The following is a 72,089-nucleotide window of genomic DNA, read 5'->3' on the forward strand; positions in this document are numbered from 1 at the left end:
CCTCTCAATGTCCCAAATAGACCCTCACATGGCCACAGCCCATTCCAGGTCAGAGGTCTCACTTTTTCTCTCTACTCCATCCAACTGCCCTCAGAGCCAGTCTCCTCCAGTGAGTATCTGGCATGCAGTCACCCAATGCCCATCAGCCAACCAACCTACTAACCCCCAGCTCCTGACCTCTGCCAACAGCCATCGCCCTGCTCTTCTTAAATCCTCTCATATCTAAACAATAGATTTTCGCAATAATAATCCCTGGATAACTTTGCTTTTGGCTTGCTTGAATAATGATTGTGAGTGTGACAGAATCGGGTCTCAGTGTGACGGTGTACTGGAGAGGTGCTGTTTGACACACTGGGCTTCATTACGAGTTTGGCGGTAGCCATGGCGCTATGGGGCTCCTTTTCCTGGGTTCCCTGAATGGGGAATTACCGGGCCATTCGAGTTCGGAGGGCCCGGTAATTCCTCCCCCAGGGAACCCGGGCCCGGACCTTCCCCATTCCGATTTGAGGCCCCATAGGGCTCAATGGGAATGGGAGAGGGAGCTAACAACGGGCCGATTATGACCGGACCGTTGTTAGCTCCCTGGTCCCCTCGCGGGACCTGATAACGATGCCTGCTTTTACCAGGCATCCTTACCGGGTCCTGCAAGGGAACCTTGCAATTTCACGGAATGGGTTTAACGGATCCGCATCCATTGGCGGAGCCCATTAACCCGTTCCGCAAAGGTTATAATGAGGCACACTGTGTTAGTTCACTGCACCTTATACTGGACGTGGAGGAGGAGGCAGCACTGCAAGGATATTTCCTCTCACTTTCCGCGGGGATAGGACAATGATCGGACGAACCTTTGAGAGATCAGTGCCATGGTGCAGCACAACGGTCCATACGGCATATTAGCCGTGGAGATATTTCTGAGAAAGTTGTGTGAATTCAAGCCACTCCTATTGTTAAATGTGTATTGGAATGGGGGTGAGTGATTTGGACATCTTCTTGAGGACTGTCATAGAGTCTGTGACAGAGTGGAAATGTCAGAAGGAAGACAGACGGGTAATTTTGGCAGGTGGTTTCAATTTCACAAGGGTTGTTCCGAATACAGAAGTGGATGATTGGAATGAGATATTGGAGGAATATGATCAAAGGAAAAAGGAGAAATCAGGTAAGAAATGGATGGTGGGGCTTTCTTCAGTAGGCCTAAATATGCTTAAAGGGAAAGTGCAGGGGACTGCCCAAGGCACCCCACTTGGCCTCGCAGTGTTAGTGAATCTACACTTGATTATGGGGGTCGTTACGACTTGGGCGGTATGGGATACCGGGCACCGGTAAGGAGACCGGTGCCGGTAATCCCTTACCGCCCTATTCCAAGGTCCCTTGGCGGGGACCGTAAGGAACGTGTGGTCTGGCCACACGTCCCTTACGGGTCCTGCTAAGGGAGCAGGGTGCTAATAACGGGCTTGCAAGTTGCGAACCCGTTTTTAGCACCCTCCCCATTCCCATTGAGTCCTATGGGGGCTCAAATGGGAATGGGGAATGGTTTGTTCGATGGGGACTTTTCGGTCCCGCCAGGGTTCGACTGCACCAGTAAGTCCCCATTGAACAAGACCGGTGCCGGTCCCGTTATTGGAGGGAGCCATAGCGCAAATAGCGCCATGGCTACCTCCAATCTCAGAATGAGGCCCTATGTCTTTACTGATTTCTCCTTGTTCCAACTCTGTGAGTCATTAAGCATCACGAAGAATGAGTGGAGTGATCATATTATGATAAGTGTGGATTGTGGGTTCTTTTTAGAAACAATTGAGCTAGGAGGTGTGAAGGAATTGTTGAGAGGCAGATGAATGAGTCATTCATAGGATCATCCCCTCCCTTTCTTCTATACCATTGGAATGAAAGGAGCGAATCCTACCAACCTTATCCTGGAGCGATCAAAGTAGCGATGAATCTGCAAGCTCTAGCAGACATGAACATGCTGTAACGAAAGATGATGAAAACAAAGTAAAAGCACTGTTAAACTGACACATGTAGATTCATTAGAGATGAAGCAGACATACACTCACACCGAAGATACACAGACAGTAGGCCAAACTGCATTCAGAGACAAAGAATGTAACCTGCATTCAATAGACACTAGAAGATATACAATCAATATATGAGCTGAAAAGCAAGATGCATAAGAATACATATAATGCTTGATTGATGCAGAAACACAACAGTAACAAGTGGCCATTTTGGATAAAATGGATGATGCAGCCAGGTTCGAGTGGATGGGAATGCATCAAAGAAGCCTCAAATCTACAGGAAAAATAGACCATGCTGAATTAGCTGAAAATACAGATCCAAACAGACCGCACAATAGCTGCACAACTCCTGCCAAGGGTACGATAGAAAAGAGAGGCTTGAACTATGTGAAGGCATCATGAAGCAAGATACAGACAACAGATTCATATTTATGTAAAAAAATAATTTATTGGTCTATATGTCAGGATGGAGTAATGACTAACTTGCCCTAAACTAAGGTGGGATTTCCCTACGGAAAGAGACTAAGGCCGATATTAAGTTAAACTTAAAAACCTGTCTGTGTCCAAAACCTATACTTGCCCTCACAACTAAAGCTATACAATGAGTAGGGATGTCAGCACTAAAAGAAACAGTGTTTAATGTAACATTCTGAGCCTCATCCAGCTCTTTTTTGGTTTCAGCTTCACATTTTCCCACATTCAAAGTAGTTCCAAACCATCTCAGGGTTCCCTTCCCCAAGTTCAACACAGTACCAAAATGTCTACTGGTTCCCTTCCCCAAGTTTAACACAGTTGCAAATTATCTCAGGGGTTCCCTTCCTCTGAGTTCAACACAGTTTCAAATTATCTCATGGGTTCCCTTCCCGAAGTGGGCATCGCCTCCAACAGAAGTCCTATGAGCCTCTTCAATGCTTCAGGTTTAACTTTGTAATCTCTAAACTCTTTTGATACTTTAAAGAACTGCTTTCTGCAACCTCAATCACCATGAAGCAAAGCCTTTATTTCTTGGCTTCCTGGATTCTTTCTCCAGTAGGCGCTACTCGGTCTAGGTGCAGTTGTCAGACCACACAGTCCACCCATTACAGGTCACGCAACTGATAACATTTGGCACTTTGTGATGGTCTTTGTTTTCATTGGCCAACAAAGGTTTTCCTCCCTGGACCTCTGTCAGTAATTCACATTCATGGTAGCTCTCACAATGATAGTCACTTCGCTCTGCCACAACTTGTATTCAAGTTACACTGTCACACCTTTTTACACTTGGCTTTTTCAATGTCCATTCAAGTTCACCAACTTGCCATTCACACTTGCTTTTCTGCTTGATTAAATAATGCTTATCATGAACTTTTACTTTGTTTATCAACTGTTTCTGAATGGGTTTTCACTGCATTCACAATTGTATATCATTCACTTTTCACGTATGCAGTATTTCCATCTTATTTACTTATCTTTCTCTTCAATTCAGTATTAAATACATCTTGGTACATTTCAGAAGGTACTTTGCAGTTTGTTTGTTATTCATCAAATCTTATGGCATTTTCAAAAAGTGCTTTGAAGTTTGCTCGCTATTTAATATTCTCCCCTTAGGGTTCCAAACCCTACTCTTATGAGTTTTTACTGAACTGTTACTTGCAAATGTCAAATTTCAGCCCCTGCAGTGCCCCGGTATGAGTGTTCCCTCTCCCACCAAGTCCTGAGAAGTTGTTCATGCAGGCCCCTGAAGCTCATCAAGAATGTGTACATGTTAGAAGCGCAGCGACCCTTTGCTTTCAGTGACAGTAGCTGTCTCCTAAGAATACCATCATCAGAAACCTTCAGTTTCCTCAATGGCAGTCTTAATTTACAATATTTGCCATATGTGCATCCTTGAAGGTCCTTCGTGGTAACTAAATGGTGGAAATGGTAACCATTTATTGCCCACGATAAGGTCCTTTAACCACTGTACCTCTTTTAAGAACCAGTCTGGCCAAAAAGATGATTTTCCATCAATGTGTACATTTGTAATCAACCAAACTGTTGACCTTGCCAGAACCGTGTCCCACTCCCCAGTTATTTCCTCCAACTTTCGCCAAGTTCTCTTAAAAAAATTCTGTCACCGCCGACACTGTTTGACCCTTTGTGGTCACAGATGTCAAGTGTACCTCCAGAGACAGGGGCGTGTTCAGTCCAGTCTCTGCCCTTGCCCATTCATCTGGCGAATGATCCATGAATGGTAGCAGGTGAATGGCAGAGAATGATTAATGGTATCATTCAAAATCTGGGATCCCAAGACTGTCTTTCTCGCAAGTGAGTTGTAACTTCCACAATTTTAGTTGTGGTGGTTTGCTTTCCCACAGGACGTTTTGAAGCAAACTGTTGATCTCCCTAAAACTTGTCTTATTTATCTGTAGTGCTAACATGCTCATCACATAATGTATGCGAGGAGCAGATGACATTTTGATGGCATTAACCTTCAACCAGATTGATAACTTCAATTCAGACCATCTTGTCAGTCCCATCTTCAATGTTATGGTCCGCATGTTAACATTCACAATTCAATGCACTTCATTTCTTAGCCAGGCACCCAGATATTTCATTTACTCTGGACACCAATGAAATCCAAACCCTGTGACACAATTTCTGGAGTGGGAAGGTGAAGCCAGCATTGATTCAGATTTTGTCCAATTGATTTTGCATCCTGAATAAGACTGAACATTTTCTATTTGGTACATTAGAGCCATCAGTGAAGAGTCTCGAGTCTGCAGCACCAATAGCATGTCGCCAGAATATAGCCACACCTTCTGCAACACAACACCATACTGCACTCCTTCTATCTCTTCATCACACTAGATCCTCTCCACCACTGGCTATGTTGCCAGCACTAAGAGGAGTGGCAACAACAGGCAACCCTGTTTTGTTCCGGGTCCCAGTTCGATTGTTTTGGATGACAATCCATTGATTTTCACAGTAGCCGTTGGCTTTGAATGAAGCAACGATATCCATGGTGTGATAGCTGTACCAAATCCACCGTTCTTCAGTATTGCAAACGGGAAACTCAACTCAATTCTGTCAAATGCCTTCTCTGCGTTTAACAAAAACACAGCCACGCCAGAATCCAACTAATTGCATTCCTGCAATGTTAATATGAATTTACAAATATTGGCGGAAGGGCTCCTTCCTCTCACAAAGTTGGGCTTCTTGCGATTGATTAGGTGCTCTTGGGTGTTTTCAATTCTCAACGAAATTGCTTTGGCCAGGATCTTATTATCAGTATTGATTAGACTGATAGGACTGTAACTCCCTTCAGAAGTCGGTGGTTTCCCATTCTTTGGCAAAACTGAAATTGAAACATGTCTTGATGTTGCTGGAAATAAACCTCTTTGCTTTGACTCAATGAACACCTCAAGTAGAAGCTTGAAGACTACCCTTAGCATAATCCGGACAAGGGCACTTCCCGCTGTTTAATTTGGAAGTCACCCCCATCAATTCTTCCACTGAAAGGGCTAGATCCAATGAGGTTTTTAGTCTGTCAGGTAATTTTTTCAAGCCATAATTGTCCAGGTAATTGGTTAGTCTTTCGTCAGCTCAGATATCTTCAGAAGTATATAATATAGAATTGAAGTCATGGAATTCTTTATTAATCTTAGTGGGGTCAAATGTTAGCCCTCCTAAAGCTTGATTGATTGCACTTACGGTTCGATCTGCTTCCTGGGCCAGCTTGTTCAGCTGATATTTGCTTCAACTGTTGGATTCTTTCTGGATAGACCGATCAACAAGCCACTCATATAGCATTTAAATGCTTCCCAGGTCGATATCACACACACATCCGGAGACCAATTCACAAATATAAAAAAATCAGCTTCCTTCACAATCCTTTCAACCAGCTCATTGTAATTCAGCAGGACAGTATTCTTTTTCCGGTAATTTGATTTTGGCATTATGAAAGAAAATGTCTTCTCTATCCAGACTGGGGCATGATCACAGATTAATATGGCTCCACATCTGCATGCAAAAAATGTTGTGTAAATTGGCCAGCAATCAATAACATATCAGTATGTTAAAAAATAATTGCCATCCAGAGTGATGTGTATAATTTTTAACAGTGGGATTGGCTAATCTCCACACATCCACACATTTTAACTCATCAACTAATGCATGTAAAGAAATGTGATTACCACCCATACTACTTGCAGTGCCCCCACTCCAATCCACATACAGGTCCATTGTTTCGTTAAAGTCTCCATCCAGAATCAAATCAACCTTCCCAGCTCCCTGAAGAATCTGGGCGAGGGACCTGAAAAGGAACCCCACCCCCTCCCTTTGGGCAAAATATATTACAGATCCCAATTATGGAGTTTTGTATTTTAATAGTGATGCATATGATCCGGCCCTTGGCATCCTTTTTATTCACAAGTACAGTCAAAGGTATTACTAAATTGACCGGGCCGATTTGCCCGCAACCAAATTGGTTTAATTTTTTGCAGCCATTTTGACTGAAAATATATGTGAGGAGTGGGTTTGGGGTAATAAATAATATAAGGGGATTGACAGGGTTGTGGGGGTTACCACCCACATATATTTGTGTTCAAAACGGCCTCAAAAGATTCAGCCAAATCGACCAGGGGCAAATAGATACAAACAATTTGTATACATCCCAGTCAAAGGCAGACCATTTCTCAACAGAATACATACCCCTCTTGAATTAGAACAGTAACAAGATGAGAATACAGAGCCCACCCATCCCCTCCTCATCCCATCTGCATTCAAGTCCAACAGAAATGTCTCCTACAGGAGGGCTACGTCTACCTTCATTCTGTCCAAATAATCCAGTACCCTTTTCCTTTTGTTCCGATCATTGATTCTATTCACATTCCAATAAATCACTGTGCTTGTCCTTAGTTGTCATCATGAGAATAGGGCAATACAAGGAGTACAATTGTTGCTAGACATGTACTGACTTTCTTTGAATTTGTTTTATTAGTAAAACACTTAAATACAATACCTTCGGAGAAAGATTAATTTCAAACAGCTTTTATTTTTTTTTATAGTATGTTTATTTAATAAGTATTTAATATTATGCATTTTTTCTTTTTTTCTTTTATAAACATCATTCTCACACTGATACAAAAATACACACATGACAATCACTTATTGACATCAGATAAAAGGCTTAAATACCAAACAAATAAGCCTGAAATTTGATTCAGTGCAATTTCATTGTCTAAAAACACCACACCATACTGTGATCTCATGCAAACCCATTCATTTCAAATCCTTCCAACCACATTCAAAAGAACCCATTCATACATGTGCAAAATAAGCAATCATCATTAATTTGGTTGAGAACAACCCATGGGTCCAACCTTTGGACCATTGATGTTAGACGTTGTTCATCGCCTTCTAAAATGCATCAATTGTGTTGCTTTAACATTGGCTAATATTGTGATCATTCAAATATATTCAACTGCCACATCTATGCATATTTACAAGAAAAACACTCATTCTTTTTCCTGGGAAGATTTTAAACTGTTGTCACGTCAATCCAAGTTTGGGGCCGGGCTTTCAGAAAATTCTCCTGCCACAACCCTCATCAGGACAGAAAAGACCCACTTTTGATTTTGGATGACATTGGTGTTGGTAGACCTGATTTTTTCCACTAAGTTCTTAGTTGTTGTATCTCTATATTCCTTGTTCCAACTAGAGTTTTTTGGTATGGCTGTGTTCTATGTTGAAGCTCTATCCTAAATGGATGATATAGCTCCTTTGTATCTCGAGGGTCCACCTGGGAGGTTGGTTGATCAGTTTCCAATCAGGCCCAACGAAAAAGGGCCAATTCCACAGTCCGTTCCGAGAAGGCCTGCTACTACTTCAATACTTTCGGTTTGTGCCCCTTAGTATGCTCCCCCCATAACAATCTGCTTGTGCGGGATGTCAGTGTTTCCTCGATTCCTCGGATTGCAGTTCCCAGAGAGTACTACTACGCTGTACACCTGACTCTACGCTGGGCAAAGTACCAATGACACACACAGCTGTCCTCATAAGAAATCACATTGAGATTGGAGAAGTGCAGAACCACCAACAACATACTGATGTCCTCCTGAGAAATCAAAGGTTTCTCATGTGTTCAATGTAGAGATAGGCCCCAATTGACCAAAATTTGTAAAATCAATACTCAATAATGGAGTACTCAAAATGCATGACAAAACCCAGCATTATACAAAACATAGACTCTCGGCCAGGACAGCATACAAGCAGCTCTCAACATTACAATGAGCGTGAGCAGATTTTGTACTAAAATTATTTAAGCAATGATGTCATAATATGACATCAGTTACAAAATTTGTAAGCACTGGTTAATATGTTAAGGTAGATATGTAATACATATTTGTTTGCTTCCTTATTGGTTTATACATATCTGATGGCTCCTCCCAAGCCCAACTCATCATAGATAATCTTTTCATTATCTCATTAATTTGGCCACTAATTGGCTGGCATTATTCATCATAGGCAGTGTGGCAAGAGAGATTTCTATTGGTTGGCACTTTACACACCAACGGTGGACACTTTGACAAGACATCAGAATAATAGAGACACATAGGGGAGGGGGAGAGAGAAGTCCATGATCTGCCCAAATTCCAATTAAAAGTACTCCCCTATCATTTCCAGCCCATGTGGCCTATCTGTTTCTTTGTGTTTGGCCTTGTTTCCATCTTGTGTCTGTGTGCGTGCTATAGAGTTTTAGCAGGTGTCTTACCTATACTTTGCTCATAATGAAATCCAGCGTTCTTCAGGTCTTGATCACATGTTAGGGGACCGTGCTGGAGAAGGAATGTTTTCCTATTTGCTAGGCTTTTAGCTAATTCTAACATGAATGTTGCACTCTTTGTGGCCACTGGAGACACACTTTTTCTGTCCACAATAGAGTCTCTGGCATACTGATCTCATGCATCTTGACATCAATGTCTGTGCTCTTATTGTAACTTAATTAACTTGGGAGTCTACTGCTTCTAGTCCTGGGAACTGTTATCTCGTCCCAGAATCTACACATCCATGACTCCCTTCTGTGCATCCCACCTTCATGCTTGCTATGAACTGCTGTCTGGGCAGAGTCATAGCTTCTAAAATAAATGTGTTTTTATGAATTCAGCATCTTGTCTGAGGTCTTGCTAACTCCTAGGACTGCTGCAGCCTCTGTGCTAGGAACAATTGATGTACCTCTACATTTCTCATCTTCATATTGACAGTCTATATTCATCTCTGTTCATTTTCATTAAACTCGTGCATCTGCCATACATTGGTTTCCCTGCCTGTGTATGCTGCATCTTACCTGCCTATAGTTTCTTCTGCCCTATAGCTGTAGTGAGTTCAACCCTTGGTATTCAAAAATCCTTCTCCCTTCTATGCTATTTACAACACACTACATGTGTTTGCTGCTTTCTAACTGTAATCCCTACTAGTGTCGCACAACCTAACTAATTCTTTATGGCAGATGTGTGTAAATGGACTGTTTAAAGTATAGTTTGCCTTGTCTCTCATCCATAGATTGATAGAGTGGTTGGGCTGTCTCCGCTGGTATTGTTTCTCACCTGTACAGTAATGGTGAGGAGCAGGGACAGAAATTGGCATATTTATTTGAGATGGGGCAGTAGGTTATACCTGCATTTTCATCTGCCCCACTACAACATCTGTATGTTGTTGGTGGTACTGCACCGCTCCAACACATAATGGCCTGTATGGTAACAATATCCAGAAAGGGAAACCTACATGTAGCCCAGGAGCCAGGAACGTATCCCAACTCTCTCTGGCTGCTGACATTCTGAAAGAAAGTTCACTCGGTGGTTCTAGCTTTGAAAGTGACACAGACACCCCTCATTTGGAGAACATTTGTTACATAAGATACTATTGCATTACAACAGCGTAATGGAACAATACATAACATTTTATGTGTCACCAGTTTATGCCACAGCATTGCCAGTTGGCATGCTTAACACAAAGTCACCAGCAAAATGTGCTGAAGCCAAAGCATAATCATTTAAGGAGGAGGAAGAAGAGGGCTATGAAGGCTGCTGCAAGCCCGAAGACCATTTGACATTTGTTAACCCTTTAGGTGTAAGGGCGCTGTAAGTAAATGATTGTTGTTCAGAAGATCACAAGAAGGAAGGAAGGAAGGAAGGAAGGAAGGAAGGAAGGAAGGAAGGAAGGAAGGAAGGAAGGAAGGAAGGAAGGAAGGAAGGAAGGAAGGGAGGGAGGGAGGGAGGGAGGGAGGGAGGGAGGGAGGGAGGGAAGGAAGAGGGCGGCCGTGATGGAGGCAAGGAGAAAGGGAGGCAGGGAGGGAGGAGGCAGGGAGGGAGGGTGCAGGGAGACAGGGATGGTTGAAGGCAGAGAGGGAGGGAGCAAGCGACAGAGGGAGCGAGCGATGAGGGGGGAAGGAAGGAAGGAAGGAAGGAAGGAAGGAAGGAAGGAAGGAAGGAAGGAAGGAAGGAAGGAAGGAAGGAAGGAAGGAAGGAAGGAAGGAAGGAAGGGAGGGAGGGAGGGAGGGAAGGAGGGAGGGAGGGAGGGAAGGAGGAAGGAAGGAAGGAAGGAAGGAAGGAAGGAAGGAAGGAAGGAAGGAAGGAAGGAAGGAAGGAAGGAAGGAAGGAAGGAAGGAAGGAAGGAAGGAAGGAAGGAAGGAAGGAAGGAAGGAAGGAAGGAAGGAAGGAAGGAAGGAAGGAAGGAAGGAAGGAAGGAAGGAAGGAAGGAAGGAAGGAAGGAAGGAAGGAAGGATGGATCTCATAAGCCTGATAACCTAAAAAACTAAGAAAACGTAAGAAAGGGAATGGTCTTGTATGAATTGTAATCTTGTTAACATCCTGAGAGGCTGTGCGAAAGTGTACATTGGGAACTGTAGGCATGACTAACTTCCAAAAGACCCAAGATTGGAAACAATATGCATGGTGGGAATAGTGGTTTGGAATATAGGCCCACAAAACTCTTAATCAGAATGGTTGCATCTTGAGCTTAAAGTCGCTATAAAGAGACTAAAATGAAGTGGTTAGTAATCCACAGATAATACAAGGAAGCAAACAAATTGAGAACCAAGAATGAATCATCTGAAGAATTGTATTAGAATTTAATTTCAGGTGCTGAGAAAGCTAGTGACTTTCAATGAAGAATACACCAGCCTAAGAGGTGTTGTGATGGGGAACTGCTTAAACATTGTGAGGCATGTTTCTCCAGGGGCTTAACCTGAACATTTAAGGAAAAGTTCTTAAAATCCCTTGAACAATAAACAAAGTGTCAATTGATGAATTGCATCTTTGCTATGCATAGTGCAATAAAGTGGACTGCACCTTGAACCGTCATAAAGACCAACCTACCAAACTCATGGGACAACTTTGGAAGAGCAAAAGCATATAGAAAGGTTTTAATTGTCACTGGAGATAGCACAACCTATGAATACTGGTTTCCCTCCAACCCCAGGTCCAGAGGGAACTGTGAATTAAATTGTATTTTTTACCATAAGCACCACTGAAGAACCAAGAGGAGAGATTACCATTCCTAGCCCTGAGGCGGATAATCCTACCCATGCTCGTAGATCAAACAGCTTGAGGGAGGAAAACGCCAACCAGTCTCTGAAGCTGCATGAGTAGATCCTGTAAGAATTTCCATGGTGATTCCAGCCTGTTACCAGTCATGGGAATTCCCGCCCAAATGACAGATGTAGCTTAATCCCCCATGACACTACTGCAGACCAGGTCGGGAAATACTTTCGTATTGTACCTGATCCCATTACAATGGGAGTAGGTGCTAGAGAATTATGAAGTATCATAATATACATTCAAAGGTCAACCCTGTTCTCTGTTCTGCATCCTATGCTAATCTGGAATGATGGTGGAGGAAAGGCTTTTTGTCAAACTCTTCATTTGTGTACCCCAGCTCTCATTTTGAACAAAGCCAATTCCTGGCTGGATCCAGCGTGATTATCTCTTTTGTAGTTCCTACAACTTCCAGGAACTCTTGAGAACACCTCAAGGCCATCAAGCATCCAAAACAGGACTTAACGTAATACCACAACCATGCTAGTAATGGCTTCCAAGACAGTTCTTCCAGCCAATGACGGAAGGTCTGGTCCCTTCTTTTGATCACATTTTTTTCTGACTTAAACACTAAAAACTATAGTCTTCCTAACACTCACTATCACTCAACCTTTTGTTTTCTTTTCCATGCATGTGGCGATTACACTATACAGTTTTCTGTCACGCTGACTTTTCCCACTCTTCTCCTTCTTTGCTCCTTTTTGCCCAGTTTAATTTCACCATAAGGACCACATTCTGGCTGCCGCCCCACGTGGGATTGCAAGGGGCGCCAGACAGACCAGAGGTAGAGCTTTCAGCCTTATATGGGGGTGGTCTGTGCAGTATTAAAGACAAATAAGAAAACATAACATAACAGAGTTATTAAAAAACTCCTCAGACCTCTCCTCCCTCACCTGATTCCCACCTGTGGCGCTGCACCTTTGAGGGAAGCGCACGCGACGGCGTGACGTTGCACGCCGCTGCGTGCAGTATAAATAAAGGGGGCGTTCCCAGCCACGAAAGTGCGGCCGGGAAGCCCGAGCAGAACGGATATCTCTGTGTCCTTGTGTGCATGCTTGGGGGCTTACAGGGATCGCTATTGGGAGCTCTGGAAACCTTCCAACAGTGGCGATGAGGTCAGGGTAATGCCTGGGCCCGGCGGTGACAGTAACTTAAATTTTTTTTTCCCAAAGCGGAATTTTGATGAGTTTCATTTCACGCCATAGGCCGTGCATCTACCACGCGGCAGGCGGCCATTTTAGATTTCGGGCGTGGATACTCGCCGAGCTCTAGTGCGAACGGTGAGAGGCATCCAGGTCAAATCTTTGGAACTACTGCTAGCAGGCAGTTATACCTGCAATCTTATGCCAGAATTTTGGACTTTTCTTGATTTCTGAGCTTCCTACATCGAGTGTAAGCGGGGTGAAGGGCTGAAATGGCTGGGCCTGCTTATCCCATTATCTCCTTGGCTCAATTTTTGGGGCATCTGTATATGCAAACATGACCAGTGCAGCTGAGCATTCATTTTTCTTCATCCATTTCATCATCATTCCAAGCTGCTGCAGCTGAGTACTTCTACATCTCATCATCCTCTTCATCATCATGTCTAGCTGCTGTGTCGGTGCATGGAGTATTCTATTGGGGGCGACGGCTCTACCATCATCATCATCACTGCCAGGTTGGACTTTATATTGCCTGTGTGGGTGTCAAGACTGTGCTGTGGTGGTGGGAGTGAGTTGCGGCCCCCAAGATCCATGCTGGAGGTGCCTGTGTGCTCTAACCCATGAACGGGCCTGGTGATCCGGATGGTGGACAACCTGCAGACCAACAGCAGCCTCCAGCCCAGCCTCAACTTCCGGTGCTGCCTCAGGCCCCAGCAGCACCTCAGGCTTCACTGACTCAGGCTCCACCAGTATGACCCTGAGTTTAGCTAGTAGACCTTGAGTTTAGCTAACCAATTGAAAATGCCCCCAATGGAACTGAACATTTATAATCCAGACACATATGGTTTCAACCTCTGAGTGGGGGCCTATCAACTTCAAAATGTATATAGTGTTGACTATTCTGAGAAAAAGTTTTTTCAAATGTTTTTTTCTAATGTGTGTATATAACTGTCTTTTGCATTGTATGAAATACTGTGTACATGAACATGGATATTTATTGGTTCTTTTTTGTACATATTGTGCTTGATTTGGAATTTATGTTGAGTTAATAGTGCTTGGTAATTGACAGACCTTGCTTATGAGTAATAATTGAAATAATAAAAAGTCACTTCTGTATAATGCTTAAACAGAAGTACGAAATGGTGATTTTTGTAAAATGTATCCCTATGAAAACTTAGGTGGACACAGAAAACTAGATAGCTTGTGCCATATTTCTGGTATTGAGAAGTTTATTATAAATTAAATTTATATATATGTTTAGTGAACCTGTCAGGACACTTTTTTGTTTTGTGGTTTAGTGATTTCCCGGTCCTTGACAGAGTAGGGATATACCCTCTAGTGCATTATCAGGCTCCACCAGCGGCACAACCTGTTGTTCAGCCGCCGCCTCCTGTCATGGCCCAAACACGGGCCCCAGCGGCTTTTCAGCCGATTCCCAAGTTCGATGTCTCAGGCCCATCATCCAGTCTGTGACCCAGATGGAAGAAGTGGGTGGACCGCCTCGATATGTATTTCAGGGCCACTATGAAGACGGACGATGACAGCAAGCTTGCCACCATGCTTTATTCGGCAGGACCTGCGGTCCAGGAAATTTTTGAGTCCTTGCCACCGGGCGATGGTTCCTATACGGCTGCGAAGACTGCCCTCCAGGCTCATTTTCTGCCCCTGGCCAATGCGGACTACGAAAGGTTTGTAATGTTGTCGGCAAAGCAGATGGAGGATGAGAATTTGGACACTTTTTATGGCCACCTTAGGCGCCTGTCGTTGGCAAGTGCATGGGGTGATGCGGATGACATGATCCGTACGATGCTCATACAGGCTTGCTGCTCAGGCAAACTAAGACGGCTGGTGCTGAGGGAGCCCGGTGCCATGCTGGCCCGCATCCTTGAGCTAGGACGCTGCCACGAAGTGTTCGAAGACCTGGCGTCCATGATGGAGGCTGGCACAAGTCCAGTCAAGACTGAGGAAGTGTGTGCCATGTGGCGAGGTGGAAGAGGTGCCAGAAGAACTGGATCTGGCCTCTGTGACAGATGTGGAAGAGCTGGGGAGTCATGCCAGAAGTGTGGGTATGACCTACCCCACCATGCTGAGTGTCCTGCGGCTGGTAAAACATGTGGCAGGTGTGGCCTGGTGGATCACTTCTCCTGGGTGTGCAAGGCAGCCCTGCCTGTGATGGTGCCCAGAGGCCCGGTTCAGTCTGGGTTCCTTGGCCAGAATCGCCCACCGAGCATAGCTCAGGTTGGCTAAAGCAAAGAGGGTCCCCCAGTGGAAGAAGAGGAGGAAGAAGACGAAAAGAACATCTTTGTATCGAGTGTGGGTGCCCTACAATCGAAGGCCAGGCGGCAGCCAAGGTGTATGGTGAAGGACAACAAATCACTGGTCCCAGTCCTTGTGGATACGGGTGCGTCAGTCAATGTGATGGCCCGTGGACACTGCGACGCAATGGACATGCCTCCCAAGCTGGTCAGCCCAAAGGCCCGCATCTTTGCCTTCAGAGGTTTGGAACTTCTACCGCTGGACGGTGCCTTTGTAGCAAAGGTAGAGTATGATGGCTTGCAGATCACCGCACGCTTCTATGTAACGCAGGTGAGCACAAGCACTCTCCTGAGTTGCGCTGCAGCAGAGGCCCTCGGCATCGTCAGCTTTGCGTATTTTGTGTATCTGGAGGACATCAACGACCTCCTGGACAAGTATGCTGCATTGTTCATTGGAATCGGACAGATGACTGGTGACCCCGTTAGGCTTCATATAGATGAGTCTGTGCAGCCCATTGCCCTCAAACATCGGAGGGTGCCTTTTCATCTTCGGGAGCAGGTGGATAAAGAGTTGGACAATCTCGTGAAGTTGGACATCATCGAGAAGGTGGAGGGTCCAACTCCGTGGGTCTCCCCAATTGTGGTGGCAAGGAAGCCGAAGCAACCTGATTCCATCCGCATTTTTGTCGATTTGAGGCTACCCAACAAGGCCATCAAACGGGAGAGACACCTCACTCCAATGATTGATGACATCATTGCGGAGGTGCAGGGTGCTCGGTTTTTCTCCAAACTCGATCTCCAGGCCGGTTACCATAAGGTAGTCCTGCACCCGGAGTCAAGGTACATTACTACATTCACCACCCACTGGGGGCTCTATCACTATAAGAGGCTCAGTTTTGGTGTATCATCAGCGGCAGAGGTCTTTCAGAATATCATCCGGGGCGCCCTCGCTGATCTGGAGGGTGTCTTAAACATTAGTGATGATATCCTAGTGTTTGCCAGGACTGAGGTCGACCACCTGCGCAGGCTGGCAAGGAAATTTGAAAAACTACAGTCGCTTGGCCTCACCCTCCACAGGGAGAAATGTGAATTTCTGCGCCCATCCATCGAGTTCTTTGGATTTGTTTTCAAGGAGGGGGGTGTGTTGCCGGATCCAAGGAAAGTCCACGACATTAAGAAAGCTCAACCACCCGAATCCGTGACCGATGTGAGGAGCTTTCTCGGCATGGTGACTTACTGTGGCCGTTTCATCCAAAACCTTGCCTCAAGATCGGAACCCTGAGAGCCCTAACAAAGAAGGACACGAGCTGGCATTGGGGCCCCCTTGAACAAGCAGCCTTTGATGATATTAGGAGTGCGCTGACGGCTGACGACACCATGGCTTTTTTCAAGCCAGCTCTGCCATCGGAGATCGCTGTGGACGCTAGTCCTTTTGGCCTGGGGGCTGTTCTAACACAAGTAGATCGGGACAGTGGCGTCCGTCCAGTGGCCTATGCCAGTAAGGCGCTGTCCATCACGGAACAGCGGTACTCTCAAATTGAACGGGAGGCACTGGTGGTGTTGTGGGGCTGCAGGCATTTCAGGCTCTATGTCCTGGGCTGCCCGTTAACGGTCGTGACGGATCACAATCCTCTGCTTCCAGTCCTAGCAGGGTCATTATCCAAGCCACCAGCAAGGATAGAGAGGTGGATGTTGGCGCTCCTGGAATATGGGGTCACTCTGGTGTATCGGCCAGGGGTGAACAATGCGGTGGACTACCTGTGCAGGCACCCAAGCGTACGTGGAGGGGAGGACCCGGACACATGTGCCGAGGAAGCGGACGACCATGTTCGCTTGGTGGTGGAGGCGGCCACCCCAAATGCCATGCCCCTTGAGGATCTGGAGGCGGCAGCAGCGCAGGACGAATGTTTCCGGATCATGAAACAGGCCCTGCAGCAGGGCTCATGGAAAACAGTGCTGGAATCCCTGGCCGGGCGCACCCAGGAGGCTAAGATCCGACTGGAGCAACTCTGAAGGGTTAGGGAGGAGCTGTTGCTTTCAGCTTCCGGCCTGCTGCTGAGAGGTGACCGAATTGTTGTGCCCCAGTCGAAGGTCAAAGAAGTGATCTCCCTGGCCCGCCATGGACACCAGGGCGCTGAGAAAACCAAGGCCAGACTGTGGCTCAAAGTGTGGTTCCCCGAACTGGAACGCAAGGTTGATGACTTTGTGGCGACATGTGTCTGGTGTCAGGCGGCCTCCCCTCTGCAAAGAGAGCTGGCTATAGAGGGCATGCCTCGGGGTACGCGGCCGTGGGAAGTGGTGCACGCGGAATGTGGGTCTACGACCCTTGATACCCACTTCCTGGTGGTCATGAATGAATACTCTCGGTACCCGGAGGTGGAGTTTGTGGAGTCGGTGGCGTTCGAACATGTGATGGTCACCATCGAGAAGGTGTTTGCAGCCCACAGATTCCCCCACACATTGTGCTCCGACAACGGGGCGCCTTTCCAAAGCGAGCGGTTCTCGAACTGATGGAAGGGTACAGGGTACAGCACAGGAAGATTACCCCACTATGGCCGAGGGCCAATGGAGAAGCCGAGAGGCTGATGAGGACACTGAACAAGACCTTCAGAATAGCCCAGGGCCAGGGCCAGTGTTTGCAGAGAGCCCTGTACCAATTCCTGCGGGTGTATCGCACCACACCCCATGCATCCACTACCGTGGCGCCCACGGTGGCCCTGTTTAAGCGGTGCCCCCTTGAACTGCTGCCCGAGGTGGGGTAGAAGGAGCCTGGTGTGATCGATGACCAGCAGGTTGAGATGGAGCGCCGGGTGCGGATCGAACAGGAGAATGTGCTGCGAGGGCTGCGTCCGCAGCGACTGGAGCCGGGGGATGAGGTACTCATCAGGAACAGGCATCCTCACGGACAGCTCTCTCTCCCCTACGAACCTGAGCCACTCGATATGGTGGCCATCAAGGGGTCCATGGTAAGACGGGAGGTCGGCTGTTACCCGGAATGTGAGCTTCTTCAAGAAGCTAGGGGACCCCAGGACTGAGCCTCCCCTAGACCCGGACTTGACGGAGGTACCTGAAGACGGAGGAGGTCCATCATCAACACCCGTGTCCCCCTCCCGGGGATTGCCATTGGACGGACTCCCCGTGTCCGAAGTAAGCGGGAGGTACCCCCAGAGGGCTGGGCGAGGGAAACCAGCTTACCTCAGCGATTACGTTCTGGGACATGTATCATGAGTGGCCCGTGGGTCATAGTGTAATTTAAGGGTATCCAGGTTGGTTGCAAATAAAGGGGTGTGTTGGGGATATTTTGAAAGTTTATGATTCATATGTTATGTGGTTAGTTTGGTGGAGTAATAAAGTTGTGTTGTTTGTCCTCATGAAAAAGGAGGAGTGTGGCGCTGCCCCTTTAAGGGAAGAGCAGGCTGCGGCGTGATGTTGTAAAGGGGGCGTTCCCTGCCGCGAAAGTGCGACCGGGAAGCCCGAGCAGAACGGATGTCTCTGTGTCCTTGTGTGCATGCTTGGGGGCTTACGGGGATAGCTACTGGGAGCTCTGGAAACCTCCCAACACACCCACTTTTGATTGGCAAAATATAGATGGATATGGTCTCTCAGAGCAAGCTGGCTTTAGATAAAATAGTTAATATCCTGGCATAGCTGTGGAATTTTGGCAGGTAGGATGCAGTGGGTAGACGGTGCAGTGTGCTGATAATCGTGGGTGAGAGGGCGATGCAGAGGGGATGGGCTAGTTTGAACTCAAAATGTCAGCTGTAGACTCCCCTCGCTCAGACATTGAGTCCTGCCTCTCAATTTTAGTTTGACCTATAAGGATAGTGTTTTAGCACCACCTATCAGCCGAAACTATTTCATTAGACTACAGATAGGAAGAAAGGGCATATGAGGGACACACTGCTTTTAGGTACTGTTTAGTTATTTTCCAACCCATTGACTGCCCATGGTCATGCTAATTCCTATGGCCATTCCCACCCAGTTCCTGCCACCCTCGCCAAAACACCTCCCCATAGGAACTCTTTGAACTCTCTTTATTCAAGCCTTACTATCTAACTTTGCACTCGAAGTGCATGCCCGTATTTTCACAAAGCAGTCTTCTGAGAGTAAATGACTTAGAGTTGTAAACACGCTACTAGTGTAATAAAAATGTATTAACCATGTCTGGCTTCATCCACTCTATTTCTAAGAACTATGCGTGTTCATCAATGATATCCTGTTACAAGCATTGGCAAAGTCAACAGTTTTGGCTTATCTATCAGTATTAGTCATTTGCCAGGCATTGCTGTTAGATGCCCATATACTCACACCGTTTAGTACCTGCTACCATCAATGGCAGTTAATACCACTATGGAGTGCCTGGCAAGTGCCTTTTTCCATGCCTACACAAAAGGCCAAACTTTTGACATTACCAATGCTTGTTGGTGTTTGAAAGAGGTAATGGAGAAGCTCCACGGCCAGAGGACCAGGATATCACATTAGAATGTCACCTTTAATAGATGGTAGCTCTGTCTCCAGCAATATGTTTATGAATATTTACGGTCTTGTATTATCATAGTGGCAAAGATACGCTAGCCTAGAGAATTGTGAAGTTATGTTTGTGTTTGCGAATGATTAGAGTTGCAAGTTATTAGGTAAGTAGGTGCAGTGGTCGAAGTGCACAAAAGAAGTAGTGGAACTAACTTTCCTGCTGGCCTTGCCAGGCTTCCCATAAACTGCACCCCACGGCCCCTCCTACGCGCAATCCAAACCCATAGACAACTGCGCCTGCTGTTTAAAGGAACGTTCAGTGCAGTGCACTGAAGTGCAAGTTTCAACTTCTTCCTACACTTTTATTTTAAATCGAAACCTTCCTGGAACATTTTTTTTTAAATAAAAGTATAGGACCGATAAAACTTAATGTAATAAAAGAGTAGAGGAGCACCGCACCCAACTGCTCACCCTCACTTTGACCACTGAGTAGGTGCTTATACTCCAAATTTCCTTTAATTCCTTCATCTACATTTATATCAGGGACTCAAACTTACAGACACAGAATTGCATGAGCATCCAACCTGAGGCAAGAAAAATTGAGTCACCCTGGCCCAAACTCGGCTTAGCCCATTTAAGGTGGCATCAGCTGTGATGAGCAGGTTCATGCAATATCATGAATTCAGACACGTGTGCTTATGTAAATGTTACATAATAGCCTCTTGTCTGAAGTGACTCCATGGCTGATTAGGGAGATAACCTGTTCGTACATTATTGATACAGTGAATTAATGATGGGAATAGTGAGATTCATAAAAATAGCTTGTCAATGTGTGGCTAAGATTTCCAATGGCAAATGTATAACTTATTTCTGGTCACCGTTGGATGTTTTTTCTTGGCTTCTAAATAACTGCGGTGGCATGTTACGTGTAGCTGGGCATGTGAGGGCATGTGAGGATGCACTTGTGTGTATGCACCAGCAGTAATGCAAGTGTATGCATGTATTTCTGTGTTCAGCTGGTGACTCCAGAAAGCCGCACAGTGTGTAAACGCACATGATATGGGTTCCCCCTATTAGGGAATGCATTGGGTCCTGTGAGAGCATCCACCTGCTAGCCTTGCCACTGCAATCAAATGGAAGGTCTCCAACAGGATATTTGCTCCCATGGGGATGGGGAATTCCGAGCCTCAGTTGCATGATGAGAGGTGCAGGCCTTGTGCACCCAGAACCTGACACTACTCTCGTGCAGCACTGGGGCCCCACCAATGTGCAGCTTGGAGTAGCCGGTGAGACAATTAATATAGCATCAATACAACTTTACATGAAATACCTTTTAACATAAAGATTGAGACGAGGTATAGTAATGATGTTGGGAACACAATATACACTATTAAAAGAAGATTCGATGTACTCCATATCTCATCAATGAAATGCAAGAAATGTGTCGAAGGAATTATTAGTTCAGTCACATTTCCACTGTAAAATATTCACTCCACAATACTATCACATCCTAATATTAACACAGATTAAAAGAAAGAGGCTTATATACTGAGAAATAGAAGATACAATGCAAAAAATCAATGCATTCCAGAATGTCCTCAATAAATGGCAAACAGTTTGTGAAATGGAAGATCAACCCAAATTCATTCCCCTAGAAATAAGGTGCACATGGTGGTTCTATAGCTTCCTCTCTACCAATTAACGATCCACACGATAGTAATGCTTTTCTTCTCTACTTCAATGGGCTTTCACAGTAAAATACTACGTTTTTTGACGATTCAAGGGCCTCTTCCCCGCAAGGTCTACAAAAACTGTATTCTCTAGTAATTCCTCTCCTTCCCCAAAACCTCAACCGACTTTACAGAATTAAACGTCACCCTCATGTAAGTTTGTAAAGACTCATTATGGGGATAGTGGAGATTTGCCAACACGTGTTTCGAACTAGGGTCTTTCTCAAGGCTGGTCAAGTGGCACAGTGAGTAGAGTGCTCGGTTTGACATCTGTGCAGAGCCTGCTAACGCAGGTTCGAATCCCAGCTGGGCCAAACTCAGCCTTTCATCCTTCCAAGGTCCATGAGCACCACACACCGTGGGTAATAATAAGCAGTGCTCAGATACCTGAGGGTTCATAGCGCTATATAAATGCCAAATTATTATTATTACTAATGGCCAGTCCGGTGGATCCTGAGTGTGGGTGGCCGAATAGATTCTAAAGTGGTGCAGGCTCACAGTGATCGTCAGATATGCGATGAATCGTGTTGGCAATTCTTAACATGTAAATGGCATATACTTAATATGCAACTGTACACAAGTTTGTCTGCCCAACATTGGCAGTTACTGTGACCTGACCAAACATTAAATTCGACCAACCTTAACATTCAGCTGTGTCCTGTAGTTATTTGAAAGTCATAGTAGGGTACTGCTATACCACTTGGCAACTGCCACATCCAACACCATTGTAACTGAGGTTCCAAACCCACATCTCCACTTTCAAAACTGAGAAAACCCATTAAAGAGTTTTGTTTTTTCATCTGAAGAGCAACAGACACCTGTCTCACCCTTAATGGACTAATAGGTGCCTTTTAGCACGACACAGTGCAGTAATACGAGCTTGAAAGCCAAGCCAGAGACATATGCTCTCTTTTTAATCTTCCCCATTAAAGAAACTGTGAGTTTTCAAAGTGTGATTACTGTATTGGGCAACCCACAGTTGAGAATCCCGAAACAGCCCTCTGTGCTTTATATAGAGGGCTCATGGGTGTCATAGCCCACGACCTCTAAAGAGAGGAAGGTAGAAAAACCCTGACCCAAATCATTGACTGCTGTTCGCGGTCTTGCAATTCTGCTTTAACCGAGGATTTCTTTGGTAAAGGGATTCCCTTGTCCACTGTACTTGTCTATCATACAGTTAGGAGTTCAGGGTTTGAAGAGGAGTTGATGATTTAGCAATAGCCCTTTCCGTCATGCCTGTGTTCAAAATGCAATTGAATTAGACAACTTTTGTATTTAAGCCTACCACTTTAAGAAATGCAGTCCTCAGTTACAAATTATCACTCCCTAAAAACAAGTGGATTGCCAGTCTAAAGGACAAAATGGAGAGATATAGTGACGCCATCAATGATGGTGTCCGATATCCCCAGAGACATTTTTGCCGATATAGGTTATTGTTTTTTTAAGAAAGTGACTTGTATTTTTTCAGAGAGTTGTCTCAGGCCTGATCGAGTCATTTAAGAAAATGAAAATGATTTATCCGAATGAGATGTCTGAAGAGGAGGCTGGGGCTGCTTGGCCTCTGTGCGTCCTTCATGGTTATGCACACATGCGCAGTTGCTCATTACCACTGCATGATTAAGATGAAACTATCACTCTCCACACTCAGCTGCGCATCTGGAAAGGTTACAGCCGGGCCTCGGTCCAGGATAAAGGAAAGGCATTAGCAGGCTTCTCCCATCACTCAGAGCTGTGCTAACAAGAAAAATAGCTGTTTGTCCCCGGACCGCCGGGCTCTGGCAGTCTGAACAGGCTTTTGCAACTCCTAATAACATGTTTCAAACCCTTTAATAGCAGATGCCCGAGTCACAGCGTTTGACTTCCTTTAAATCTTTCCCTCGTTTAATGAAATGTTACATATGGGACTCAAACAAAGGAACATCTTCAAAGGCTATCACTCTCCAGCAATAACAGCCACATCAACATCTCCTCCTTCAGAGACACTCAGCCGCTTATTGCTGACATCATGCGCAGCACTGTGAGAAGACACATTAATGCAAAGATGTGCTGGTATCTTTGTGCCAGCGCCAGGGACAGGATGTCGCTCCCATATCCGGCTACGGAATCTGCAGAAAGGTTTACAGCTTCAGATTCTGTGCTGCAAATCTGTTTCCTGCTTGGCCCTTCCAACACTGCTGTGGTCGGTTTTCAAAGCTTTTTCCAGGCACCTGGAAATCATAATGTAGGCGTGTGTCAACTCGGGTCTGATCATAAGTTTGGCGGTATTTCCTCTGGAGATAACGATAATACTGTTACCACATAAGGTAAGCATGCAGTAATTTGAAGGGTCTGCATGATTTGGAGTAATGTCGATCCCTCTGTTATTCTCCATTTTGGAGTCCTATAGGACTCCAAACTCAGTGGTAATTACCACATGCAAAAATTAGCATATTGCGTACCGTGTTTGCGTGGGGGTCATTGCCACCATGCAAAAGTTGGTGTAAATAAAGAGTTTCCAAACTGAAACTCATATTTTGGCAGAGTGGTAAAACATTAGGAATTCGAAAAATACTGGCTGTTTTACTACTACCGCCAAACTTGGTACCAGGCCCTACGTGTGACCCACAATAGAAATTCAATGCATAAAAAACCTATGCACATAATATTGATGAGGTAATGCATGTGTTTTTGGGCCTCATTACAAGTGCCACGGTATGGCAAAAACGGTGTGAAAAGTGACATTAATTCCATGACCACAACATTACTGCAAAGCATTTCTACAGGTTTGGAGGTGAGGTGAATGAGGTACCTCAACCATTTTTCTAGAAGTTACTCCTCCGCTTTACCTCCAAAACTCATTGGATTTACCACACAGTAATGGTCGCAGTAAATCTACTAAAAATCATCATGGTGGACTCCAAAAATGGGGATTTCCACTGCCTTACCACTATTTGGGATCATACGGTAATAGCATGGGACCAAATGGCGGTAACGTTAACCTAGATTGACAGTAGTTCCATAGATCACCGCCAAATTCGTGATGAGGCCCAATGTGTTTTCAAAATGGTTATACTTGAAATCTAATCATGCTATTATCAAAACACGATTTATTAAGATAAAAGACAAATATGAAGCCAGTGCCTTCATTTGAAATAGAATACAAATATAAACCTAGGCCTCTTGGCCATCATAAGTGCCATGAAGATTGGCTAAATAATATGATAAAGAAAGTTGAATTAATTGTATTGTGATCATGGAAGTATATATACAGTGCATGGATTTGACATGCTGCAAACTGCAAAAACAAAGAGATAAAGGGTCTGATTCATGGAATTTGTGCGCCGAAAAACAGGGATTTGTGTGCCATTCGGCCCGCAAATCCCCATTTGTTAAACAGGGATTTGGGGGCAGAATGGCGCACAAATCCCTGTTTTTCGGTGCACAAATTCCTTGAATTAGCCCCAAAAAGAGTATGTGTGCTTTGTTATTGGCTGATACATAAAAAAATGAAGTGACATGTTTTCTTGATTGCTGCAACATTCTGGAAACCCCACTTAGCAGGATTTCAGCAGATTTTTCAGCAGATTTTCACACAGTGCAAGGACTCCGACCATCCCCACGGTGGTTGTGCGCTCGCCTGGGCTTTTTTGAAATTTTAAATGGAATTGATTGAATGATGGTAGAACAACCTCTGGAAAATGTGTGGGGCTAATTTGCACGCATTTTCCTATGCTCGCTGCATGACATACACATAGACCCGTGTACTCTGGGTGGACACAGCCTAGAGGCGCGGACCTCCCTGTTATATTTTGTTGGGATCTGACAGATGGAGTACATGATGCATCTCAGAAGGGGGAGGGCCACAACCTACCTCCTGCCATGGCCAGCCTAATTAACTATCGAAGGCTCCATGAATCCGCCCTGTCCAGTTGCTTACCCTATGCAGATGGTGGCATAAATTAACATAATTAACATACAAATAGAGTATACTTCAAACAGACCCACATGCGGCCTGGCTGCAGATGTTAACAAAAGACAGATAAACCCCAACAACCTTTGAGATGCACTGAAGCCAGCTCCGGTCTCTCAGCATCAAGAGCAATGACCTGTCATGTCTGGGACTATGTATTTACAGTAGTTATCTCTGCAAGGGCAACCCATTTAGAAGGTACGAGTATTGGTTTGGCGGCGACCAAATATCTGGTCTCGCCACAGCTTCAAGGGAGACCTGCCACTTTATTCAGGAACCACAGACAGCTCAATTAACCAGAGAGACCCTTTAATCCACAACAGACAGGAAGATGGGTGGGACTTAGTATTACATGTTTTCACCCCTTGACCTTTTCTATTGCAAAGCACTCTGGTTATGACCTCATGCATATATTAGATTGTTGGTCGGACCCAGGATTGATTCATAAAGGTAGGCTTAGCATACGCCAATCATTGTGGCCCAATTGGCTTTAAAAGAGAGTTGAGCCCTTCTTTTGGGCAGATCATCTCACGACTTTGCAAGGAGTAACAAGAAGAAATCATTTGGAACCTGGCTGAAGGTACAGTCTGCCTTATAGCTTCTGCCAGCGAAGGAAGGCCATGATTTCCAAAGAGGGAAGCAAGATCCCTCCCCTAAACATCTCACAGGGAACAGAGGGAGATACTAAATCCAGAGGACCCTCCAGCAGCTCCAGAACCGGTACCCAGCCAGCACACTGCATTCCCTGAAAGGCTCTGCAGCAAGTTTCCTAGGAGGGAAGTGCCAGAGAGTCTCTGAACCAAACTAAGGACAAAACATCTGCCTGCAACACTCTACTCTGCTTTCGGCCGTCCGCCTTTAAGGACAACAAACGCCCAGTGAAGAAGCTAGGAGGAGGGCATCAACAAGCATCAACCAGCATCTGCCCTAAAGGAAATGTTTGAGCCAGTCGAGACCCTTGAGCTGCAACCGACTGCAATGCTGACTGTCACATCGTAGTCCCTAACGTTGTCCGAGGTGCCTAGATCAGTGCTTCAGACCTGCCAACCAGCACTGAGACAACGATTCCTGACCCTGAGCTGCCATGTGGGCCAGCCTGCAGCCGTCCGTCCAGTCTCGCTCGCCGAACTGCCTGCTGCCTGATACCCGCAGCTGTCTCCCAGCTTGAACTGTGTTGCAGGAGCTGCAAAGCGCCCTGAAACCGACTCGACAGTGTCAAACACCAAGAACCTCTACAAGCACAAGGAATATTGTGTTTCTGTCCCCCTGGTCCTTCTCCAAAGGCCCCTAGTGACATGTTATGACCCATTGCTCCCTTTGCGCTGAAACCAAGTGTCCTTGAACTATTACTTTACCGACTATCCTCCTGTCAGTATCCAGGGTGCATCCGTTTTCCTTCTTGAAACTGTCTGTCCTCTGCATTCCTTTAAAGGGTGGATTTTATTTTGTAGTGTGCTCAAAATGTCTGTTTAATAATAATAAAGTAAAATTTTTATCATTGGGTAATAATTGTAATTTCGCTGCATTTCAACTAACCAACAATCCGCGACCTTGCAGAGATAAGCCTGCCGTTCCCCAACGTTATGAAAATTGGATGCAGAGTTTTATAATTGACTTGTGTTTGCAGTCTGTTCGGATCCCTTCTTTGGTACTAGAGGTTTGGTGCTGCTTGACGGTTTAGAAACCGATATTCATCCCTGGACAACTGGTGTAGCGGAAGTTGATTTGTCACACACAGTATGCTCAAAGCTTCCATAAATGCATCTTTGTGCCAGATTCTGGTTATTTTACCTTTTGCACAGACTTGAACCAGTGGTATAAACAGTTAACATACCCTGTATGCTCCAACTGTACTTCGTAAGGCAACAGACACACTTTATAAGGGAGGGTAGTCATACTTAAACCGAGACAGGGCATCGGAGAATCGTGCAGATTTGGCCGGGCGTTGAACCCCTGGTTTTGCAGCCCATCCTGTTCTGGAGATAAGTGGTCACTGATTGCCCATACTGAGTGAGAACAGAGCTTTTTCCGGTGCACAAAGGATGAGACAGAGAGACCATCCAAAGAAACTGAAGAGCAAAGACTAAGCTAGAGACCAAAGATAACCAGCACAGCATGCAACACGAGTGTGCACTTCATATCTACCTCCTTTGTATCACTACACAATTTCAGCTGTATTTAGTATCACAGAATTCGCCTGCTTATGTTTTAATGTGCTGCTCATGTCACTGTGTTGTATTGAATAAAAGCACATTTAAATGCTCTGAGTTCGGAGTGATTTCACCAAAGAACTTACGCAGGGCTGCTGTTTCATACCCCCTGCGGCTTGCTAGAGGGATATAGTTTATAATTGTTCGTAATTCAGCCTGACGAAGTCCCACTAGGGACAGAACGTGTGTGATTGATTAAAGCTTCCAACACCCATTGGCTCATTAGGGATGAAAGATGTACTAACTATGGCAGATGTGTGATTTACAAATTCTAATCAACATAAAATAACATACCCGTTGTGCCCTGATATGAGACAAATGTTTAAGTGTGTCTTTAACAATCATTGTTAACATTTTGTTCTGATTTTATAGATGCTTCTAAGATGACTGACCGTTAAATGAATAAAGTTGCCAAACACCAAATATTAATTGAACTGAGTCTGAGACAATGGCAAACCCCTCACAAATTAAGCACTGCATGTCCTTTCATGGAGATAATGGTGACTGGCAGAAGGGTAGGTAGTTTGGGGTGTTTTGTGGGCTTATGAAAGGGCAGAGGGCAAGACCCCAATGACATTGCCATTGGTAAGCAGAGCAGAAGGTGGGAAGGAGATGTGAGTGGGGGGAATATATAACTTAACATTACACATGTAGAACTGTCAACAAATCCTTGCATTTTATCTTACGATTCTGAGTGATATCATTGACAAGGAGAGTCAACATGTCATTTGGAGTCCCTCATGGAATATATCCCTGCTCTCTTCCTACTCGTCATCTACAGTTATATGCTGTTTGTACGAGATTTATTTTCCCAAATACTTGAACAATGTCGAGTAAGCAATGTGACATCATTATTTTTCACTTAACCAAATCGCGCTTTAAAAATGAATCTTGGCCAAATTAATGATAATCCGCGCTTGCTAGTTGCTTGCTAGTTGCTCATTTTAAAGTGGGATTATTTCACCACTTCATTTTTTATTTGCATTTCTTTTAATTCTGGGATTTGTTTTGAATTTCCCTTTACAAAACCAGATCTACAAGTCTCATTATAAGAAGAAAAGATTAGGGGCTGGTAATATGATGATACATTTATACAAATGATACCTTGAGGGTGCTGAACAAAGTAGACTTTTATGTATTTCAACAGACAAGCCTGAAATGAGCTTCAGGGAACTGTATCCAGTGAGGGATGGCAAATGTATTACATGAAACAGGAGACTGGGTTCAAAGGGATGTACCATTTTAAATGTGTATTTAAATTGATGGGTACGTGCAGCCATTCTGATTCTCTGTTTCCCTTGTAATGAATAAAGCAGACCGCCTGGTCCACCAGACTCCCCTCTGCACCTCCCCTTCTTTGCTACTGTGCACGCGCTTAGTTTCTGGAGCAGGAAGTAGATCATTTTCCACCCACAACCAGTGCTGGAAATGGAAACAATGTATTGGGGGAACCCTCTCATACTTGGAGGGCGTGGCCGTGGGGAGCAAAGGGCGTGGCTGAGAGGTGTGGCACAGGCCAGGTCATACAATACATGATCTCTTCTGAGAACCCAATCCTGGTGATTTGCATAAAAACAAAGAGCATTATGGGAACATAACATTTCTACAATTTTAAACATGTATTCTAGTGATTCAGTAAGAACCCCTTTTGAGAAAATAATGGAAGTTGTGCTCTGCAGTTTTGATTGGTCACAGTACTCGCCCTAAGGAAAAAAAAATCCAGAACACAATAACACCACTTGACAGCTCTGAACGCAGGGTTTGGAGATTCAAAGCTGCCACGTAACAGGTGTGAGTCCTGTTTTCGTCTTGTGTTGCTTTTACCTTTGTAAATGTAGGACTGTGCACACTCATTGCAACTGAAATGCCAGGACTGCACTTATTACTCGCATATGACATGCATAGCAGAGGTCTGTAGACAGATGTAGCACCACATGGTGCCAATTTGATAGCGTGACTACAAGTAACAGAATGCAACAAGATGGTGCAGTGAGTAGGCCAAGAGAGATGGAGTTACAAGAACTGCAGTGGTATCTGTTGCCAGGTATGAGGCAAATGAATGCACACACGCACGCACGGAGGGTTTCAGGAAACAACCTTTATTCTTCTTTCATAAACCGTTACTGGCGCTTCATGTGCCTTTCCCAGAATCCCCAACTCCCCGTAACGTTAGTCATCAAATCCCGCCCCTCTTGTGGGGGGGCACCTGTTAACCTTGTGGTGGCCGGTAACACCACCCCCGGACAATATGTCCAACCGTCAACTTAACACTCTTCAACCAGCTGTGTTGGCCTCTTGATTGTTCCTGTGGCTTCCCATACCGGGCCTCTGACCCTTCCCTGTTCTGGGGTTCCTCGCACTGTTCTGTCCCTCTGGGGTCTCCCTCGGGAGGGGCCCATAAGTCGTCTCTCAGGATCCGTGGCTCCGGGGTGACGGGTCTCAGAAGGAAACTCAGTTTCTTCTGTCTTGAGGTAGTGTTTGAATTGTTGGCAATTCCTTGTGATGGCTTTGTCTTGGTCTTGGGCTGTCACCACCGTTCCTTTTATTGCTGTGACCCTCATGGGGCTTGGTTACCATGGGTTGTTGTACCAGAAATTAATCTCCGGTCTGAAAGTCTTTTGGCGTTGCCTTGCGCCTTGTGTCAGTCTCCTGTTTCGCTCTCTCTTTTCCTTCGGCATCTCGCTGGAGTATTTCAACATCTGGGGACTCTGTGACGGACGTGTTCCATGGGATGCAGGTGCGTACTTCATAACAAACCATGAGTTCAGCATGTGTCTTGTTCGTGGCTTCGTGTGTTGTGTTCCGGTAGTCTCTGAGGAGTCGAAACAGTGCTTGATGCGGGTTGATTGTTTCAATTCTGGCTCGCTGGATTGTCTTTTTAATTGATGCCATAAATCGCTCCGCCATCCCGTTTGCTTGAGGGTGGCGAGGTGTGATCTTCATGTATTTGAATCCTAGATGTCTTGCCAGCATTTCAAATTAATATCCGCAAAATGGTGGTCCGTTGTCGGACTTGATCTCTCTGGGGATTCCCCATTCACTGAGTATTTCTTCCAGTACCTCAGCCACTTGCGGAAAAGCTGTGGTGGCTACTTTTTTTACTATCGGAGACCGTGAAAATTCATCTATCAGGAGTAGGAGGTAGTCACCCAATTCTTTGGGTCCATAAAAATCCATGGCTATTCTTTCCCAAGGGTGATCTGGTATTTGCGTGTGTTGTAGAGGAGCAGGGGGTTCGGCTGGTGATGTGCACTGGCAAGCGTGGCAGTTCTTTACCCATTCATCGACTGCAGCATCCAGGAATGGAAACCAGACATGACAACTCAGTTGTTTTTTTGTGTTTTTGGCTCCCCTATGTCCTTTGTGTGCGGTGCGGACAACCTCATTTCTTAGAGTGGCTGGGATGACAATTCAGCAGCCTCTGAGTAGAGTGTTGTGGTCTTTCACGGCTAGTTCATTGTGCACTCTAGATAATCTTTCAATTTCATGTCTGCTCACCCCCGGGTGGGCTAGCATTGCTCTCCGGTGGTCCTTCCATTTGTTGGTCATTGTGAGGCTGATCGCAAGGGAGGTTGTGGGGTCAACAGCTGATGCGGCACCGACCATCTCTAACGACAGTGCAGGTGGTAATGAGTTCGATGCAATGTAATGAACATATGCAACATCCCCTCTACGCATTATCAGGGCTCCAACTGGGTGTCGCGACAAGTAGTCAGCGGGGTTCAGATCGCCTCTGGGTCGATGAATAATGTTGTAATCATATTCTTGAAGGCGAATGCCCCATCGCTCAATCCTTGGAGGCATCTTGGTGTGTGGGTTACCCAATAGAGAGAGGAGTGCCTGGTGGTCTGTTATCAGAGTGAATTTTTTTCCAATTAAAACGTTGTGAAAGTGCTCACATGCCCAGACAGCAACCTTTCTTTTTCTGCCTGAGAGTAGGCCATTTCTGGGGTTGACAGTGCCCTGCTTGCGTAAGCTACCACGTGTCTGGGGTTAACGTCTACACCACTTGTCTGGCCTAGAATGGCTCCAAGGCCAACTGGGCTTCCATCCACTATTACTTCTGTGTGCCATGTCGGATTGAAATAGGCAATGGGGTGGGCTTCCGTGAGGGCATGCTTGATGTCAATAAATGAGCATTGACACGCTGGTGTCCAGTCAAACGTTGCTTCTTTCTGTAGAAGTCTCCTGAGTGGCTCTGTGAGGGATGCGTAGTGCGGGATGTACCTTGCGCAATATCCAGCCATGCCTAGGAAAGAGCGGACATCTGCAGCCTGTTGTGGTTCGCTGAGGTTTGTGATTGTGTCAACTTTTTCAGGGTCTGGCATCATCCCCTCGCTAGAAAAGATATGCCCAAAAAATGTAAGCTTTGCTTTGCTGAAATATTTAACAATGTTGAGCGTGAGGCCAGCAGCTTGTAATGCCTCACAGGTGGAAAAAAGAGCAATATCATGAGCCTCCTTTGACAAAACAAAAATAAGGATGTTGTCACTGTAATTGAGAGCACCTCGTATTGGTCTGATGATCTGGCGTACAGCCTCCTGGAAAATTCCGGCTGCTGAAGAGATTCCAAAGTTTAGTCTCCGGTACCTGAATAAACCATTGTGTGTTGCGAAAGTCGTAATTGCTCTGGAGTCAGGGTGCAGCTCCAATTGGTGGTAACCTTGGATTAGATCGAGATTGGAGAACAGTCAGGCATTGTTCAGCTGCACTATCATGTCCTCGATGCATGGACCTGGATGTCTCTCGTGTTGGATGGCAGTGTTGGCTACTCTCATATCGACGCACAGGCGTAGCTTGCTCCCTTCTTTGAGTACAATGACAAGAGGGGACACCCATGGTGTTGGTCCTGTCGCTGGCTCGATGATGCCGTCGGAGAGGAGTTGTTGAAGTTCTCATGAGACGGCTTCCTGGAGGTGAAATCCGACTCTTCTTGGATGTTGTGGCACCGGTCTTACATTGGGGTCTATGTGAAGTTTGATTGGGGGCCCTTTGAGTTTTCCCAAACCTGAGCATATTTTTGGAAATTTCTGTGTAATGTCCTCTTGAGTGATGAGGTTTTGCGATTCTTTGCACAGAATTGTCCCAATCTGTTCTTTCGAATCTTGTCTGTTCGTCGTTGCGGTGATGGTGTCTCCGGCTCTCACGTGAATTTCGATCAGTCCCAGGCAAGAACCGGTGTGATAGCTGAGTAGGCATCGACCTCTGGTGAGTGAGCGAATGACATGGATGGTGGTGTCCACCTGTTGACTGTTTAGGAAGAAGCGGCATGTGAAATGTCCAATTGTCTCCAAGGGTGTGGCGGCGCCCCACTGAAAGATTCTTGAATGTGACGGCTCGAGCGTTGGTGGACTTGGAATCCTAGCCTAGTCTTGTTCACCCATAATGTTTACAGTGGCACCAGAGTCTACCATGAAGTGAAACAGGTAATTTTCCATTTTGGGGGCTTCTCTGGCTTCTTCATTGTCGAGTATGAGGTTGACATACTCGTTGTGGTTATGTGGGTCGTAATATGTGTTGTATGAAGTCGCTGCAGGATCATGGTAAAATGCATCGTCCCCGTATTCTTCAGGTGGGTTGTCATATTCGTCCATTGAGTATTGGGGTTGATCTGTGTGGTCAGATGTTTGCGGACACTCATGCTCTTGGTATTCATGAATAGCTCTAACGTATCGCCGTTGGTTCTGTTGGTAGTATCTATATTGTGGGGACGGTAGACGGAACGGTAACCTGAGTGGTGCTTGTGGGAGTACCGGGGGAAACAGTATCCCTTCTCTACACACTGACTGAAAGTGTCCTTCTCTCCCGCAGTTTGTGCACCATTGTGATAGAGCTGGGCATGATCCTGAGTGAGGAAATGTCATTCCGCAGCGATAGTATTGTCTCTGTTGACATGGGACTTGTGAGGCTTGTGGTCTGTATGGGTGTGATCCTCTGTCACCCTGGAGAGGTGGTTGTATGGCAGCTATGAGTTTGGCAGTGTCTTGTTTTGGGTTGTTGGTGCTGATCATGGATGCGGCTTGGGCATCGACCCTCTCAAAAATGCGGGTGAGCTCGCTGACTTCGGGGATGGTGAGGGGCTTCTTCAACAGCTGCTTCTTGAGTGCAGGCAATAGGCAGCCCTCTATAACCCTAAGTCGTATTGCCTCTTCAAGGGAAAATGCATCAAATTGGCAGTGAGCTCCTTTCACCCTTAAGCGAGTTATGAATTCATCCACCGTCTCTTGTGGCTTTTGTGAACATTGGTTGAAGAAGTATCTTTCGTAATCGCGATTTACTTCAATTATGAGGAGATTGTCCAGTGCTTTACTTAATTCTGAGAAGTTGTTTTGTTCAGCTGCAGGGATTGTCTTGACAATGGTCTTAATCTCTCCCCCCACTAGATTGAGGAAGATGTCTCTGATATTGGGGGAATCACTGTCTCCTGACCCTCTCACACTGGGGCGTCGTGGTGAACGATGGCGGGATCCACAGTTGTATGGATTTAGCTGCGCGGGCAGGCTGGGGTGATGTTGGATTGCTCATCTTGTGGGGCGTTGTTTACTCTGCTGTGTCCTTGTGGAGTAGGGAAGTCCTTGGCGTCACCCTGTTGAGAGAGTGTGGATGTGCACCGCCAGTGGGCACTTGGGGTTGAGGTGTGAGGCACTGTGATTCTGCCGGTGGGACCACGGGGCCAAATGTGTCCCAGGTATTGGGCCGTGTCCACGTTGGCGGAGTCTACTGTGCACTGTGATGTGTTGGTGGGACACAAGAAGACCCACAGTCTGTGTCAGTGAGGGTGTTTCAGGTCCACTCACCAGTAGGTGCGCGCGTGTCCGCTGCTGAATGCTCTTGATCTTGAGAGGAGCCGGCCGCTCTTTCAGCCATGGTGTTTGCCTGTAGATCTTGCGCGGTCTCTTGAGTGGCGTAGGCCGCTGTAGTTTTATGGCAGTATGTGAGGCATGTAGTTGCTTCAGGATGCTGGTGGGCCGCCTCTAGCTGGAAGGTATGTGCGGCGGGGTCGCTGCCACAATCAGGAGGAAGGAGGCTGGCGAGCTGCTGTCACCGGGTGTGAGCGTGGTGGGATCACTCACACTAGCAGGCAAAGGAGGAGACCTAGCGGACTGCCAGGGTCGGGCCTGCGCACAGCAGGCCCGCGACGCTTGCCTGAGGAGAAGGAGGAGGCTAGCTGGTGGAGTACCCAGGCCCAAGCTCGTGCGCAGTGGGATTGCCCGCAGCTTCAGGAGGAGGAGGCTTGACGGAATGTCAGCGGCCACAGAGTTTGGCGGAGTGCCGATAAGGAGGACTACGTCGTGTGCGGGACGGTTCTCGTCGCCAATGCTGCCAGGTATGAGGCAAATGAATGCACACACGCACGGAGGGTTTCAGGAAACAACCTTTATTCTTCTTACATAAACCGTTACGGGCACTTCGCGCACCTTTCCCAGAATCCCCAACTCCTGGCAACATTCGTCATCAAATGCTGCCCCTCTTGTGGGCGGGGCAACTGGTAACCTTGTGGTGGCCGGTAACAGTATCTATCACTTGCTCTCCCTGCCACAGTTCCTGAGTTTCTGAAAGCCACAGATGCTTCCTTTACCGTCTTTCGCTACCTGCTAGTGACACCAGGGTGACAGGGCAGTGCTGCCATCATATTTAACCAGCCTGAGAGAACGAAGCTACATAAAATCAAGGTGTTTGCCACACCAAACTCGCGCAATTATAATTTTGTTGTGCATTTTAAACGAACCTTCTTGCCAGCTGCACCCCCAGCCTCCTTGCCAAAGGCATTACAAAAAGTAAAAACAGGTGCTTCAAGCAGGTAACATGGGCTGTGGGGCCTTGTGGGGGTGATTGCGAGCTGAAAGGTGGCGTAAACAGAAGCACAAGAATATTATTTCTTAACTAAAGTAGCAGGACCTCGAATCTCGATGGAAGACGAGGCATTCAGGGCTCAGTGCTCCAAGATGGCGATGGATCGCCTGAATGAAGGTATCTATGTATGACGCACTGCACTTTCGCAAATGCAATAATTGACTGCTTGTTCCTCCTTATGATAGGAAGCTGAAGCTGCTATTCAGCTTCTGGTCAATCATAAAAATTAGGATCAAACAGCCAATCGTTGCTTGCAATTGGACCAGCCAGGTAGTGTTTATTCCCAAGGCAGTGTCTCCCCACGCGCAGAGATTTCCCTCTGCCATTGGGCTCCTTCGCAGGGACTCCGGAGCATTTTTTTGCTCAAAGCAAACAGCCCAGTGGAACAGGGGCAGTTTGGGCCACGGGCCTACCCGGAATGCCACTCCGGCAAGACATTATTTGACATCTCCCCTGCCCACTGCCCACGTTCCAGGCTCACTGCCTACATCTTCAAGAGAACGGCTGCCCTCGGACTGACATTGGCAATAGACCTTCTTCTGCCAAGTCCACGGCATGCGCATGACCCTGGCTGAGCGGGCCTGTGCTCCCCGATTTGCCCACCGCCGAACTCGCTGTGACTCCATTTCCTGAAAGATCAGTCTCTGCAAAAAAGAAAAGGCAAAATGTTTTTGAGCCGGTATAAAGTGGACTAGGGCGTGCCAACTTATAAACAAAATAGTTTTTCAACAAAAGACAGGTAGCCCTAGCCTCATCAGGGTGAACGATGATCAAAAATACGCTTGTCAGAAAAGGTTCCTGCGCCAAACTTTCTATACCACTGCTGTATGCCCAAAAAAAGTGAGGAAAACAACCTGCGCGTTCAGGTGGCACTATTTTAGTGAAGCATTAAGCCTGAACGGAATGTGGCCTGTTATTCTTGCACATTTATCAGTGATGAAAAATAATGGAAATCACTGCAAAAATGTATTCACTTCAGCACTCCTGCACTACCAAACACCTTGGAATTCATTCTATGCTTAGTGGTGTAGGAATGGAGTATTAAACGCGTTTTGCAGTGATTTCCGTTATCTGTCATCACACATACGTTTTTTTTTTTTATAAGAGCATGTAATTACTGTCACATAGCGTTCAATGTGCAAATGGAAATATATGTATCTTTGACTAAGTGTCAAGTCAAGTTTATTTAACACACTTCGACCAACAAATATGCCTTTATGTGCATCAGTAATGTTTAACAAAACAAAGACATTATTTAAAAACAGATGACAACGGATTTACAAGGTAAAGGTGTGGAGAATAATTAGGCAGGGACACAAAATCAACCCTATTCGCCAAGCTTATAGTACACATGACCCCCTAAAAAAAACTACATTGGTGGACGGGGAGAGGACATGAAAGGGTCGAGGAAAGCCGATGTATGTACAGAGCTTTCCAATGTTCAATACAGGAATATGCTTTTAGGGGGCATGTAAGAGGATAAGTGCAGAACACACTCTTCTACAAGGGTTGCCATAAACCAGAGATGTTAGGCCATAGACTGACAGTGGACGGATTGGCTTATCATACAGGAGTTTCAAATGGATCCGGCATTTCAGAGACAATCTTGAGCAGTGTATTTCTTTCTTTTAAAGTCTTTGATCACCTAAGAAAACATATAATAGGGTTGTCTTTACTTTGAGAACAAAATAGTGATGACAAACAGAACCTTTAGAACCTTTTCGGAGAAGCACCTTATTTCCACAGAGAGCATTGCTGGTTTCAACAATGTTTATGTTTTGTGTGGAAATTGATCTTGAAGTGATATTAATGTTTCATGATCAAAGAAAGACCAATCATCAATCTTTGTTCTTAGGGTGGCAGCAGAGGCTTTGCTAGTGGGAAAGGGTGGGGGGGGGGCTGAGGGGGCTATAGCCCCAGATCTTTTGGTTGTAACCCAGATAAAAACTCTGGGGCTACAATCAAAAGGCTAGCTAGCCCCAAGTCCCGCCAGTCCTGACATTAGCGTAGCCCCGGATATTTTCCAGACCTACCAACACCACTGGGTGTCAGACAACCCACAGTCCTCAGCCCCACTCTAGTCCAAGCATGTAACCCATCCAGCTGACAAATGGTGAATGACGTATTATTACCCAACCAGACCATGGTCAGGTATTGATAGTCTGCCTTTGTAGACTAGACTTTTGGCCCAAAACTGCCACTCTGGGACTCATATTGAAATACTTCTCTAGACGAAATGCAACTCACAATCAGGGAGTCAGAACGCCTTGGGGGGGGGGGATTTTCCTTACAGAGGGGACCTGCATATAGTTTGAGAGAAGCCAGAGGACTCCTCCATTTATTGAATTGAAGTAAGGAGAGTCAAAAGAATGATATGTACTCCAGTTTGGAACTTCTTTATTACTTTCATACAAAACATTCCTTGCCTTGATGGACTTTCTCAAACTAACTGAGTGAGGGGTGCCCTGATGTTGCTTCCTGTGATGTGGCTATTAGCAGTTCGATTTTCTCTCTTTTCTTAACAACGGGCTGGAACCGCTGTTTTGGTCCTGATGAAGGTGCCTACATGCTTCTTGACCTGAAATGTATATGTTATACTTCTACCGACCAATCCTATCAGTTAGATCAGGCTGACTGATTACCAGATGTCAATTTGAAGTCCTAATAGGCCCCTGGTAAAATAAAAATGGTTTGATTAATACAAAATTATGTTTAGTCTCTGTATAGTTTAATTACATTCTATTCATTTTAGCATATTACATTTCTGCCTATTGTTCACTTAATAACGTGCGTGATTATGCACACTAGATATTGATTGATGTTTTTGTATTTATCTTGATGTGTTGTAAATTATTCATTCTGTTTTAGTGTCTATTATTTTTTGTTGTTGACTCTGATGAAAATATTTTACAATTGTATAATTTTTGTATCGTTGCATATGTTACTTTTGTGTATTTCTTATATATTCATGTTTCAATAAGCCTTATGCAATCAGCTTAATTATTTTGTGTTTTCTTTCTGTGTATTGTTAGACATTCAGGGGCTGATTCATGGAATTCGCACCATTCTGCCCTCAAATCCCCATTTGTTAAACAGGGATTTGCGGGCAGATTGGCGCACAAATCCGCGTTTTTTCGGTGCACAAATTCCATGAATCAGCCCCTCAATATCGACTTTTGTCTTATTTAGGCAAGTTCATAAACCAAAGGAGAAATTGCCTTTTCTAGTCAACTTTTTTAGACATTTTCTTGGACAAAGAAACATAACCTTATGGTCAATAGTGTATATTCGAAGATGTTTGGCAGCACAAAAGGAGCAAAAGACGGCAGGTAACACTTTAACCTTGAAAAGGTTGCAGAGATTCTTCTTGATATACCATCTGGATTACCAGGCTTTGTATACTTCTTTTATTTTGTAGCATGTGTGCATTGAGTCATTGCCATTGTGTGGGGGTCCACAGTTTATGAACACCGCTCATAAGTGATGGAGAAGTGTGAAGTGGCCTACTCTTTAGTGGTGGTCAGCAAAGCGGCACTGCTCATAGGGTTCAATTTACAGAAGTGTAGACCCCTAGTGATTTTTGGACACAAATAAAGGAACACATGAGTTGCAAGAAAACACAATTTTAATGCAAGGTAAGAAATAAAGACAACTGGGAGGTCAGCCTTATAAGACAGCAAGACAGAGTAACCCTCAACACTCCCACTTCAGTTTACAGTATTTGAAGACAAAAACCGCAAGACTGGTATGTTATACAAAATAACAAGTATATTATAATCTCTGCAGTCTCATTGGCTTCCACCTATCTGAGTTCCTAAACACAACATTTGTAAGATATTTCATTGGTTAGTGCAAACCTGATTGCGTAGTGGGGGCATTCCCCAGAAGATGTGCCCTAATTTTATAGTCTGACCACAAAAGTAATGGGTGGAAGGTTTCAAATGAATCTAAACAACTGGCAATTGCTCTGGGCAACCATCCACACCACCGTTTTTTAGCCCGTCTGCGCCATTGCAAAAGGGGACCAGCCATGTGCAAATCAGTCAGCAGGTGCCGCCACAGAAGGTAGCAGCCCAGCCCGAACTGCTAGGCTAGGTCCCCTCTGCACAGAAAACCAAGCAGCCCCAGACATGATTCGGCCTTGTTGGACCTCCTCAGTGAGGTGCAGCCTGGTTCCATGTGGCGCAGCGAGTAAGGGACCCACGTCTGGGCATACCCTCTCTCACAGGGAGAAACAAACTGACAACAAAAGTGATGGGTGGAAGGTTTCAAATTAATCTAAACCACTGGCAATTGCTCTGGGTAACCTTCCACACCACAATTTTTTAGCCTGTCTGCGCCATTGCAAAAGGGGACCAGCCATGTGCAAATCAGTCAGCAGCTGCCGCGACCGAAGGTAGCAGCCCAGCCCGAACTGCTAGGCCAGGTCCCCTCTGCACAGAAAACCAAGCAACCCCAGACATGTTTCGGCCTTGTTGGACCTCCTCAGTGAGGTGCAGCCTGGTTCCCTGTGGCGCAGCGAGCAAGGGACCCACGTCTGGGCATACCCTCTCTCACAAGGAGAAACAAATTGACCACAAACGTGATGGTTGGAAGGTTTCGAATGAATCTAAACCACTGGCAATTGCTCTGGGCAACCTTCCACACCACCGTTTTTTAGCCCGTCTGCGCCATTGCATATGGTCTTTCCCTTCTGTCATGGCTTGGCAGGCGAAGAACGGTGGTCTTGAGGGTTGCCCAGAGCAATTCCAGTGATTAAGATTCATTCTAAACCTTCCAGCCATCACATCTTTGTTTTTGCTTTGTCACCCCGAGTGGAACGGGTATGCCCAGACGTGGGTCCCGTGCCTGCTGGGCCTAGAGACCCAAGCTACTCCTCACTGATGAGCCCCAACAAGGGTGAAACATGTTTGGGGATGCTTGTGGTCTCGTGCAGAAGGGATGTGGCCTAGTAGTTCGGGCTGGACTGTCCCTTTTGGGGTGGTGCCAAGTTTGATTTGCATATGGTCTTTCCCCTTCTGTAATGGCTTGGCAGGCGAAGAACAGTGGTCTGAAGGGTTGCCCAGAGCAATGCCAGTGGTTAAGATTCTTCCTAAACCTTCTAGCCATCACATCTTTGTTTTTGCTAATTTTATAGTCAGCAGAAAACGTGGACCTGACCCCTGGAGCAACAACTTGAAACAACAAGTATTTTTCCCATGGGACCAATCAGATTGATAAGCCCCTTGTCCTCATACCTTGTGGTCCCTCAAATATCTCAGATACATGGTCTCCTATGCCAAGGCCCCATGTCCCTTGGGAAACAAGTGATCTCAGAAGGGGTGTGATGGAGGCCCAACTCTTGTAGAACTAATTCATGTGTGATTATGAGCTATTCTACATGGTGGCCAGCAGTCCTGTGGGAAGTATAGATCCAGCCTGGCCCAGTGCTCTGGCACCATCTATACACAAGATTCTTTGGTCACACTCGAGACATGTCTTTCCATAACACCTGTATCTGTCTGTGCTGCACCAAGGACATGAACTATTACATTGTAAGAGGCTCAAATGTCCTGTGAACAGCTTCATGAAGGGAACAGTCTGGGCATGATTATTGAAGCAATTGCTAACACATATTTCTGTCCCTCCACCAGAGGCTCTGTCATGGAGGCTTCCCCTGAAACGGGGCTGCAGGTTGATTTCAACAAATGGCAGTACATTCAGAAAAAGAGCCTAGTATTGAGAATGACAAAAACCCACCCCATTAAGTTAGTAATAACTTTTAAAGCAACAGTCCGTGGACCCCTATTATGTAGTGTTAGTAGATAGGCCTAATGTGACAGAGTGGTACTCTCAGTGATGTCAATGACTTACCAATATGGCCTAACGTTTATCAGTCTGTCAGAGTTCCTCATGTGGGTAGAATTCTCAGAGCTGATCATTTCTGCTCCATTTGGTGTGTTGATAGTGCATCCCCATTTTTACATTCCTCCCTGTAATTGGTTTATCAACTACTTTTCGGTTCTCTCTTGTCTAATCAAAAAGATCAACTAGCACCCAGACCTTCCTCCCATTTCTCAGAACCCCTCCATACTCTTCCGTGCTGCATGGCAGGAAAAAACAATCCCCATCTCCTTCAACATCTGCAAATGTCTCTTTATAATTTTTAATATTGTGTGGTCTGTAAAAAGGTGTGCCTGGTTGCCGATTTGCCTTTCTATACTAACCATATGTGTCTTGTGGGGCCATGCTTCTCCAGCAATCCCTACTTGTGTCTCAACATCTTTGAAAAGAGGCATAGCTTTAGAATGTGGCAATGCAAGTGGCAACATTGGTGTAAATCTTACAGCATCTCACGATCAACTGACAGCTCAAAAAAAGCCTAAGTAATAAAACCAGCACAGGTATCAGAATTTTTAAAACAAGGGCTATCCAACATGGTACCCAAGAAAAGATGGAAGTTAACCAGTCACTTGCCAGTTCCCCACCTTCCTTTTCCATGGTGGTGAGCAATTCATGAAGGGAGTTTATGGCTTTGAAACGGGAACCATTGTCTGCGTCATTTGGAGCTATGTAAGTACAACAGGATGTCACTATCCTGGTGCACACACCTCCTTCCATGGCAGTGAGAAGGTCCAGAACACAAAGTTCTGGAGAGTTACTACTTTATTCCCGCAGAGCTCTTCCTTGATAGCATTAGGTCAATTTTCATTGTCATTGGCCATCTGGATGAGCTGCCATCTGAATATTTGCAGCCATTTGGCATTCACTGCTGTTTGTAATGCTGGTGCAAGGATGGAGGCTAAAAATGTCTGGGTTCTGCTAAAGAGTCTGAATTCATCTGATATCTCTACTAACTTCTTTCAGGATTCTTCTGAAAAATAATGTCCTCAACGGTGGTGCTCCAGACCAAAGGACCAACAGGCCCACTGATGCATCTTGTGAACTTTTTTTGCCATAGAGTGCTCAGTGATTACTGTTAAATTGACGTTTGGGACCACAAGCACAGTGGACTGCAAGGTTGCCAACAAACACGTTCCTCCTCAGGATGACGGCACCTGCACATAGACTAGTCTTCCGTACACCCAGTAGACACCCATTAGGGCTGCAGTGCCAGTTTAGAGATCCGGGATGCTAACAGTCATGCCACACTTCTTGTTGCTCGAACATGTTTTAACACTGCCTCTGAAACACAGGAAAAATTAAAAGCGCTAATACTTTTGTGGGTTTGTACTGGTCCAGCCATGTCCAACATTAAATATACTTATTCCAAATTAAAGGACATGTTCCATTAATTTCTGATACTGTCTTAGGTAGTCCCATCATCCCTTCTGTTCTACACCCAATCAGACCATCCACCAATTTATCCTTGAAGAAAACTGCACCTTCTATTTGTAATCTAGGTCTATCACACTGTCGTTGGCCCCTTCCTACACTATTAGAATACTGAACGGTGGGTGGTGCTGTGAAAAGGACCTTGTTCACCTTCAATCTTTTCTCATCAAAGTCTGCACCACCCTTCGCTGGTAACATTAATATCAGACTGTTTCCATTGACATCCTCAGCCAACCCCTTGATCTTCACATAGGTATCCTCATATGTAGATATTTCCCACCCTACCCACTGTGTGGTTATTGAGTGACCATACCTCATACCTTGCATAAGGTGCACTAAACAGTGTGCCTCCATTTTATTTTATTTTTCTGTGGTATAAACAGCCTGAGAATGGCTGTCGTATGGAGGATCAATGAGCAAACAAAACATGGCTCGCTCAACTTCTTCCTTCCAACCACTCCCATATGTCTATACCACAGATTGTCATCTGCATGGCAATGCACATCACTAGATCTATCTGGTAGAGCATTTGGGTTAGTGATATCTCCTTTTATCCTTGTCATAGAAACAGTAACATTTGTTGACACATCTTCAATGCTATTGACAGTATACTGTCCTCCCCAGCAAGAAACCATATAACCTCAAGCATGAAGAAAGAGAGTGTGAGAAGACAAAAAAGCAAGATAATAACAGGCATACATCTGTTCATTAAGTCTGGGTCTTCTTGCTCCTGAGAGGGACCCTTATCCCTGTGCCCTGCTGGCTGTATTGTATTAATAAAAGTAAAGACTGCTGTGGGGGGTGGCATAGATGATGTTGATTGGTCCCTCGAAATGTGTTTTTTTCCTCTTCCGCACAAAGCTTTTGATGAAAACATTCTCCCCGGGGAACAGCTGTTGAGGTTGGTCTTGTGACGAGTCCTTTTGATGTTGTGATGAGGCATCTGATGGTGGTTCTGCAAGCTCTTGATGTTGAGGTCCAATCTGGTGGGCTATAAATCTGACAGTTTTGTTAAGCTCTCTAAGATATCCCTGAAACTCTTCTCCGAAAATCTGTGCTGGTTTGTGTGCATTGAATGCTGTGCATGCAGGTGTGGGTGGAGTGTTCAGCATCCTGCATGTTACTGCATCATGAGGAGTAAAATAGTGATTTGTCCCTGGGCTATTGCACATAGCAAAGAGCACCTTTAAGGAAGTGTACAATTTGCCGCCTTTGTTTTACGTGGCCGTTTAGCCTCTCCACAAAACTGTTGCCTGGGGGTGGTACACTGAACACTATTTGTGCTTGATGCCGAACAAAGATGCAATTTCAGTGACTATTTCATTAACGAGGTGGGTCCCATTGTCAGACCTGATGATGTCACATATGCCCCACCAGGGAAATACTTTGCGCTTCAAAAATCGGTCCGTGCTTTTGACATCAGGGTTGACACAAGGGATCACCTCAATTCAGCTTGAAAAAGGACAAACTACAACAATAAGGTTATGGTAATTACCGCCCCTGTCAATCGTGTTGATGTAGTCAATGTGGAGATGTCGGAAGGGCCCTGATGGGTGAGGTAATGTTGCTTTCAGTGTTTTGAGACTGTGTCCCATGGTGTACTGCTGACAAACTGCACTATTAGCTATGAAATTAGCAAGCATTTCCTGGAGGTTCGGAATAAACCACTTCTCTTGTAGGTCTGCAGCAATATATTCCTTGGATGTGTATGCTGGGCAATGTAACTGGTCATGGGCAATGGTGAGCAATGCTAGTGGCAATATTGGTTTCCCTTTACTATTCTGTCACCAGATAAGGTCAGTAGGAGAAAGAGATAGTCATAGCTCATTTTCCTCCTGAGGTTCCTGTCTTTGTAGTTTGATGAGCTGTGCTGTGGAGAGGGCATTGTAGGGCATTGTGCTGTCCACCTGTTGAATGGATAATTCAAGGAATGGATATTCTGTGTCATGTGTCTCATGTGTGTTTGTGCACTGACAGCACTTAATGACAATTTGCACATTGCTTTGTCATTACTTTTGTCAATTCAGATAGCATGATATCCATTACTTGAGAGAAATACAGCCACTAGCCCTGATTGCAGCAGGGTTATGGGTAATCAGGTCTAGCTAGCACCACATGCTATTCAACATCATGATTCCCTCTTCATTTAGACTAAATATTTGTACTTGATGTAGCAATAAACTTATGTCTTTTTATCAACAGTTTGCACTAGTTTTATGGTAAATAAGGTGCTCAACATTTTTTATACTATTGTATGTACTTTATCAATAAAATATGAATATGTAATTTCCCACTGACTGAGCCTATCCCCTCTGTTCGCATATTGGAAACGATACTACTTGCACATTTTTCTTATCTATTATTTTCCCATGTGACCATTGTTCTTGGTTTCCTATCCAATTCTCTGTTAGAGCATTGGTACCCTGGCAGGCGCAAAGTAGCAGTCCAGGTTGTAATGCAACATTACCTGTTTAGGGCTTACCTAGATGGGTTATCTGGTTTTGAGACACTAGCGGCCTAATTCATAGAAGCTTTTTATAATGGCAAAACCCCATTGGAAAATGCTCTGTGAATCAGGCCCCTCTGCATCACCACCAAAATGATGCTCTCCTTGGCAGGAGTAATTTGTCAAAATCTTTATCTTTAAATGTGTGCTTAAGCTCTGCTTTTCTAACCTACTGGGTGATAGACCAACTGCCACTCCTCTCTTTTTTAGTAAATGCATAGACCTAAATTAGATGGGCCTGCACCATAAAAATACTTTTAATAAATGCATGAAGGTAAGATTATGTGTCACAATTAAGTTTAGGTAAAAGTGGTGGGCAGCAAACAAACAAGGCTCATAGTAGACTAATTCAAAATAGTGCCCTCTGCCTGCTGTAGCTGCCCCGTCTCGTGTGCCTGATTGTCCGTTTTTTTCATTTGTTTTCTATCTGTGACTGTATAGTGTCTCAAAGTACTCAAAGCAAATGTAAGGCGGAATGCTGACATTATTTTAAACAGCATAGCTAATACATTCATTACACTACAAAATAAAATGATTGTCTTGAGTTTAAAGGAGCACGCAGGTCACATTCAACAGGTCACTGCTTATCAGTGTGTGGGCCTTGGCGCAGGAGCGCAGGCATACCATATGCCATTAGGAGTATATGAGTGACTCTGTGCAGCATGCAGCTGCTTCTGCTGCTTTGAATGAACTCATTGTGGGGACTCACAGTGGGGCTATTTCTGTAGTACATTGGCTTAAATAGGATTTTGGCACCCACAACAGAGTTCCAGGTTGAAAACAGATTGCCTGTAAGCAGAAGTGTCAGAGGTTTCACTGTATCTGCAGTTGGAGAGCAGTGTTGAGACAATAATGAAAGCCAGGTCGGTTTAGCTGATGCAAGGCCAACTTCCAGAGGCCCTACTAAGCGAGTGGATGTCAGTAAATGTATCCTCGTCCATGAATGGGTGCGCAGCGTCCTATGGGCAATATGATCTGTTAAAGCCACCAATGACGCTTCACTTTCAGTAAAGGTCATTCATTCATCAGCATATATACAGATATCATCTCAAATGTGTGGCGAGGGATTATGGCTGGCAAGGGTCTGCGGTGGAAAGACTGCCAGTCACGGCAGAACGATGAGGGTCTCAAACTCAGTGCAGATGCAGGTAAGTACAATCCACGTCACCACACTCGCCTGTCAGAGAGACACACTTTCTAAAACTCTTGCGTCATTTTGTATGTTAAGCTTACAGTACATCTAGAAACATCAAGGCCGTTTATTATGTTTAATTCAGTGTCTGTAGCAGAATTTCACATATGGCAAATGTGGCCTCTGTGTCCGTTTTTGACTAAACCATGAATAATAAACACCTCGACTATCTTATTGTGCAAGAAGAGCTTGCATTTAGGTGGTAGCTAGTTATTCATTCTTTCACCTAGAACAAGAAATTATATTTTAATCTGCAGATGGAAAAGTGGGAGGATCCAATGTAGAATGCAGAAGGGGCAGTGTAGCCACTGCCATTTGTGGGATCAGCATCCCCTTACAACTCGTATCGGATGTGTTCAGCATATCCCAGTCCAAAGGAGCAATGGCAGTAACATGTTCTTTTAATCTTCTTTGCTAGACATGTGTGGGTGTGATCTTAGTCTCCTGCTTTATCATTCCCGACAGCCTCTAGAGGAGGTCTTACTCGATGCTCACTGTTGAAGGAGGGCCGCTGGGAGGGGATGCTCACAGCCACGTGGGGGGTTTAAGCTGAGTCCCTGCTATTTTCCTCCAGGATTTGTGTCAGCCTGTCGTCGTGTGAGTGTGTGAAGCATATTATTTATTTATCTCTTCAGCAGTTTTATATGGCACAACCCGAATCCAGATGGGCAACTGAGCACCTTACAACAGCACTAAATACCGTCCAAGAGTAATCATATCAAACATACATACCTAGAAATTACAGATCAGATTTTAAACCAACAACTATAAAAAAAGCATATTTTATAAAATCAATACAGGGTAAATGCAGAGAACAAATAAAAGGTAGAACTGGCGGGTCAATTTCACCCAAAAAGAAAGGTTGCCAGTTCTTTCCTGCAAATGGTAAGTGAAGGACTCAGATGCAATGCAACTGACAAGGAATTCCACCATATATAGGAGCATAGCAAGAGAACACATATGTCTTCAGCTACTTGTCTCTAGGAAGTCATAACCTATTCAAATCAGTACTCTGTACTCATCATGATCCCCCAGAGATGTGTTGACTACTTGCCAAATATACAGGCGTACCCATTGGCAAGGCTTTATGAATAGTGCAACGCTACTTTGAATGTGATGCACATTTCATTATGCAGCTCTGTGAAGTTGAGCTATTAATGGGAAACATGATCATATTTCTTCCCTTTAATCCATGTTGCTGCTGCATGAACTACCGTCTGTGCTGCCTGCTGACCTGCTGACCCTTACACAGATCGTGATGTGTAGCTTGGCAGATGGCGCCTTCTACCAAAACTACCAATTAATGGCATTTTAATCGTGCAACATATCAGTAACTAATTGCATGCAAGTTATTTGAACCCAATCCGTATGCCGACACGTGGTCAAGCAGAAAACTCCACCTAAAAAACAATCATTGAGGCAATACCAGGCTGGCTAAAAAAAATTAAGTTCACAGAGGAACAGTTACAAGTCAAAAATATCATACATAATGAGGCTAGGCAACATATGAGGTTGGTTGCAAAGGCCCCCAATGTGAAAACATCCATATTCGGGTACATGATGAGTGAAAGCAGCTTGAGGACATCTGAGATACTGCACAAACATAAACGTGTTCAAAATTATGTAGATAGGCGATGGGCGATAGGCCAACACCTCTAAAAACATGACACAACCGATAGTGGCACAACTACAGATTCCACATACGATATTGATAGATAAAGATCCACTATCTATTGGACAGTGCCAGCCTTCATATACCATTTGGCACCGAAATGAGAAAGAGTGTGCCTGCTGGGCACATGCCCTCTACCACTATGAGAAATATAGGATGACACTTTTAACTATTACATGAACAGCAAGCCACATATTGACTCACACCAATTGTTGAAACTATCATGTATGCATGCACAAGTGGTTTCCTGTGGGCTGACTACTCTGTGGTCTTAGCAGGAATAGTGTAATCATGGCATGTGGGGTGGCAACTTTCTCCATGTTGCGGATTTACATCCAGGTGCCCCTTTCGGGCACTGTTATATTGGATATTGTGCTCTGTCAAAATGTGATATCAGGACACAACATCTGCATAATCACAGACTTGTATGATGTATGAACGTTCGAAGGTGTTGTGGGCGCACATGTGTTCCCACCAAAGCTGATACACCCGTGCACGCAGGAAACATGCGATCAAGAAGAAAGCAGGGGGCCAAGAAGGACAAGTGGGGTAGGGAGAAGATGAACGGAAGGGGGGACATCTCCCTTGTGTCTGAGCCTTTGCCACAGCACCGTTTTGTGTCTTTAAGCAAAGGCTACTTACGTCTCTGCCTCTCACACCATCAGCCCTTGTGCTGTTGCACCAACTCGTGCATTGAGCAGTATCTGAAAACATCAGAAACATTTTTATTTTTTATTGACTTTTTAGAACAGAAACAAAAATAGTAGTGTCACACAGATCCACGTTTTATTTTTTATTTGGTTGTACATTTGTAAGACAAAACAGAGGGGGTCTGGGAAACTCTCTACCAGCACAAACACAGCCCATTGACTTGTTCCTGGGTGGATGGCCCCTGGGAGAGTCTCAACCAAGTGTATAGCTCACTGTTCGTTTTCACAGAGAAAAAATGTCCCCGCATATCAGTCTTTGTCCTGCCCAGTGGCAGTCCAGCACCGAAATGCTAGGGAATTCTCCTCTGAACAAGAGTACCACATCAACCCCATACATGTGTTTCAGCCTAGTTGGGCATCATCAGTGAGGTGAAGCTGTGCCTCCCTAAAAGCAGTGAGCAGGGGGTTGAGGTCTGGATTCCCCAGGTAACTTAAGGTGAGACCCAAAGTTACTTGGTATGCAAAACAGAGGGGGGTCTGGGAAACTCTCTACCAGCACAAACACATCCCATTGACTTGTTCTTGGGTGGATGGCCCCTGGTAGAGTCTCAACCAAGTCTTTAGCTCACTGCTCTTTTCACAGAGAAGAAATGTCCTCGCATATCAGTCTTTGTTCTGCCCAGGGGCAGTCCAGCACCGAAATGCTAGGCAATTCTCCTCTGAACAAGAGTACCACATCAACCCCATACATGTGTTTCAGCCTAGTTGGGCATCATCAGTGAGGTGAAGCTGTGCCTCCTGAGCAAGGGGCCCACATCTGTATTGCCCTGGTAACTTAAGGTGAGAGCCAAAGTTACCTGGTATGCAAAACAGAAGGGGGTCTGGGAAACTCTCTACCAGCACAAGCACAGCCCAATGACTTGTTTTTGGGTGGATGTAATTTGATTTACCAAACATTTTGCACTCATTCCCAGCCAGATGAATCTCCTGGAGGAACGCTTCAGAAGACCTATGCCTATTAAAGAATTTCAGCACTGCACCACTTTTGCTCTTGTCACATAGGCCATTCACATTCCAGAAGAGACACATGAGATGTGTTTCCTCAGTGGCACTTCATTACTGATCGCTGAATAAACCCATTAGACTTCCCAACTCCTGCCACCACATTCCACCACAGAACACAGTGTATCTGTCGCCCTAACATAAACTAAGGTTCTCAAATTGTTCCTCATGGTAAGAAGTCCTAGAGCGGGAAATAAATGTACTCTCCAACGACCACCCTGAAACCCCTGTCTGCTATGTGACACCTAAACCCATCCAAGCGCACTTGTATAGACACAGTGCCACATGCATGTGTAGAATAGAGCTATGTCTGCCCCCCAAAACCATCATATACCCCAGCCGGGAACCACCCATACCTCAGCCAGGTCCATCAAGTAAGTGTCCTGGGTCCACACTGCCACTGTTTCTGCTACAAGTGTGTTGGCCTCAGCAGGGGCTATCACCCGGACTTTCATCTAAAGGTTGTTTCGTCCATCGCTGGTGGTCCTGTCTTGGGCTTTAGTGTAATCCATCCACTCCCATTCCTGTTTGGGGTCAGTGAAGAAAATTATGCGGCCCTCCTGAAGGATTTTGAGGTTAGACAGATACTAGAGTGCATATTTCACATTCATGGGCAGGAAACGCTTTTTCACTGCGTCGAAGGATTGTCTAGCTGTCTGAACTGCTTGCGTAAAGTCCAGGAATACTGCAACTCATGCACCATTCGCTTCTAGCAAGTCTTTCTTGGAAGATACTTGTAGTATTGTGGGTCAGTCCCTAAAGTTGAGGATCTTGGCAACAAGCACCCTGGGAGCTTTCGGGTGTTGGGGGGTCAAGGTGTGGCCGGAACCTTATGAACTTTTTCAACAGAGAAAACATTTGACAGCCCAGAGGCTCCCACCAGTTCCTTTTTCCAGGCTTCCAAGAACAGCTCAACATAGGGTCCCTCTGCCTTTTCGGGAAGGCCAATCACTCAGATATTTCTGCACTGGGATCAACCCTTGGCGTCTTCAACTCGCTCCTCCAGATGTTTTGTGTGTTGCAGTACTTCCAACAGTTTATTCTTTACTGTGCCAAGCGTATCTTCCACATCAGAGGCCTGTGTCTCCACTTCACTCATACGTGCCAATATGTTATGAAGGTGATGGTGAAGGAGGCAAAATCTGTCCCCAGGGAATCGATCCTCCCCACCTTGGATGACCTGGAATCTATTATTGCCTGCATTAGATCGTGGTGTGGATAGATGCCCTGGGGAGTTCAGGGGGGGTGGCACCTCCTCAAATGTCTGCTGCTCGGCTCTCCCGATTTCCACAATGTTGTGGTGAAAGGTTCCATCTTACTCTAATGGCAGGATTTTTGGGGCTTGCCTGTTGTCATGCTTGTAGTAAAAACCTGGCTCCCAGTGGTTCTGAGGGTGCAAATGGGGAGACACACCCAACTAGAGTCTGTAGGTAAAATGGCACTACTACCAATGAGCAGGACCATGATCCGTATCAGTTACAGGGTGTTTTTCTACAGGCGGTATGCACAAAGCCACATGATGAGTGTGCCTTCATGGGATTACTTGCCTACATTGATACATCCATAATGGACTTGTTTTCTCACAGTGGCATGGCTTTTTTACTGGCATTATGGGCAAAACATGAGTGTTCTTATATGGGTACTGGCGTAGGTTGGTGCAGCCAGTGTGGACAGGTTCTCCTAAAGTGACATATCATTTTTCCTCCATTATGGCTAAAGACAAAATGGTGAATGTTCCTTCTTTGACATATTGATAAGCATTGCTACATTCAGTATGGATATGTTTTCCTACAGTGGCTTGGACTTTTGTACTGCAATTTTATGCAAAGCAAACAGATGATTGTTCTTATGTGTTTATACTGACATATATTTGCAGTGCCAGCATGGACATGTTCTTTTCTTCTAGTATGATTACTGACATTATGGGCAAAGCAAACATGGGAATGTTTTACATTGAGACATTCACACTGCAGCCAGGCTTGACATGTTTGCCACAACCAGTATGAACTGCCAGAATACTTTTATATTTTTCCAGAAAAGGCATCATGAAAATATGTTGGAAAATACTGCTTTCATGTGTTACACTACAAACTGACTGTGTGATATTTTGGGGCCAATTCATAGAATTCAGCGCAGAAGTAGTGCATGCGCCTAGTGCAGAGAGGGAGCGCCTGCCACGCGTGCAGCAGGCGCAGCACAAAACAGGATTTAGGTGCACCGCGTATTCATGGATTTCCCTACTCATTTCCAGCCGTGGCGCAGCGAACATGCAGCAGCACCAGTTACGCCCCCAAGAACGTCCTTTGTGCCAGAAAAAGCCTCAGAAGTCCCCAATATGGTGCAATGGACTGCGCTAACCCTGGACCAGCATACAGCCCCCCTAAACCGTAATTGTGTACAAAAATGTGCGTACCCCGCTCCCGCCAGCCAAAATGCACGAAAGTCTGCCCACGCACCCCCTTCAATATGCGTACCCCGCTCGTGGCATCCAAAACACACACAAATCTACTCACGCACCCTCTTGAATATGCATACCCAGCTCACAGCAGCCAAAATGCGTGAAAATGTATCCACGCACCCCCTTGATTATGCGCACCCTGCACGGCCACCCAAATCTCCTGAACTTCTCCTTGCACACCCCCTTCAATACGCGTACCCTGCTTGCACCAGCCAAATCACATCAAAAGTGCTCTGCGTGTGGTGACAGGTGTCGGCATGCCCCCCTCTGCTGTGGGCGACCTGCAGGGCATGGTGACCACAGGGGACCCCCCATCACCCATGACCATGCCCTGCAGGCAGCCCATCACCGGTCACCATGCCCCGCAGGCAGCCGACACCACAGGGGACCCCCCTACACCTCTGACCATGCCCTGCAGGCAGGCGACACCACAGGGAACCCCCCTACACCGCTGACCATGGCCTGCAGGCAGCCCACACCACAGGGGAACCCCATCACCTCTGACCATGCCCCACAGGCAGCCCACACCACAGGGGACCCCCCATCACCCCTGACCATTCCCCACAGGCAGCCAACACTGCAGGGGACCAGCCATCACCCCTGACCATGCCCAGCAGGCATCCCACACCACAGGGGACCACCCTACACCCGTGTCCATCCGTGACCATGCCCCGCAGGCAGCCCATCACCTGTCACCATGCCCCACAGGCAGCCCAAACCACAGGGGACACCCTACACCCCTCAAAAGGCAGCCCACATGGCACCATGCACCTGCCAGTGATGGGCACCTGCCAGCAGGCCCCGACTCATATGAGCCTGGTGCCAAAGGCGCTAGGACTGGCTCCAGGAGAGCTTTTGCAGTGGTTTTAAGGCCCTCAGGGTTCTGGTGGGAGCCTGATTGTGGCACAACGTGTGCCCCCTCACAGTGGTCATAACAGCATATCCCATGCTGAATGTGACATTCAGCCCCCCATCGGATGTTCCAACAGTGCCTTGGACATAGATGTAAATGTCTGTTGCACGTGCCATGCCTGTTTCTGCATGTATGTTGCTTGCACTGACCCATGTGTTGTGGAGTGTGATGATAGAAGTGACGTTTGACAGTGCCACTCATGTGCAATTGATTTGTGTCTAGCAGACTATTGTTCAGTACCCTGATGCCCGGCAAGTTTAGAGGTCCGCTTGTCGGGCGAGAAGGATGAGTCACAGACCTCACATTTTGCCCTACTAGTAACCTTGATCAATCACCAACGACTGTCACGGATGCATGCCATAGAGGCATATATGGACAGCAGAGCAGTTGGTAATTACATAGATCGAGATCTGGCAACAGATATGGGACTTCCCTTAGGCACAAAACCAACAACTGAAAAGGTAACTACTGTTGGCGGTACAGAAATTACTTCGGGACCAGTAACCCAATGCACAACAGAATTAACCCTTCTGTGTCAGGATGGACATCAAGAAGCAATCACGTTTGACCTCATCAAAGCTCCTCAGTTCCGGTTGATCTTAAGGATGCCATGGTTAGTGACTCACAATCCACACATAGACTGGCGTGCAAAGAGACTGACCTTTTCCGACGAATGTGCCCACGCTTGCTACCCGAAATCTATACCACAGCCAAACCTGAAATCTGTTCAAGGAATAGCATCGGGGATCCTGGAACCAATGGATACCTTACCAAAAGAATATCAGGATTATCAAGATTTTTTCAGAAGGACCAGGCTAACACATTAACGCCACATAGTCCCTATGACTGTCAGATCGACCTGACACCTGGCGCACAGGTTCCTTGTGGTCGAATTTATGCACTTATGGAAACCTAAAATATCCAGTTGAAGTCCTATCTGGATCAATACCTGGCTAATGGGTTTATCCGCCCGTGAAAGTCACTGGCAGCCTCTCCCTTATTCTTCGTTCCCAAGAAGGAAGGAGATTTGAGGACTTGCATCGACTACCGCGCACTTAATCAAATCACAGTAAAACAGTAAAAAAATGCAACCCTTTGCCCCTTATCCCTGAACTGTTGGACCAAGTCAAGGATGCCCGAATCTACACCCAACTAGACCTCAGAGGAGCATACCACCTTGTACGTTTTAAGAAAGGGGATGAATGGAAAATGGCATTTTGCACCAAGTATGGCCTGTATGAATATCAGGTAATGCCTTTCAGGCTGTGCAACGCTCCCGCAGCATTCCAATACTTCATGAATGATGTATTGCGGGAATCATTGATGTCTGTGCCCTGGTCTATATTAACGACATCCTGGTGTATTTCCCCTCTGAAAGAGATCATGTGGAACATGTTCGCTCAGTCCTTGCAAAACCTTGCCAGCACAAACTGTACGCTAAACTCGAGAAATGCTCCTTCCATGTCACCGAAGTTGAGTTCTTCGGTTTTGTTCTCTCGCCAAAGGGAGTCAAGATGGATTTACACAAAGTATCCTTAATTGGACGTCACCTTCTTCACTTAAAGGAACCCAAAGCATGCTCGGCTTTGCGAATTTTTATCGCCAATTTATTCCAGATTTCTCACGGATAGTCCACCCAATCACATCGTTACTGAGATGAAACAACAAAAAATTCCAATGGACTGAAGAGGCGGAACAGGCCTTTCAAGAACTCAAGAAAACATTCACCTCTGCACCAATTTTACGACATCCTCGCCCTGATCTCCCATATGAAGTGGAAACTGATGCTTCCAGCATAGTTATGGGAGCAGTTCTCTCTCAAAGAGATCCAGAGACAGGCCAATTACACCACGTGGCCTTTGGGTCATGTAAATTCTCACCACCAGAACTTAACTTTGCAATTACAGACAAAGAATTGATGGCAATAAAATCAGCCTTCAAAGCCTGGCAGCAGTACCTATTAGGTGCCAGACATGCCATCACAGTAATCACAGATCACCGAAACCTTCAATACCTAAAGTCAGCAAAAGCCCAATCATCACGACAGTTGCGGTGGGCTCTATTCTTCGCAGAATATGATTACGTAATAACATACCGACCCGGAGTTTGGAATGGGAAGGCCTATGCCTTGTCTTGTATGGGTGTTGAAGAGAAAACAAACAGTACCCTGGACCCGGTTGCCATCATCCCAAGTGATAAACTACTGGGACTCACCACCACATTGACTCTGAGTGAACTTCAAGATAAGATTTGAACCTTAATGAATCCCGAGATCTTGCAGAAATGGAATTCCAAAAATGAACATCACACGGTTCTGGATGGATTACCCTACTTCAGGGAACGACTATATCTACCAAGTAAAGATCTGCAAGAATTGGTCATGTCTGGTTATCACGATTCCCTGATCGGAGGCCATCCCGGAATTGCCAGAATCCTCCTTAAAACCATTTCTCTCACATCCAAATGTCTCAACAATCAAGCACCCCCATACCTAGCTGAGAGAATCAACTGGAGACCCTCTAACCGACTGACGAGATCTGCCAACACCTTCCTACTTGAGGTCCCGAGATTCAAACTTTCCACGGCAGGTGTGTGAAAACAAGGAAATAATATGAGGCAGGGTAACCAAAAAGGAAACACACCAAAAACAGGTTACAATGGAACATACAAAGTACTTTATTTTATACTGAATCCAGTTACAAAAGAACAGAACAAAATTCAGATAGCTATCGACCCTCAGTACAACACAGCGAACTCCGGCGTGGTTCGGTGTGCTCAGTGAGTGCAAATATTCATTGAAGCAGTCAGGCTTTTATACATTTCTCCAGCCTGTTGTCCAGCCTTTCTTCAGGTTAACCACTCCATAAATAAGTTACTGCTCTAGGGTCCCTTGCCAGGTCAAATCTAGTTCATCTTAGGTTTATACATTAACAAGAAGAAATGGTAATAATGTATGCTCTAGGCCTAACATTACAATGGGACTTAATTTATACAATATAGTTAAGCAGGTGTTCTCATTCAATTATAGATCAGTTCCGGTGATACAGGTAATCCATTGCACACAGGTCAGCAGAAGGACAAGGTCTCAGCTCATGACCCTAACAAGTGGCCTGCAGGCAAGTTATACATTAGCTGTACAGAGGTCATGACAATCGAGTTCTGTTCTGAATAACATAGGCTACCATTTTAGCTCACATGGTGACCTTATAGAGCAAGAAAACCTAAAATGGTGGCTTGACCCAAAATGACAGTTTACATGGTTTCTAAGGTCAGGACCTTGCAATGCGAGTTTATTCACATGTAGTTTATAAGCAGCTTGTTAGCAGCTTGGCGTAGGCCAATATACATATATTCATAGCAATAGGAGGCACGATATAATTTCTAGTTTGACAAACCCTCCTTTTGGCCTATGCCAATTGCTAAACTACTTCGGATCTCCCTGCAAATAACTCCATGTGTCATCGTCCATACACCCTGAATAGCTGTCAGAAATATCTATCACCATTAGATCTTTTACTAAGATCTCTTTCAGTACATACTCCTTAGAGGTTTTATCCGGGGCATACACTTTATGTACTATTGTACCTATCGCCTGAGCGCAACATCCCCCTAGCATTGAACATATACTTGGTAGACATTGGATACAACAACAAAGAAATAGCAGAATTCCCAAAATAATCAGCAAGACTGAAAGCACTTTCCAACCCCAAGACCGCAAGAAGTCCCAGAACCAAGCGCTAAGATCCCAATTTCCCTCTGGAACATGCACTTCTGAACTAAGAATGTGCAGATTCTGTATTGCCTTAAAAATAGTTGGGGAGGAATCTGGTACGAAAACACAGCAAGCGGACCCCACTAGTTTACATACTCCACCACGTTCAGCCAGAATGACATCTAATACCATCCGGTTCTGAAGCGCTACCAATCTGATCGCTTTCTGCTCTAAAGTCATATTATAGAGTATATCTGTGGTCCGGTTGATGGTTCTCTCCAGTACTCTTGCTAGTTTCCTGATATCCTCGGAATTCGCTATCTGCCCAAAGAATGGAAGGAATGATTTTGCTACATCTCCTAAAACCTGTGCTGGAGTGTCGCCATTCTCGTCCCGCCATGGACGAGCCTTCGAAACCTCTACAGTACTTGCTATAAACACCCCAGGTAACAGGATTCCTAGATAACAAGTTCCCTGCCAATCCCTGGGCAACCATGGAAATGCTACAAACAAAATAGACAGGTTCGCCTACATACAAAGGTCTGTCTTCCCCAGTCAAATTTGCAACGTTGGCACAACCTTTAAAATCTCCCATTGACCGAGTGCCATTCCTCTGTATGCAGAAAGAAACTGAATCGGGGCTATGGTTAACAGTGTAAGAAGGAGGCACGGCATCCTTATTGCCTATCGGAGACATTTTAAAGGAAATCAAAGATTGGAAAGGACGAGACAGTCTATCAGAAGGCCTAATAGAAGCAATATTGAGCTTACTCCTATTTGCGAAAAGCGAGCATCCCAGGGGAGTCAGAACACGTTTCTCGAAACTATTCAAATTAGTTCCATCAATGTTCCCCGAGATGCTATTGTTCCATCGGCCAAAGAACAGTGCTCTAAGTGAAGCATAACAAGCAGTTGTCAAAGGTAAAGGGTGAATATACCAACCTAGCCCCTTATCCCCATGTTGCAGTAAATGTGAGCAGACCCAACAATTAGTCTTATTAAAAATGACATGTGTTGCATTCATTATAAGCAACAAGGTATTATTGTGATACTTCTGTCTATGCTGCGAGTCCCTAGGTGACAGAGTATGCAAATGTACAAAAGCTGTAGGAACAGTGGGTACAATTTGAGTCGGCAGCAAAGACTCTAAAGGATGGGTTTCTTCGAAATACCAAAGGCCTAAGACAGTGACTATTATAAAACCAAATATTATCATAAAAACACAGCAATACGTTTTCGGGGCCCAGGCACATTGTTCATTGTCCGAGTTCGTCACCCCCTTATTTATAAGTCCAATACGAGCAGCAGCGGTGGCGGTAGCATGCATTGTAGATTTTCAATTGACGACCCCAATGTTCGTTGCTGGCGACACTACGGTCGCGCGGCTTCTTAGTCCTTCCACAACCCCTAGCCAACAGAATCCCCTTCCTCAACTTTTTGGGCAAAAGCAAGCCCTTGATGATCCTTTCCTTCCTTGAATGCACAGCCGAACCGTGCCGTATGTCTATCAGATGCACAGCAAAACCGTGCCGTATGTCTATCTTCGTGGCCGGAAGTTGTATCTTGTTGTGCCTGGTATTGTTTGATCCGAGAACAAGATGTCGTCACTTCCCGTTGGAAGCAACGTATCAGAGGCAAGTGAAGTTGGAACAGCAATTTCCGGGAGCAAAATCTTTGGAGAGTGCGGAGACAAAATGGCAGCTTCCCCAAGCCTCACGGGCTCAGAAAGATTCTCCGACGCACTCTCAGTGCTACTCACTGCTTTGGGATCATTGGTTGCAGCGTTAGCGAGGGGTTCTGTTTCTTCTGTAACGTGTGGCACTGGGTGAGGAAGTTTCTTGACATGCATCGCGTGGATCCAATGCTTCTGGCCTGCGACACGCACCGCTGTTTGGGTGACCAGCAGGACCTGGAACGGGCCCCGCCACCGAGGTGCAAGGCAGGAAGATCGGTCAAAGGATTTGGCCAAAACCCAACTTCCAGGTTGTATACTGTGGCCTGGGCCCTCGTATCGCGCGGGTAAAGCATCTCGTACCTGGTGATAAATGAAATACAGGTTTTTAGTCAACTGGCTACAATAGTCTGAAAGCAATACATTTTCTACATTCCTCAATGCCCTAGGCTTCGGAAGACCCCAGATATTGGCAGGTCTCCCCATTACCACCTCAAATGGAGAGAGCCCAGTCTTAGTTTGAGGGGTTGTACGCATGGCTAATAACACGATCGGTAAGGCGTCCGGCCATTTTAGTTTGGTGGCGGCACACGTCTTAGCGAGCTTGTTTTTTATGATACCATTGTGTCTTTCCACTAATCCGGCGCTCTGAGCATGTCTGGCCGAATGGAATCGTTTGTCAATTTGCATTGCCGTACATATCTGTAGAATTACAGCAGCGATAAAATGCGGACCATTATCCGACCAGATAACTAACGGCAAACCAAACCAAGGGAAGAATTCCTTTAACATGGTTTTTGCAGTGGTCATGGCTGGAGCGTCTTTAACAGGGAAAGCCTCGACCCACTTACTAAAGGCGCAAATGACCACAAGGACATATTTTAGATTGTTACATCGCTCCATTTCAATAAAGTCAAAGTGAATCACTTCAAACGGGACAGAAGGAGGCCCAAAGCTACCTCTTGGTGTTGCTGTCCCCTTTCCCACATTGTGTTGTAGGCAAATCATGCAATTTTGGACATAATGCTGGGCCATTTTTGAAATCTTATCATTTACCCAGACTTTCTCTAACATTCTCGTGATCTGTTGAGCGCACACATGTGTGGGACCGTGTGCCATGGTAACCATCATTACTATATAGGCATTAGGAAGCAACCATTTCCCTTCAACCATGTCCACCCAACACCCATCATCATCGAGTTTCCCCAAGCCCTCAGCCCACCTCTTGGATTCTTCTAATGTGGCATCGGCTTGGATATCCCGTACAGACCCAACACCCTCATCCATTGTATAGGCATCTACAGTCTCCCTTGAAACATACATCTCTGTGAAGAGATCAGAGGCAGTTTGTCTAGCTATTTGATCAGCGAAAGCATTCTCTTTCCCTACATCATCTATAATCTTGCGATGTGCTGCGCACTTAATGATTGCTAACTGACTAGGGAGCGCAAGCGCTGAAAGCAATTGTACTATCAGGGAGCCATGTTGGATCTTGGTGCCATGCGAAGTTAAAAACCCTCTCTCTGACCAAAGTCTCCCAAAGTTGTGAGCCACCCCAAAGGCATACTGGCTATCAGTATATATGTTTACTGTTAGCCCTTTGGAAAGCTCACAAGCTCGAGTCAATGCTATAATCTCTGCGGCCTGCGCAGAGTTATGCGTAATTCTCTTGGTCACCACAACCGTACTTAATGTAGTGACTGCATAAGCAGTTGTGGATGTACCATCTAGTAGTTTGAAGCAGGAGCCATCACAAAACATTTCCCCTTGTGGGTTATCCAAAGGAGTGTCCCTCAAATCAACTCTGCCTTGTGTATCTTGTTCAGTAGTATACAGGCAGTCATGTGACTCTTTGTCACCGCAAACAGTATTTTGTGGGAAAGGTAGGAGTTCAGCCGGATTAAGAACGCAGCACCTCCTAATTTGAATGTGGGGAGCAAACAAGATTAATTCATATCTTGTCAGTCGTGCGGAAGTGAGGTGTTGCGTTTGGGTTTTGTTCAATAGAATATCTACAGAGTGAGGCACCATCAGGGTTAAATCATGGCCTAGGACCATTCCCTCACTCTGTTTTACAGACGCAGCAGCGACAGCGCGCAAACATCTTGGCAAAGCGCATGCAACAGGATAAAGGACGGAAGAGTAGTAACCGCATGGCCTATTCTTCCCTCCATGTTCCTGTGTTAATACAGCCAAAGCACATCCATCACATTCATGCACAAACAACACAAAGGCCTTCTCATAGTTCGGTGTGCCCAAAACTGGCGCCGAACATAATGCAGACTTGAGCAACTCGAATGAATGTTGATGCTCCGTATTCCATGGCAATGGCGAAGAAATACCCTTCTTCGTCAAGGCCAACATCGGTTTTATCACTAGTGAGAAGTTTGGGATCCATAACCTACAGTAAGAAGCCATACCTATCAAGGCTCTAACTTCCTTTTGTGTATTTGGGACAGACATGCCAGAAATGTGTTTTATTCTTTCAGGTGTCAATCTTCTTCCCTCCTTTGACAGGAGACAGCCTAAATAGGCGACGACCTAGGCAACAATATTGAAACTTTTTGAGTGAAGCTTTGTGACCATGCTTAGCTAGATGGATGAGCAACAACACAGTGCCCTCTTTACAAGAGCTCTCAGAGTCAGTGGCTAAAAGCAAATCATCAACATATTGAAGCAACATACAAGTAGGGGGCAATCCAAGGGTATCAAGCTGCTCTTTCAAAGCCCTACTATAAATACTAGGACTCTCAGTATAACCTTGAGGTGCACGAGTAAATGTGAATGAGCGTCCCCCTAAGGTGAACGCGAACAAGTATCTACTATCCTCATGTGTAGGAATACTGAAGAAAGCATTCATTAGGTCCACAACACTGAAGTAAGTAGCCGTAGCTGGAATCATGGTTAATATTGTCGTCACATCGGGCACAATTGGAAATTGTGGAGCAACAACTTTATTAATGGCACGTAAATCAATTATAAAACGAAATGGAATTGCATTATCACCTTTTTTGTACACGGGTAAAATCGGACTATTGCACAAACTTCCTGCAATCTCCTCAATCACCCCACGATGCACAAAATCGGAAACAATGCTCTTCAAAGCTCGCTCGCCTTCAACTGAGATCTTATACTGTGGAATACGGGGCAGCTTAATTCCATGTTTCAAAACTATTTTAACAGGCTCAATCTGCAAAACACCGACATCATTGTCATCAACTTCCCACAAACACTCTGGTACATTACTGAATTCTGGCGGCAAAGGTCTAGTCAAGAATTGCGAAACAGAACATTGCTGTGGTGAAATCGTCAATCGCACTCCATCAGAAGAACAATTAATTACTGCATTTAATTCCTTCAACAGATTCAACCCCAGCAAATTCTCTCCACAATTCGAAGTCAAGAGAAATGGACAGTGGTCCATAAAGGGACCCAAAGAAATAGGTACCGGTGAAGAAACCGGACAAACAACTGGTATGCCAGAAAACCCTACAGAAACATTGGTTTGCCCTGACAGTGGAATGTTTGGAACCCGAGAAAGATCAATGGAGCACTTCTGTGCTCCAGTGTCTATCAAAAATTGATGTTAACGGGAATAGGTGTAGGTTCCAAACCCTGCTTCGGGCAATCCTAATGAAACAAAATATCATCAAAAGGAAGCTCTTCAGATAGATATGCAGCAGAAGGATGATCAAATATGTTTCTAGTATCCACACTCGAAGTCTGATTATCCTGTGAAAAAGGTTGCTGGGGATCCTGCGAAAACTGGCCTCTACCAGGGCCCCCTACACCCGGGTGACCTCTGGATCGTCTACCCAAATTTCCAAATGTGTTATTCGACCTCTGTCGAAGGACGGGGCATTGTGCACGCCAATGACCCTCCTGGCGACAATAGGCACACTGGTTAATATTCACAGGACCCAAGGGCACATTCCCTTGTGGAACATACTGACCTCTAATCTGCGAACTACCCCCTCTGGGGCCTCTAACAATTTGCTGTAACAATACTTTAGTCTTCAAATCACCTTTTCTCTTCTCGACTCTATCTTTTTCATTATTGACACGGTTCTCGTAGTACTGAGCCATGTGCAGTACTTCTGATGGGATTTCGCCTGCCAAGCGCTCTCAGAAGACATAATTTGTGACTGGATGTCAGGCAGCAATCCACTTACAAATTTGTCCACAAATAATATTTTCCCAGACTCTGTGCCTAAGTCTTGTCCACTGAAATCCGAGAATACCTGTTCGAACCGATTAAAGAACTCGGTAGCACCCTCAGATTTTCCTTGGACACAGGCTGTAAGCTTGTCCCAAATAATTCTCTTTTCAGGGATTATAGTTTTCAGTTTTGCAATGATTCTGTCAGGCAAAGTTAGTATCACCTGAAGTGGTCTCTCACCAGCTGGCCTTTTCCCATCAAGCCTAACTATGTGAGCCCATGTATCTCCTAACCCTGGTACATCGTCTATAGTTCTAACTTGTTTCCACAAATCTACAGGCAGGAGTACAGGGAATAGCAAATCAATGTCGCCTAGGGTAACACTGAGGACTGCAAAACGGACTCTATCTCTTTATAGAACCCTGTCGGATTTTTCCTAATGTCAGGAATAGTTTGTCTAATAGTATTCACTTCCTGTCGTGAAAACGGGACGTGAACAAACTGCGATACATAATGTGCAGGAATGTCCACAGCAGGTGTACCTGCTGCAGCATTAGCAGGAATCTCAACCTTTGGGACAAATGTCGGGGGAACCTCTCTCATAGGCAACTGAGATGTAGGCAACTCCGAAAGCTTACTAAGCAACAGAGCTAAGTCGAGCGCTAAAGCAGTTGAAGAAGTGTCAAGTGAAAAAGATCTCTTATAAATGCTTAATAACTCTGTGGGACAACTAACCTTTCTCTTTAAACATTCATCCTGCAGGTACTCTACCATTACCTGTATCACTTTCCTCTGCATTTCTAGCGTATATTGACTGTATGTGTCATATACCTCAACTGGAGTTATCGATATGTCTGAAATCCATCTAATCGCATCTTTTGTACAAATTCGCGCTTCCTCAGATGTCGATTTACGACACGGAAGAAATCGTTTCTGTACATACATACTTTCTTCTTCATCATCCTCATTCCATAACCTTTCCAACTCCTTTCTATACTCAAATATCCTCTCAACATGCTCATGTACCTTCTCCACAGTGTCTCTCGAAAACGCTAAAGTATTCAGATCCATCAACCCTTGTGGGAGGTCTGCATTATTTAATTTACCCCACATTACACATAAATGAATCCCTAAACCTTCAATGAAAACATTTTTCTCAGGAAAATTATCCATATTAGAAAGTGTGGCAAGAACATTAGCTCGATCATCTCTCTCCATACAATGCTTAGCCCATGCAAACAAATCCTGTTTCTTTTCTGTAGGAACAGTATTACGAGTAAGAATCCTCGACCCCGCACCCTGATCAACTACAAGCGGTACAGAACCACTTGGGAGTGAGGGTGCAGGCAAATTCAATGGAGGTACTATTACTGGTGCAATGGGAAGAGGCAGAGGAGCAGGTGGAGGAACAACAACCGGAGGAATAAGAACAACAGGTTGAGCAGGAAGAGCAGGAATAACAGCAGGAAGAGGTACAGCAGGAGGAAGAGGAACATACGGAGGTGGTGCAGAGGCACCAGGCTTTCGTTCATTTAACAATTTGTCGATAAACTCATCAGAAACATGAAGATCTTTAGAAGGATAGATTTTCTGAATACCGAGTGAGAAAGCCCTGTCCATATTCCTAACCGACTCAGACTGTCTGTCCTGGTCATATAACAACGCCTTTTCAGCATTTGTTTTATGACGGCACACATGTTTTTCCCTACATTTAAGCTGTTGCAACGCTTCTCTTTTCCAATTTTGCAAAACATAAAATGCTGCAGGTCTGGCCTTCTTTTTTAACAAGACTGACTCTAAATATTCAATACGAGGGATCTCAAAACTACCATTGACTGGCCACTGAAGTTCGGAGGCATGTCTGGTTTGTCTGTGCCAAATTTTATTAAATACTACACTTCCAATGCCATGCTTACAGTACATAGTACATGCTGGTGACCCCTCCTGTGGTGCCGGATGGCTAAATTCCAAAGATTGTCTATCGCTGCGGAATAATGCCCTAAAGCAGCTAGACAATTTCCCAGGCATTTCTCAAATACTCGGTGTTACCTGGTCAATAATTGTGTCTGCAGATACAATGCGCCAAATTCAAATTGTCAGGGTTGAATTAAGAGTCGGGTAATGACTCACCTGACCAAACCTAGAGAGGACCGATCGGTTTACAAAGGACTTACCTAACGAATTTTACCTTGTGTATGGTGATTTCAGCAAATCTGCCCGCCTCAAAAAATGGACCCTCGTCAAGATGCCGTCTCAGACCACACGGCTATCGTCCAGGGAACGGATCGTGCAGCGCTGTTGAGGTGTCGCGTCTCGTTCAGTCGGGCCCGTTATGTCACACCGTCCGATCCCGGTCCGATAGCGTGCGTCAACCTTCAATAATCCAGCATCAATCTTGAGGGTACCTATTCCGGGCGCCAATTGTGAAAACAAGGAAATAATATGAGGCAGGGTAACCAAAAAGGAAACACACCAAACACAGGTTACAAAGGAACATACAAAGTACTTTATTTTATACTGAATCCAGTTACAAAAGAACAGAACAAAATTCAGATAGCTATCGACCCTCAGTACAACACAGCGAACTCCGCAGTGGTTCGGTGTGCTCAGTGAGTGCAAATATTCATTGAAACAGTCAGGCTTTTATACATTTCTCCAGCCTGTTGTCCAGCCTTTCTTCAGGTTAACCATTCCATAAATAAGTTACTGCTCTAGGGTCCCTTGCCAGGTCAAATCTAGTTCATCTTAGGTTTATACATTAACAAGAAGAAATGGTAATAATGTATGTTCTAGGCCTAACCTTACAATGCGGGACTTAATTTATACAATATAGTTAAGTAGGTGTTCTCATTCAATTATAGATCAGTTTCGGTGATACAGGTAATCCATTGCACACAGGTCGGCAGAAGGACAAAGTCTCAGCTCATGACCCTAACAAGTGGCCTGCAGGCAAGTTATACATTAGCTGTACAGAGGTCATGACAATCGAGTTCTGTTCTGAATAACATAGGCTACCATTTTAGCTCATATGGTGACCTTATAGAGCAAGAAAACCTAAAATGGCGGCTTGACCCAAAATGACAGTTTACATGGTTTCTAAGGTCAGGACCTTGCAATGCGAGTTTATTCACATGTAGTTTATAAGCAGCTTGTTAGCAGCTTGGCGTAGACCAATATACATATATTCATAGCAATAGGAGGCACGATATAATTTCTAGTTTGACAGGTGGATCTAGCTTCCCAGTTAGAGCTGCACAATCATGGAACATACTCCCACCTGACCTTAGGCGACCATTACCCTACACTAGATTTAGATCTAACGCTCTCAGATGGCTGCATAACAATGATATGTAATGATATTCACCCTTATCTAACTGATCACGTTATACATTTGTTAACACAGTATTCTTCTGCGTTTACCCATCTTGATCCTATATGTACTGTATCACCTGTATCATTTGTTGTAAGTTGCCACTGTTTTGTAATAGCCTGTGTCAGGCACTGTAACTAAGTTTCAAGTCTACTTGTAGTGTTGCGCCCAGCAGCCCAAGGGCTTGGAGCGCATTATCAAATAAATAAATAAACAAACAAACAAACAAACAAACAAGACTCTAGCCAAGTTTAAACTGAATTACTGGTGGCCAACCTGGCATAAGGACATTGCTTGATTCGTTCTATCCTGTGGGATATGTGCACAGAATAAATCACAAAAACAGAAACCAGCTGGCCCCCTACAACCACTGGATATTCCACCGGCTCCCTGGCATACTCTTTCTCTTGATTTTATAACGGACTTACCTCCCTGTCAAGGTTTTAATACCATTCTGGTGGTAGTAGACCTGTTCTCTTAAATAGCACATTTCATTCCATTCAAAGGACTTCCTAACGTTACCAGTCTGGCAAAAGCATTTCTTGAAAAGATTATAAAACTACATGGTTTCCTCTCAGATCGTGGAAACCAATTTGTATCCAACTTCTGGAGGAAATGTTGTACCATGGCACAAATCGATGTTCGATTATCCACTAGTCATCATTCACAAACGGATGGGCAAACAGAAAGAACAAACCAGACATTAGAACAGTATCTACGTTGCATGCTGCATCAAGTGGAAGAGAATTGGAAAGACTTGTTTTGGATAGCGGAATACGCATACAATAACACCATACACACCAGCACGGGACAAAGCCTGTTCTACACAATATACTGAAGACATCCACGTACCTCTGAACTAGACTCCCCCACGACCTTGGAAATGACAGCAGTAAAGACTCTTCACACAAGCATAATACTGCTCGCTAAATTAACTTTGAATGAAAACACCACAGTTAACATAGTGGTCACCTAGAGATCCCCTAGCACAAACAGCCACCCGGAAACAGACATCCCACTAATATTGGCGCCCTTCCTTCAACCCAAAACGAAATGTATCATCATTGGCGATTTGAATCTCAGTCTTAATGATAACCAATACACCAAAGCAACCTCCCTTCTCTTGGCATTGAATGACATGAACTTCTGCCAACACATCAATGTCCCCACCCATACCAAGGGCAGAACCCTTGACTGTATCCTCACCCTCAATACCAACATCACTATAGGCCCGATTACCCCACTTAGCTGGACAGACCACTATTGCATAGAATTCACTATCACTAGTGACGACCCCTGCACACCCAAGAACAAAACCATGGACACCATTGAAAGTACAAATCCTAAAAAGCTCACAGTGGAGAACCTTGACCCCACCCTGAACAAAATGCTATATACCCACTCAATCCTCAGCAACGATCCTACTACCATCGCTGAGTACTACCACAAATGCCTCTCCACAGCGATTGACACCATAGCACCAGTCACCACCAAACAAAGATGTATCAATAAAAAATCTAACTTCTGGTTCAACGAGGAACTAATCACCCTTAGAAGGAAAAAACGCTCTCTTGAGCATGCCCATAATAAACATCCCTCCCCTGACTCAGCCAAAGCTTCAAAGGCACCAATACCTTCTACAAAACAGCTATCATCACCCATAAAGCAAATGCCTACAATGCTCGCATCAGCAATGCAACATTAGACTCCAAAGAGCTCTTCTCCATCCGACCGACACACCCACCAACGCAAGCAAAGAATGGTGTACCACCATACAAGATGCACTTGCCTCCAAAATTGCTGTGCTGCAAAATAAAATCAACTCTAAAAGACTACTCCTAGCAATCAAAACCACCCCCACCCCTAACCTCTGTGCCCTTTCCAGTAACAACTCTAACCCCCCTTCCAATTCACACCCATCACCCAAGATCTCGTATTTGACACAATCTCCAAACTAAAAGCGTCCAACTGTAAAGGAGACACTGTCCCAGCCAAACTAGTCAAAGCCTGTGCTTCTACCCTGACCCCCATCATCACCAAATTTGTCAATGCCTCATTTAACTCCAACACAGTTCTGACCTGCATTAAAGAAGCCTGGGTTACCCCGCTTCTAAAAAAAAACAAATCTAGACCCCACCATTCCGACTAATTATCGCCCCATAAACACGGTTCCATTCTTACTCAAAATCATTGACAAACTAGCCTACAACCAAATTCAAATCCACCTGGAATCTAACCAGCTCCTCTGCACCAGACAATCAGGATTCAGGCCCAACCACATCACTGAAACAGCTCTTTTGGACCTCAAAATCCAGATGAATGCCGTCAGAGATTCTGGGAAACTCTGCATTCTCCTGCTGTTGGATCTCTCAGCCGCGTTCGACCTGGTGGACCATGACAAACTTTGCAACTCACTTGCCCGCAAGTTTAACTTCTCTAGTGAAGCCACTGCTTGGGTGAAATCCTTCTTAACCGACCGCACCTCCAGAGTGTCCATAGGCAAAGTAGCAGCCAACCCATCCCAGTCCCCATAGGAGTGCCCCAAGGCTCTTGCCTCTCTCCTATGCTGTACAAGCATATACCAAACTCTTGTTCTCAGACATATGGGTGTCATATACACAAATTTTGCAGATGACACCCAGATCCTTATACCGCTTACAGGCAACTATGACCAGGACACCGTAACCATCAATAAAATTTACGTCATCATACAAAACTGGATGGCGCTAAACAGCCTATGTCTTAACGATGAGAAGACAGAAGTCCTCATCGTAGGATCTTCAGCCAAAATAGCAACCCTTCACCCAGAATACTCAACCATCAATATCGATGGTACCAATATTTCAGTGTTGAAGCAAGTCAAAACACTGGGCGTGTACATTGACGGCAGCCTGACCATGACTAAACAGATCAACGCGCTCGCCTCTTCCACGGCTTACACTTCCAAATTAATTGCTCTCAGCTGACAATTTCTGACCCCAGCAAACTGGCTCACCCTAGTCAGAGCACTGGTCCTATCGACATTGGACTATTGTAATGTATTACTACTAGGCACCTCCAACACTAATCTAGCCAAAATGCAACTCTTGCAAAATAAAGTTCTGAGGGCAGCTCTAGGCATAAAAAAATCAGACCATATCTCCAAAACTAGGAAAGACGCCCACTGGTTCCCCATCCAAGCCAGAATTATATTCAAAACATTATGCATCACATACAAATGCCTGACCAAAAAAGGACCTATCTATCTCAACAATACTCTACACCCCAAAGTTGACAGGAGATCACTAAGATCCAATGACAAACTGCTCCTGGACCCCCCTCGATTCAAAACCACCAGAGCAGGGGGTAGCAGTTTCACCACTCTAGCCTTCAAACACTGGAACACCCTACCCATTAATATAAAAAAAGAATACTCCATCACGGTTTATAGAAACTGTTAAAAACCTGGTTATTCAACCAATATTAGCACCTAAAGATAGGATCCTGTTCCACTGTATATTGTTGTGAATATTTGTAAATTGTATCTTTGCACCAACTGTCCACTAGTGATGTAATGTAACTAATGTAATGTTGATTTTTACTAATTGCTAAGCTGTCTTATAACCACGCCGTGACACCCGAGGGTCTGGGCGTGTAACAAATAAAATAAATAAAAAATAAAATAAAATAAACCCAAGCCTTCAAAAGGGCAAATGAACCAGACAAAAAGAACTCTCGGACCAGCATCGAAAAAGAAAGCTCCCGATTACCAAGTTGGAGACGAAGTCTGGTTTGCATCAAAACATGTGCCCATAAAAGGTATCCGGACCTTTCGTCCAAGATATCTAGGACCCTACACCATCGAATCGGTGATAAATCTGATGGCCATCAAGTTAGCCTTACCAACGAGCATGCAAATTCATCCGGTGTTCCATGTGTCACTTGTAAAACCTGTACAACCAGGAACCCGAGTCTTAACACCACCAAAACCTGTGCTAGTTGATGGAGAGCCTGAATTTGAAGTTAAAAACATCCTGGATTCGAAACGTACCAGGTCTAAGCTGTACTATTTAGTGGACCAGAAAGGGTACGGGCCTCAAGACAGAACTTGGGAACCAAGTGAACATATTTACGCATCATGTCTGATTAAGAGGTTTCACCTGGATAAGCCCACCAAACCCGGACCGGACAGGAAGGATACCATGAGAGGGGCCTTGGGGGGGAGTGTTGTCAAGACCACTGTGAGGGGGCACAAGTTGTGCCACAAGCAGGCTCCCACCAGAACCCTGAGGGCCTTAAAACCACTGCAAAAGGGCTCCGGGAGCCAGTCCTGGTGCCTTTGGCACCAGGCTCATATGTAGAAAGGAAGGGCTGTTCAAACTAGGTCCCATTTATGTACATGGGCCTTTAAATCCAACATGGAAGCACCCACACAGTCTAGTTGTAAGAACCAAGCAATGCGGTCTAGTGTTTTGGGTGTGGCAGGCCTGCAACTACTTTCCCTGGTACTACTTTACCTGGGCTATATAAACCACACCCTGACTGCAGAACACGCTTCGTGTTATTCTGCTACCAGCAGCGTGACGCTCACCATGTCCAGATCCTGTTCTTCAGCATCTTCCTGTAATCCTGCAAGAACAAAAACAAGAGTATTCTGTCTTACCTGAGAAAACACCATCCAGCACTCAGCATCTCAACTGGGCTGCAATCTGTGGAAACCGAGAGAAGAAGAAACATCACTCACCTGTGTTTACTAGCTTAAGGAATTCTGGCGAACCACTACCACAGCTGCTGTTCGAACATTGCGACCTGCAATAACGAGAAAGGGAAAAACAATATTAGAATGCGCGCTTCCAAAACATCGAATTGCATCAGTCTTACCTGAATTCCATCGCGCTACGACACGCTTCCATCCGGAGCACCACAGCAACATCTGCAAAGGAAAAGAGACATATTCAGGTTTGCTTTCAATATTAAACAACCGCACAGCGCTGTACTTACCTTAAAGGATTCCGGGGCCCTGTTTTCATCGCGCTCTCATCCACTCGCAGCACCACAGCAGCCTGTAAGGGGAAGAAGAAGAAAACACAGGTTAGCTTTAAAAGACAATAAAGGCGCTGTGCTTTGCGCTTTCTCTTTCCTAAAAACGTGTCTCTCCATCCGGCACGCCAGCATCAAGACCTTCGCGCCTGAAAAGAAGGAGATAAAGACATTAACGAATTCCCACCATAAACAGAACAAAGACTTACAATTAACAAACCTACCTGTCTACCAACAGATTCTGGGTCACAGCAGGCCTGGGCCCAAGGAAGGCGTACTGCACCAGTGAAGCAACTCGGGCAGCTTGTCAACAAATGTCAAGCGCCCCTGCACAAGAAACGCAGGACAGATAGCTCACCCAACAAATAACTAAGGTGAGAAAAGAACCCAGTGGGAAGGGAAACGGTCAGAGGGAGGTGGGAGATTCACCCATTAGAGACAGTTATCACAAATCCTCCCTTCTGTAATTGCAGATTCATTATTCAGCACCGGGCAACTATGCATCCAGGGTTCCAGATATCAGAGCCTTCCAGACGCCCCCGGGGATTTCAGGTGAGCAGAACACATGCTGATCACATGCACACACTCCACCGGACAGTCATGCATCTGGCCATGTCTACCTCCGGACACAGTGGATTTAATGCCAACTAGTCTGCATCAGTGAATTCACGCATTGTGAAGGTGATGTGTCATGCATCCATGGTGTTTCCCAGTCACACACCCACTGCTCAGACACATGCTTGTGTACACCATGCAGGACCATGACGGTGACATCAGCATTCATGTTTCACACCCCAAACATGCCCAAGTCCAGACACAAGCATCCAAATATGTCTGCGTCATCACATGCTGGTGCACAGCATGCATTGCAACACAGACACCATTGACGTGGAACAGGCTTCAGTGGACTCACATGCAGCACTGTCATGGCCCTGCACACAGACATACATACATGGGGCATGGTATACATGAGGCCAAGGTGCACACTCATGCCACACCTCAACATGCAGTATGCTGGACAAGTACACATGGACACTTACTACTCGACTCCAGATGGGTCTGCAACTCGAAGACCTGGTAGTGAAGCGCTGGGCGTGTGCACTCCAGGACTCGCATCTGGATGTTGGTCAACTGGTTCCGGCTCCCCACTTCTCCATGAGCTGCAATGAGGTGGCGGGCCTTGCTGTGGGTCCTGGACCTTAAGTCCACCCAGC

Source organism: Ambystoma mexicanum, chromosome 4q, assembly GCF_040938575.1.
Source record: "Ambystoma mexicanum isolate Mex_15411 chromosome 4q, UKY_AmexF1_1, whole genome shotgun sequence".
Taxonomy (NCBI): domain Eukaryota; kingdom Metazoa; phylum Chordata; class Amphibia; order Caudata; family Ambystomatidae; genus Ambystoma; species Ambystoma mexicanum.